General features: G+C 48.6%; 1 pseudogene; it reads left to right on the plus strand.

Annotated features, from left to right (window-relative positions):
• The first annotated feature begins 10006 nt into the window (after positions 1-10006).
• LOC125507028 lies at positions 10007-58112 on the plus strand (annotated as a pseudogene).
• Positions 58113-72089: the final 13977 nt, after the last annotated feature.

Genomic DNA, 72089 nt, shown 5'->3' on the forward strand with positions numbered 1-72089 from the left:
ATGCAATGCAAGACACCATATGCATGATATGAGCAATAGAAGCGTGCCAAGTTAGAGCATACACCTTGGCGGGGGAATAGGACTGGTCATCTGTCTCTGAATCCATCTCTGGGGAGCTATCGGGACCTAGCAAGAGATCTGCTTCGACAGGTAGCATTGTTTGCTCTGAAGGCCTTGTTTTCACTCTAGATTTTTCCATCACCCACTCAAATGGCTGATTCACAGGAAAAGTAGTTTAATGTACAAACATTGTCGACAAATGGAAATGTAATGAAGAAAAGGATGGGCTAGATATCATTCAAATATATGATGCCTGGTTAAATAGGATGGCATTGCACATTTCACATATATTATGGCTGGTTAAAAGACATGAGACTGCATAATTCCCATATATGATATTGAAATTAAACAGGTGGCATTACAGAACATGTCTAAACTAAGCAGATGACATATATGATGTCAAAAGTAGGCACTGCAAGGCAACATATGCATGATATGACTAACATCATCATGCCAAGTTAGAGCAAACACCTTGGTGGGTAAATAGGAGTGGTCAGCTGCGTCTGAATCCGCCTCAGAACAAATATCTTCCTCTGGATTACAATCTGGAGAGGGGGAGGGTTTGCCATTGAATCCACCATAGAGCGATGCCTACATGACATTGTATTGCCGCGCAAAACTCATCTCTTTTTCTCTATATGTTCAGCATGACTGTGTACAATATCTGACATGCATACAAAAAAATAGTGAGATTATGTAAGGAGAGCATGCAGAAATCTAGAGTAATTGTAACAACCAGTGAATGGATCCAAAAATAATGATAGCGGTCTGATGATTGCTTTAATTTAATAAAAAACAGATGATGATTGCTTTACTATTTGTTTCCCACCCAAGATGAACAACATAGGCATACCCTAGGTGAACCAGATATTAGACAAAGATACTATTCATTGTTGCCTCGATATGTGCCCCACAACTAATTTAGAACTCAAGTTTGAACATCAATTTGGACTTGACTTGGAGTCTAAGAGGTGAACATGACAGTAAAGTAGCAGGTAATATTAAGCAATGCATAACATAAGCAGAAACAAAAAGTGCGACCTCTCTTGTGGACCCGTGTACTCCTCAGGTTCATCTGCTGAGTCGATGATGGTGATGCCGTTGTGGTGGGTGCCGGCGGTAGGGAATGAGATCTGAGGCGGCGAAAGATGGTCAGGAGTCGTGATGTCTGGTTTGGTGGATGCTTCTGTCGATAGAGCACCTCAGGTGAGGTGGACGACGTCGCGGCAGGAGCGGGACAAACCACACAAAGTTTTCTTCGACACCTACCTGTAACTGAAGTAATTCTGTAAGGGCTCATTTGGCTTGCATGATTCTAAAAACGCAGGGATAGGAGGAAAAACACCGGAATAGGATAGGAATGCACATGGGAAATAGAGCATTTGTGAACATAAGATTTCTATCAACTTGGGTGTTTGGTTCACAGGAAAAGGAGGAGCAGAGGAATGCAAAGAAACACAGCCAAAATAAAGTGAAACCATATGAAAGCATGTACAGTTAGAATGTTATTCTGCCACTAATGCACTTGGTCTTGTTTTCATGCATAGGATTTTGAAAAGTAGGTCCAGGTGGATGTTTTGCTCCATTCCTTTCAACAAAATGCATGAATAATTGAATAGTAGAGTGCCATAGGAAAATTTCCTATTGCTATGTTTTTTGTTGAACCACAGTAGCCCTAATGGATCGACATGAATGTAGAGTAATAAGTGATGCGATAAGTGTACAACCTCTTTGCCATAGCCGTGTCAACCTCAGCATCATTTGGTTGGTCGCTGAAGAAGTTGAGGCCGAGGTGGCTGTCGGAGGTGTGGAGGAAGATCTAAGGAATCTATAGACGGTGTCCAAGGCACTTCTCTGTTGTGATGGATCGTTCCGTCCTTGGAGCAGCTCTGGTGAGACGTAAGACGTCAAGGCTGAAGCAGCACAAGACAGACAACATTAATATCAAGTGGGATTCTAATAGCATCTCCAATAGATGACGTAAAATGCATTACCAAAAAGTGATAAATGTAAAATTTACATCACCAAAAACCACTTGACTACAACAGATGAAGTAAAAACTGTTGACTATGAACTTAACTGTCGAAACTAAAATTTGCTGTGGAATCTGAATGTTACTGTCGAAACTGAACGCAATGGTAGCAAAGAGGCACTTCACATGGGATAGTTTAGGGAGGGCCTACAGTTCATCTTCAACCTGCACCCCCCTGAGCCGCCAGCCACCACCGGCCGAACCCCTCGCCGCCTCGCCACCCCGAAACAATTCCCCACCGTCGGTCTGCAACGGCCCTGGCCAGCCCTCTAGCCCCCATCCCCCCCCCCCGCGCACGTCAAGATTTTTCTCCGGTGATCCCCACGCCACCGCCCCACCACCGCGCCCCCACCGCCGGCGAGCAGCACCCCACCAAGAACCCTAAGATAGATAGTGGGGTACCTCTCCGGCGAGCCCCCTCCCCGCTGCGGGTGGTTCTTCCTTAACTCCGGCGAGACCCACCACCCCCTGAAAATTGACTGACCCAAAAGTCGATTCAGTGGACTAAAGTGTAGCTAAATCGGAACAGAGCAGCAGCATGAGCGAGGGTGATAGCAGCAACACGAGTGAGCGAGAGCCGGGGCAGCAGCAGCGCAAGCAAGCAAGCGAGAGCCGGAGCAGCAGCAGCAGCAGCGCGAGCGAGCAAGAGCCCGGGCAGCAGCAGCGCGAGTGAGCGAGCGAGAGCCGGAGCAGCAGCAGCAGCGCGAGCGACCGAGCGACAGCCGGAGCGGCAGCAGCAGATCCGGCTGGTATGGACACCGCCGCCGAAGGGGCCTCACACTAGGGAGAGCCGTCGCGGAGATGTCGCCCGCAGCGCCGGCTTCGAGGTAGCTGCTCCATGGGGGTGCGGGATGGAGCACCATCGGCATCGGGAGGTCGAGTTAAGGAGAAGGTGTGATGCGATGAGTGTGCAACCTCTTTGGTGGCGCCGAGTAGGCCTCGGCTTCGTCCGAGGAGTCGGTGAGGATGTTGCGGTTCCGGTGGAGCAGGTTAAGGCAGCGCTGTGGGGATGGAGCAGCCGCGATAGACGAGGCAATCGTCGGAGCAGCTCCTTGCAGGTGGAGGACGGGGCGGCTAACCGGCGGGACGACGAGATGGACGACGGATCCTCATCCGGGGAGGTGGATGAGGGACGTCGAGCTGTTGCAGTGGACGATGTTGTCGGGGAAGAGGCTCCGGCTGGGCAGAGGTGAGGTGGCGGACGGAGGAGAGTGGGGTTTCACGGCTGGAGCGGAGAGGTTATGGCGGCCTAGGATTTTGAATGGTGAAAACGAGGTGATGGGAGGGGGGACCATGACTAAGGGACGCGCTTGTCTAAAATGTAGGGTGTGTTACAAAAGTACCCCCACCGAATTGAACTAGCGGCCCTTTCAGCTCAGGGTTAGAAGGGGGATTTCGCGTGTCGGGATTTGGCAGCTGGAGGGAGTTTTCGCACGCGTTGTAATTTCAGGATCACAAGGCACGGGTTGTGAAGGCGCCAGTTTTGGGAGCACGATATGAGAATTTTTGGGATATAACAAGGCATGGGTTAAATTTTAGGGACAAGCCTAACGTGTAATATTGTACTTGTACGTACCAAATCAATTCGCACTTTCCTCAACGAAAAAAACAAAAAAAAATAAAACTATTCACACCACACAAAGAGAGAGTATGAATCCATGTTATGTCCAATTAAATTTTTTCGCTGGCTGTATAATGCATGTAACCTACTCATACCAACATTTTAGTGCATTCCAAATGTTTATACTACCGTTGCAATTCGAATTGAATTTGAATTGTTTCTCTATTTCAATACACATCTACAATCATGATTGTTGCCAACTTCAACCATCATTCGTGTATTACCTTAACAACACACCACATGATTACTATAGAGATAGATATGAACTATGTGTACTACATGAACTCGAATTCAATCTTTTGAATACACTTGATGTTGATTCCAAATAATAGTACATTTGATGTACTAACTATATATTCATAATCTAAACCATGTTCCATACGTACACCGTGTTTATCACACAAAGTATAGTGCCCCGCCCCCTACATTATGACAAGTATTTAGCCCTAAGCTGCAAAAGCCACACATTAGCCCAAATTATAATCAATGTTCTATATATTATATGTAGTACTAGCAAGATGCCCATGCGTTCCACGGAACATCAGCATGATCAAGGGGAGGCCTTATTTGCAAATATGGATAGGGGTGTGGGTACTTTTTTTTTCAAAATTGCCATAGTTTCCTTCCTATCTGTCAGATATAAATCGGACGGCCTATATTGCAGGATGGCAGGCACACCATCATCGACAACTCTGTTTTTTGTAAGAGTAGAGATAAAATATATTATATGTAGTATAACATGTTCATAACCACACCATGTGCATCACCGTTATATGTATTCACGCATGCGTCGGTTTAAAACACTATGATAAATTCTTCAAATATCTAAATTCGCTTTTTATAATGAATTATGATCTCTATTCGTCTTTCACACTCATATTCGTCTTTTACACTCATACAATCCTCTTATCTTTGTAGCTAGCGCTAACTTTCTCTCGTGCATGCACACGGCCGCATCCCTCTCACCCTCTCTCAGCATTCTCTAGCTCCATCGCCCAAATTCGTCTTTTCACTTTAGGTCGTTCACCCACGGTGTGTGTAGGCCCCCCAGCTCCTTCTTTATGGCACACATCGATCGTTATGCCTCTCTAGCTAGGTGTGCGTACCACAAACACAAGCTTCCCCTCTTCTCTTCTCACCGTCCATGTCTCACTCCCACCACTCTTTTCATCGATCTCATACTCGCACACTCCTTCCCCCTCGATATAGTATGCCTCTCGCACCACCTCTTAGATGCATCCCTCTCTCTCTATCCTTCTCCCCTGGCCTTGTTTCCTTCTAACACATACATTCTTGTATACTGATCGATCTCCCTACATATACCTAGGTCGACTTTAACTATTTTCCCCCCACCCATCGATCGACGTACCTCACAAGTTATGTCTCTCCTTTCTCTGAAAAAGGATGATTGATCTTCCTATGTAGTTATGTCTGCTTACCACAACCATATCAATCCCCCTCATCATTTGTGCATGCCTCCTGACCCGTCTCTCAAACGCACGCGCACAGACAGGCAGCCATCACCTCTCTTATTGATATTGCAGGCGTGCCCTCCGTTTGTCTAGCAAGCCTCTCCCACCATTTGTTAGAAGCAACTCCACTACCACCCCCTACAACACTCTAGCTCTGTCTCTCTCCCAACCTTATTCCTCTCCTACACATATGCATGGATGCCGATCAATCTCCCTTAATACATAAGGTAGGCCTCTCTCCTCCTCCACACATATACCAGCCATTATACCTCTATAGTTAATAAGGCCCCCCCCACCACCACCACACACCGATAGTCGAGCGATGTAGGTAGGTATCCATGCCACAGAGACAAACTGCACCTGTCCCCTCTCACGTTCCAGTAGGCTAGCCACCCTATATCTTTGAAGTGGGCACACACAAATTCGATGGCAGTCTTTCTCGATCGCGCACACACACACATCATCCCTCTCTTCGATTCTATGGATACCTCAAGCCGATGATACCTCCATTCTCTTCTCGTGATCGCCCCCTCTATATATATGATATATCCAGGACTCTATTTTCACACACATTGCATATGTTACATTTTTTGATTGACAACCCCAAAAAAAACACTCACGAACCCACACACTATATCTCTCTACGTTTGTATCTCTCTCACACAACCCCACGTAGGTGGTGTATGTACACGAAGAGAATAGGTGCACATACTCACGCTTCGTGCCCAGCCACACCCATGTGGGTACACGGTGGATCTCATTTCTGTACAAGATGGCAGCCCATGTGCTAATTTGAACGCGTGTAGCGGTTGTTTACCTACGGAGGTCGTGTACCACGCGTGCACGTAACAAAGTTCGACTTGATGCATTGGCGTGTTATTCTTAAATAAAGTTATATCGCTCAATGGCACGTGCACAGAATATAAAACGATTTTTATGGAGAAAAGGTAGTCCGCTCCACTATATACAATGGAGCTTGCCTGCCTGGGTTTGTGTCTCTTTAGAGTATCTCACACAAGGCGGTGGTGGCCTCTCTCTCTCACCATTGGTCACTGATCCGGCCGCATCCCGTCCGCCAGCGGAAAGGGAGGATGTGCATCGTTTCTCCGTTCGACGGCGCCGAGGCAACACGTCCCGATCTGCGGTACTCGCTGTTCTCTCTGACCAAGCTCCAGCGCGGTAGGGCCTACGCCACCTGCTCGCTGCTACAGTATGGGAAGATCCCACCCGCCGCCGCTCACCTAGTTACATCCCAACGACCCCCAGGTATCCCCTCCGGCCTTGCTCCACTGCCCGTCTTCCCACGTCGCTGCATGTGGATCTAACATAGTTCTTTGCCCAAAACGTAGCTCGTCCGGCGTACTTTCCATATTGCAATCTCGTCCTCACACCGTTTTAGACAAACTCAACCGGGTTGTTATCTTCCCTTAGGACATGGAATATGCTTCTTTTTTGTCGTTGCATGTGTCATCAATTGTTATTGGCCAGCAATTGTTTCCTCTCTACCTCTATTTTGCAAACAGAGCTATCCATTTCACCTTGTTGCCATTGCAACCTTTTGGTGAACTGCACAAATCACTTTTTTCTTAAGATTGTTTTGTGCAGTTGTACTAAAATGTCACACGGGCAACGTCTACATTTCAGTGCGACTACACAAAGGGAGATTGGTTTTTCTCTATCCTCCTCATCCAACTCCGAGCCTAATCTTCTCCAACTATTTTCTTAATCTTCTCCAACTAGTTAGTCTTAAGAGAGACTGCAAAGGTCACTGACTTCTATTTGTGTGTTTATTGTTTCATCAGCAGTTCTCTATTATCGTAATCACACTTAATATCTTTGGAACAGGGACGCTCGGCTCTATTTTAGTGGAACTGCACAAAATGATCGGAATGTTGCATGCTCCAGACAGCTACTTTTTTCCCAACATGCCTTGATGATTTAGACAGAGCTGGGGGCGTTGCTGCCAATGAAAGCATGGATCAATTTTAATTTAACACCTTCTCACAACTTTGTCTTCAGTTGTGATGTAAATATTAGCTCTGATCTGCTAATCGTTGAGATGCATTAGCAAGGAAGTTAGTTTTTTATTGTTTCCGAAAGAGCATCGAGGGCAAGACACACGAAATAAAAGCTAAAAGCTCAGAGCATTGTACAATTTTATGTCGCTGGAAAATGATTTGTATAGTATGTCAATTATGTAAACAAATGCTGGAATCTAGATAGCGTTGCCATAAGCCTCTTCAGCATCCGGGTCCATCTGCCATGCACAAAATTATACTTCCTCTGTTCCTAAATATTTGTCTTTTTACAAATTTCAAATGGACATATTTTAGAGTGTAGATTCACTCAATTTGCTGCATATGTAGTCACTCGTTGAAATCTCAAGAAAGACAAATACTCCATAGTATATTTAAGAACGGATGGAGTAGTGCACAACCGCATGGGAGACTCAGCCCGGTTGTTGTGCCGCACTAATAGTGAGCAGTAATGAGCAGTCAAATCATAAGCCCCACCTTTCCCACTGTAAGTTGCTCGGAAGAAGCAACCATCAATACGCTCTAAAGTCTCTCTAGTGGTTGAAATGCATGGAGAGAAATGCATCAGAATGAAGCGCACCCTGTAAACTGTGACGGTGGGAGGAGTAGTATGAGGCCCTATTTGGATCACTGTTTCTCTTTTGAATACACTTGTAAAAAATACACACCTGCGCCCGTCGTTTCAATTCTGGCTGGAATTTGCACAACGGCCAGTAACTTACAGGTGTAAATTATACGCCTCCGTATTGAAATGCAACCATTCCAAGCATGGCCTGAAGGTGCAAAACCAAGTATGCGTATGGCCAGTCGGTCAATGCACTTCCTCTTGGCATATCACTGACATGTGGGACCGGAGTGTGAGCAAACCGATCCCAGGCAAAATGGCCAACCCGCCGTTCCTTGAGAGATACGAGGAGCGAGAACACACAGACGGGCTCGCATGGAGCCCAAGATATATTCGAGCATGGTTGATCGATATCATCATTACATGTCCGATGTTTTTTAACACTACCATTGGGTTGCCGTTTTCCACCCTTCTCCCAAATAAATGTGTACTTTATCAGAGAATAAAATAAAATAAGAGTACAGACGCTCCACCATGTGGTTCTAGTAGTAGTACAACTCGTACAACTATAAACCTTGTGCTTGGCTCTTCGCCTCTTCGTGAAGTCGAACAATGATGGTACTCCGCATGTTGGGTACTACAGTGTATGCCTGTGGCAATCTGACACCGAATGAACGGTTGCATGTCCATCGCCTGGGCGAGGGTAGGTTGCATTAGTCAAAAGGCGTAAGCGAGCTTCACCTTGTCCTGCAAGCTTCTCCTCGTTCTGTGAGTTGACGGGACACACAAAAAAGTAGTGCTAGTCCATACTCCCTCCTTTCCGGTTAATATGGCTTAATCTTTTTGTGGGTAAATGAGAGAGCCTTATTCATATATAAGCATTCTTAGGACGATCAGCCAAGAGACTGGTCACTAGGAAGCAAGATACCTCGCAAAAAAAAGAAGGAAGCACTACAAAAAAATACACTTCTGCGATGATCCGTGTTTGTTAGATTTCGGGTTCCGGCAGACCCTTGAGGTTCGAACACTGGGGTGCGCGCGGAGATTGCGCCTCCTACCTTCCTGCACCCCTCCGCCACGCTAGGATCAAAGCTATGAAAAGAACAACACAAGGGACACAGGGTTTATACTGGTTCGGGCCACCGTTGTGGTGTAATACCCTACTCCAGTGTGTGGTGTGGTGGATTGCCTCTTGGGCTGATGATGATGGACAGTACAAGGAAGAACAGCCTCGCGAGGGTCTGTTCTTGGCTGGGGCGATGAACTGCTGGGAGGAGTTCATCCACCTTTCTCTATCTCTCTCTCTCCTTACCACCTCTCTACTTGTCGAGCCCTTAGAGGAGACTGAGCCGAACCCCTTGCTACGTGGGTGGCCGGTCCTATTTATAGTGGCCCTGGTCCTCTCCCCAAATATTGAGCGGGAAGGGAGCCAACAATGGCGGGCTAATTTGAAGGGGGACAGCAAGTATCAACTATCCTGACAAAAGTAGTCTTCGCCTGCGCAAAGCTCTGGTGATGACGCCGTCTTGGGCCCCATGGTGACCTCCTGGTCTTGGTCTCGTTGCACCGAAATGGCAACCTTTGCCTGATGCCTCAGTACTCCGCGGCTGCGCTTGCCCCCTTTGCACCAAAGAGGAAAGGAGGACGCTGCGCGGGCTGGCACCCGCCTGGCGCCCTGAGTCATCATGGCTTGCGTCACGGGCACCTCGCGAGGTACCCCGCCTTGATCTCTCCGCCTCCTCGTGAGCCAGCCTGACGAGGTCGTGCCTGAGGAAACTCTGTGTCGTCCGCCCCGCGAGGCTTGGCCCCTCGCGAGGGTCTTGAGTTTGTGTTGGTGAAGACGGGCCGTGCTGGGCCCCCCTTTGAGCCACGCCGCAGGCCGCAGGCAGGCAAGTCTGGGGACCCCCGTTCCCAGAATGCCGACAGTAGCCCCCGGGCCCAAGGCGCGCCCGGACTTGGCCGTGCAGGGAGGCGGAAGGGCAAGAGCGAAGCGCCGTGGGCCCTAACAGCCTGCGGCCTTAAGCGCCGCACGGCAGTTGATTGGACGTGGGCGGCACTGTTCCCCCACGCCCTCCTTAGCTTGCGCCTTGCTAGGCGGACCCATAGTCGTACACAGCCGTTCCCCTTTTATCGCTCGAGCGCTTCCTGTCCTTCCTCCGCTCGAACCCTGGTTTCTGTTTTCAATTCAATCTCAAATCCTTCCCCCCTTTTCCTATCGCCATGGCCCCGACGAAGAAGGGAAGAGGGAAGAATCCCGTGTCTCCGCCTCGCCCGCTGCCGTTGGCGGCCCCCGCCGAGCGTTTGGGTAAGGTCAGCTTGGCTCTGGCCACCATCTTCAATGAATGCGGGAGAACGACGGCCTGGCCTGCGCCCCACTTCTCCATCGGCAGGATAGTTACCGAGGTCCCATATTTCGCCGACGCCCTGTGGGCAGGTCTGGTTCCCCCCTTTTCTGATTTCTTCAATGTCGTGCTCTCCCACTATCAGATCCACATGCTGCATCTGAGTCCTGAATCCATCACCCTCCTTTCAGTCTTCGCCTTCATCTGCGAAGCCATGGTGGGCATCCCTCCTTCGGTTGCCTTGCTGCGCAACTTCTTCTCGCTGCATCTTGTCGACCCTACCCAATGCTGGGCATGCGTAAGCTTCGTTGCCGCGCCAGAGACTGCCGCCTCTGGGATTGACTTCAAGCTCCCCCTGCCCGTGGTTGGGTTCCGCGAGTGGTGGTTGTATGTGGACGCAGGGGTGCCCAGCCCCTGCTAACGGAGCCGACCTCGCCTGCTGTCCCCAATTCTGGCTGGGGCCAGGTGGCGCTTGAGAGCCCCCGGCTCGTCTTCGTCTGGCGCCGCTTCGCGCTCTTAAGGTCGCTTGGCGTGACAGCGCCCAAGGTGGTGAAGGAGTTCCTGCTATGCCGTGTTGCTCCTCTTCAACGCCACTCTCGCCGGATGTGGGCCTTCCGTGGGCGCGAGGATAGTATGAGGCTCCAGGAAGAGGACCTGGCTCCCGAGGTGCTGAAGACGGCGCTCTTGACCCTGGCTGGGGACCCCAACCCCGGCAGCGTCCGTCAGGGAGGGGCCTTGCTGTACCTCTGCCAGAGCAGGGCCGACTTTGTGAAGAAGATGCCTGCCTTTGATGAGTGGGGTCTGCGCCCCGCCGGCCTTCAGGGGTCTCGCGAGAATCCGGTGGTGGTGACTGCCCTTCCAGTCGGCCAAGGCGACTCGGCCTCGAGTGGCGGAGCAGGGAGGTACGAGGCGCCAGAGGCCGAGGGGGCTCCCGGCGTGGTGACGGCACCGGGCGAGGCTCATGAGGAAGCAGTTATCGGGGCCCGTACCGCTGAGGCTGAGGGTGACAAACAGCTGCCCTCTGCGCCTGCGACTGGGGCCCCTGAGGCTCCAGCTGCTCCTCTTGGGGAGGCGATTGGCGGCGCACATCAGGCAGGCGCCCCTGACGCTGATCGTCTCGACGCTCCATCTTCGTCGCGGGTCGATCCCTGCGCCCGACTCTTAGGCCGCTTTCGCGTGGACTTTGGGGCTCTTCGGAAGAGAAGGGAGGCCCTGGGCGACGGTTACCCTTATCACCTGCTGAAGTGCAGAAAGTACTTCGCCACTGATGAGTAAGCCTTCTCCTTTCCCTGCTCCTGATCCTTCCATTGCTCTTATTGACCCTTGCTCCGTAGGCCCCTTCCAGCCGAGCTTGCTGAGACGGCTGAGGAGCCGTCCCCTTTGGCTTTGCCCCCTCCACCGTCCTCGAGTGCCCCAAGCAGCGGAGCCCTTGTGGCGAGGGCGATTGAAGAGGCGAACCATCCCGAGGCGTATCGTTGCCCCGCGCACCTCGCGATCCTCCTTCGCGAGCCTTCCCGTGGCATAGCCAACCTGCCATGGGCTTCTCGCCTGGTCATGGACTGCGATTGGCTGAGGCGCTTCCTGCGCTCTTCTCCTGAGGTCGGGCTGGCCCCAGGCCAGGCTTCTGACGCGGCGTTCCCGGCCGTCACGAGGGTGCCAGCCCCCAGCCCCCAGCCCGGAGGGGGAGCGCTGACCTGCAGCCCCCGGCGCTTGCTTGGGGCAGATGATGGTGTGGAAGACGTGCTTGAGCGCGCTCGGGAGCGTCGCGCTCTCCGCCAAGGATTCCTTCGAAGGGCGACTGACGCAGTGAGCCTGCTTGGTGAGGAGCTTGCTGATGAAGACGCGCGCCTTGAGGCCGAGGGCCTGCGCCTGGCTGCAGAGAGGCGCGAGCTAGAGGGCGCCATCGCCCTTGCGCGCCGTCAGCGCGACCTTGATGAAGCAGAGGCCAAGGCGTTGTTGGTGGCCTCTCGGGAGGCCCAGTCTCGGGCTGCTGAGGATGCTCGGGAGGCTGACCAGCGGCGAACGGCTGCAGAGGAGCGGGCTCGGGAGCTCCTGGCCTGGTGCCACTCGCTGGAGGAGCAGGTGGAGCTGCGCGAGGCAGCCCTCGCGTCGATGAGGGTGGCCTCCGGCGACTCGGCGGAGCTCCAGAAGCATGAGGAGGCGCTGACGCTGGAAGCCGCTGAACGTACCCGCGAGTACGAGTGTCTGGAGACAAGGGAGCGCTTGGTGACGCAGGCGGAGGACGATGTCGCTCCACAGGAAGCCCGTGTCCTGGAGGAGGTCGGACGTCGGGTGGCGATGGCGCATTTGAACCTCGAGCACGAGTTCGAGGAGAAGCTGGGGTTGATCCGGGCCGAAGCCGAAGGCAGGACTGCTGCCCTGAGGGCCAAGCTGGAGGAGGTGACGCGGCGGGCCGATGCTTCCCGGGCCGCCCTTGAGGTGGCGCAAGGTGGGCTAACCACCTCCCAGGCTGAGGTGCTCCTCCTTCGCCAGCGGGTGGAGGAGGCTGAGGCCGTCGCGCGCTAGAACGCGGACGAGATACGTCAGCGGGGGCTCCTGGAGCATGAGCACGGCCCCATGCTGACCACGCTCCGGGAGAGGGCCAACATGGCCTTGGGCAACATCTGCGAGGAGACCGTCGGCGAGCCGCACGCGGTTAACTACGCGGGCAATCTTCAATTCTTTACTGACGTGGTGACGCAGCTGGAGGCGCGGTCGATCAGGGCTGACAGGTTGGTGGAGGAGAGGAGCCGCGCCCTGCTCAGTCGCGCCTTTTCTCGTGTCTTCAGCCATCTCCGGAGCATGGAACCCCACTTCGATTTCGACACCGCCATCGCCCCAGTCCCCCAGGCCGTCCGAGGTGAGCTGGCGCACTGGGTGGAAGACCATGTGGAGGCTCTTATCAGGACCTTCGCCTCGGACAACGATGACGTGATCGTGGCGGCCGACGAGGGCGGCGTGACGGGCGGCCCTGACGCCGCTGGTGGCAACGCGGGCAGCGGTGGCGAGTTCAGCGATGCTAGCAACGGCCCCGATGGCGCTCCTGAGGACGCATTAGGAGATTCATCCGACTGATTGTGCATCGTTCCTGCTTACCCTGTATGAATAGAACTCAGGTTTTGGCCTGATAGCTGTGAGAGCATTTTGGAGGGGGAGCCCCTCATGTAAAACTTGTGTTTATCGTATCAGTAGGAGCTACATTGCACATGCGCCCGCGCCAAGTGGTTGGCTTAAGCGACGCGCTGGTCGGCTAATTTACCTTTGTCCCGTGCTGGCCCTGGGGCAGCCCGCAGGAGGCTGTGGAGCCCGGAGTGTTTCCTGATTGAACCCGTTGGACCTACAGTAAGACGCCCTCCTGAGAGGACGCGGCGGAGGCAGTCTGGGCTGCACGCAAGCTAGGCCTGACCCGGCTCATGAGGGGCTCACGAGGGGAGGCAGCTGAGGCGAAGCAGTGACCGAAACGCGAGAAATTGCTCGAACAAGACTAAGCACCCCTTCCTCGAACACACACAAATCTCAAATTCGAATCCAACTTGAATCCAGCGGGGGAAAGCAGCAACCAAAGGGAAGAGCAACAAAAGCAAACAAAAGGCCGCGTCCGGCACCTAGTCTAGTCTTGGACGTCTTCTCACCAGCGCGGAGCTAAGTGCTGCCACTGGGCGTGGGAGGGAGCCCCAGGGCCTGAGGCCGGCACCCCTGAGACTCCGGGGCGTGTACAACCCCACTCATTATTACGTGAGAGTGTCACAGGGCGGCGAGCTTCACAGGCACTGGGCCTTCTTCACAGGTACTGACCTTGCTTCATATCGCCAGATGAGGGCCCCGCCTTGCACCACACTCTAGTGCCATCACCAACGACTGGAAACCAGGACGCCGCCCGATGGAGTAGAGCGGTCGCCAGCGGTTCCCCCGACGACCACGGGTCCTCCGCCGGGGGCAGGCCCTGGGGCACCTCCCCAGCGGAGGGCCTACCTCCTGAGAATGCCTTGCTCCGAACACCGCGGTGGCGATGTCGGATCCCTGCCTCTCTCCTGCAGCTCCCTGCGCCCTCCTCCCGAGGGGTAGGAGACTGCGGGAGCGAGGCAGCTGCTCGCTGCGGCGACCTGCACCTCTTGTGATGCATGGTTAGCGTATACCTGCTCCTGAAGAATTAGCGGTACCCGATAATCGTTGCCTCTAGCGTGGTCAGTGGGACCGTCCCGGGGCTCCTGGAAAGGCTCAGCTTCTAGTGCCTCGTCCCCCCAGCTTGGGCTGAGGAGCGAGCCTTGTCCGTTCTCGTGAGGGTGTCCTTGGTCCATCATGAGGGGCACGTATTCCTCCGGCGCCGTCATCCCGAATGCCACGCCGTAATGCCCCGCATGCCACGCGGTCCTGCCTGACGCGCCCACCATGGGGTGGCAGCGTGGCCGCCCACTGGGGCCACGGGTCGCGTTGAGTCCTTCTTCTTCGCGGACCAGGGGCGGGGGCAGCGCCGCCGCCGGTCCGGCGCTGATAGCTTCGCTGGCGTCGGAGTAGCCTTGGAGCCTGCGGGCGCGCACGGGGCCCCTGCGTGGGTCGCCCTGGGCTTGAGATGGGAGCTGGGTGGAGAAGGGGTGAGCCCCCGAGGCGGCGAAGCCCAGGAGCTCTGCCACTCGCTCCAGCAGCACGTCGTGGCACCCTCCAGCAGTCTGCACTGCAGCAGCTCTCGGGCCACCGTGAGTGCGGCTCTCGAGTTCGCCTGCTCCCGGCGGGTGTATGGTGTCATGGTCGCGGCGTGATTGGAGGCCCTTGCTGCCGACCGCGCCTGCTGCGGTGTAAGAGTTGTCGAAGCCTGCCCGCGTCGCCCGCGGCCCGCAGCGCCCTGCGGACCGCGAGCTGCCTGGGGCACGGGGTCGCCCGAGGCGAGCGGTTCTGCGCGGGCGGGCCACGCAGCCCGTGGGTCTGGGTTGCCCTCCTGGTCACCGGGCATGGTGATGACGACGCGACGGGGCACGGAGCGGTGGAAGACGAATTCCGGCGCACCCCTACCTGGCGCGCCAAACGTCGGATTTCGGGTTCCGGCAGACCCTTGAGGTTCGAACACTGGGATGCGCGCGGAGATTGCGCCTCCTACCTTCCTGCACCCCTCCGCCACGCTAGGATCAAAGCTATGAAAAGAACAACACAAGGGACACATGGTTTATATTGGTTCGGGCCACCGTTGTGGTTTAATACCCTACTCCAGTGTGTGGTGTGGTGGATTTCCTCTTGGGCTGATGATGATGGACAGTACAAGGAAGAACAACCTCGCGAGGGTCTTTTCTTGGCTGGGGCGATGAACTTCTGGGAGGAGTTCAGCCACCTTTCTCTATCTCTCTCTCTCTGCTTACCACCTCTCTACTTATCGAGCCCTTAGAGGAGACTGAGCCGAACCCCTTGCTACGTCGGTGGCCGGTCCTATTTATAGTGGCCCTGGTCCTCTCCCCAAATATTGAGCAGGAAGGGAGCCAACAATGGCGGGCTAATTTGAAGGGGGACAACAAGTATCAACTATCCTGACAAAAGTAGTCTTCGCCTGCGCAAAGCTCTGGTGATGACGCCGTCTTGGGCCCCATGGTGACCTCCGTCTCATAGTCCTCCTGGTCTTGGTCTCGTTGCACCGAAATGGCAACCTTTGCCTGATGCCTCGGTACTCCACGGCTGCGCTTGCCCCCTTTGCACCAAAGAGGAAAGGAGGACGCTGCGCGGGCTGGCACCCGCCTGGCGCCCTGAGTCGTCATGGCTTGCGTCACGGGCACCTCGCGAGGTACCCCGCCTTGATCTCTCTGCCTCCTCGTGAGCTAGCCTGACGAGGCCGTGCCTGAGGAAGATCCGTGTCGTCTGCCCCACGAGGCTTGGCCCCTCGCGACGGTCTTGAGTTTGTGTTGGTGAAGACGGGCCGTGCTGGGCCCCCCTTTGAGCCACGCCGCAGGCCGCAGGCAGGCAAGTCTGGGGACCCCCGTTCCCAGAACGCCGACAGTGTTTGTCACAGTAGGTCGCTTTTTTGTCATGCATGTACATCCATGACAAATTTATGACAGAATCAAGATATTCATACATGTGCTGTCGTAGAAGTGTTCCATGACATTACCAAAAATATCATCACGGAAGTGTCCACTTCCATGACAATAAATCGCGCGTCACAGAAGTGCTTTCGTCAAGGGTGACCGACACATGGCATCCACCGTAACGTAACGTCGTTAAGCTATCGGGTCGGGTTTTGGATCCGATAACCCATTAACAGCCCCGACCAATGGGGATTTTCCACGTGTAAAATCATCATTGGCTAGAGGAAACACGTGTCGGCTCATCGTTGGGACAGATGTCATCCACTCACTGGACAGAAGGCGCCTATGATACGTCGACACGTGGCACGGCCGAACAGTGGCCCATTCCTGTGAAAAGGCTGGCCCATTTGACTTGGTCAAAAGCTGGCGGGCGGGCCCATGGAAAGCCTGTTAACAACATGTTCACATATGGCCCATTTACAGCCCGCTAACCCAAGGCCCATTACTCCCTATCCGAATTAGGCCCAGTAGCGTCATCTGGGCCGTCCAATATGATTTCAACCCGTTTTCACTTCTGGCCCATGTATAGCCCATGACGTCTTTCAGCCCATATGAGGCCCTTTGTAACTCTTGGCCCATTAGCAGCCCGTGCTGAAACTGGCCGTAATGAACAGTGTATTACTTTACACCCATTAACGGCCCGTGGTGAAACTGGCCCGTAATGAATAGTGTATCACTTTATACCCATTAACGGCCCATTATTCCGCTGGGCCGTTTCCAGCCCAAGTTAACTTTCGGCCTTCTGAGGGCCCATTTATTCTTGGGCTCATTTGCAGCATTCGGTTACTTATGGCCCGTTACTGTCATTTTCCGTTTGTGGGCCAAATTCAGCCCGTCGTTACAGTCGGCCCGTTTGTGGACCGTTAGTCTGTTGGGCCATTTTAATAGCATCACCAAATACGGCCTATTAATGGCCCGTTATGGTCAACCCATAAAACGTATGATTTCCATTAAAGGCCCGTCTATGGCCCATTAAAGGCCCGTACAAGACCCGTAAATGAGCCGGCGGCCCATGGATCCTACGAGACGTACAAGGCCCATGGATCCTACGAGACGTAGAAGGCCCATGGATCCTATGAGACGTAGAAGGCCCATGGATCCTACAAGACGTAGAAGGCCCATGGATCCGACGGCCTGTGAAGGGCCATGGTCGGGCGAATTGGCCCCCGTTTGAACGATATAGCATATTCAAAGAATTATGCTACTCAATACTATCACCTCTAAAAAGCCTACACTATTACAACAAAGAGATCAAGGCATAGAAAGGTAGAATAATCCTACACTATACAATAAAGAAATTATAGCCGATTATACCCACTGGGCATTATGGTTCGGCACAGGTGATAATAAAGCATACACAAATAGCAAATTACATACACTGGGCAAATACAGCTCATACATCATGGACGCGCATCAACTTAACTCCATTTCAACTATAATCTCTTCAGAAAATAGGATTGGCCGGATTCAGATAGCACAAATTTCATTCTGCAAAATCTCCAATTCCTTCATGGTTACCTCAGTGTCTTGTTTCATTTATTTGACTCCTGCATCTAATACCTGCATGTCCAGTCTCAACTTGTTGATTATACGTTGACAATCATGTACACGTTGTCTTGCCACCTCTAGTTGATGCTTGAGAACATCGGCACATTCCAATTCCAATCCATAATCATTCGGTAACGGCCATGCCGCACTGCTCGTAGATCTTTGTGTTGATGTCACTTCATCCTGAAATGTTTCTGTAAGTACACATGACTAGGGCAAAAATATAGTTACAACAGTGAAGCGAACAAGACACTATTTTGTACTACATGGCAAAACAGGACTAACAATAATGTTACACGTCACTTTCAAAAAAAATGTTACACGTCATGAAGCATAAGCAGGTGATATTTTAAAAATTATAAAAAAGATAGTCTGTGCAGCCTGCATACAAAAATCCCTCTTAGCTCACTAGAGGAGCATGATGTTGGGGCCCAATCGAAAACACAGACAAGTTACAAATTTAGACAGCATGTTGCGTATAAGTAAGCAAGCGGTTGGCCATTCTGTGCCTCAATTAAAGTCTTAGGGAGCATAATGAACAACGGAGGGTTTCATACAAACATACTACATTAGGCAAAACTATGCAATCATTAGCGTAGTATAAACTAGATTGTGAGCCTCATGCAATAATAGTTGGTTAATAGACTTCAAAGCTTCAGGCACACTTCGACAGAGTAATTAAATGGTAAGGCCTTTAATTATTTCAACTAATAGTGATACAAGTACCGAACATCAGGCATGATTATTTGGGCATCTCATTAACTGAGGACAAATAAAGCAATTGAAAAGAGAAAATTAACTATGCCTGAAACAAACAAGGAATTGAACTGTTGAGATGCATACAGTGACTTACCTTAGCAGGTTGAAGAGGCTCAGCGCAGCTCCTACTTCTCTTGCAAGGCTCCTTCCTAACATCTTGTACTTGGAAATCCTCAATCTTATCGTCATTGCACCCCCTCTGCAAGGTGACACAAACTAGTTACTCGTCTCCTTGGAAGAAAAATATGCATACTTTCCAGTGTGTGAACACAAAAGGATGATACTATAACAAAACAACACCACATAATTATGTCAAATAGTTACTCGTCTCCTTGGAAGATAAATATGCATACTTTCCTAACATACTTGCCTACTGTAGTGTATAGCCAAACCTTTATGTCACCTATGAGTTAGACAAGGCCCCACTACAGTAGCCCTTAGTGTTTAAATCGTTGACAAGCTCTGTTAGAGTGTTAGGTCAAGAACAACAAGTAATCAAAGCAAACAGTCCTAGTATGGCTGGCTGATGTAAACAAGCAATTGAACAGATGTGTGAGCAAATCTTACATATCAAGAAAAGAAGCAAAGAAGGAGGCTTAAAGACCATCACTTGACTGACCAGATTTTAAGGGGCATTTAAACATCATGTGCAACGTATGAACTAACATAAACATTGCATATTCCAGATTCTACAATGGAATGCACATGTATTAGGTTATGCCATGTATGATGATGCCTAAATGTACAGATAGCAGGCAGGAGTGATTCATCATTGCACGCACAATTGAATTGCAGGTTAAGGGCCAATTCGATTCCGCCTTTTCAGGGCATATTGTCAAAATAAGCCATAAAAGATGTAAAGAAGTCATTTTTGAGTTATGAGCTTGGGCTTAACTAATTTCGCTTTGGAGGGGGGTGTTTTGGGTAGAACCTCACTAAAATTGAAGGGAAGGGGAATAGTGAAATGACTCTGTTGTCTGCCTATATTACACTCAAAATGCAACTGCTAACGCCCGTGTCACACCTGACCCTCAAGTAAAAAGAAACATGCAAGCATTCATTGCCCTGCCCGCTTGCATCTCCTCTCCCCTTTCCCTCTACCTCGATCCCCTGCCTGCAGCACTAGGGTTCCTCCAGCGAGCCGTCGCCACTGGTCCCATCTGGCCTTGTCCTCGACGATGCTATGTCCAGCTAGGATACATGGCCGGCGGGTAGGGGCAAATCTCCCTGGCTTCTCCTCCCTCTGGCACCGCCCCTCATTCTCATGGTCTCCAGCAGCTGCTCCACTGTGGTTCGTCCAACACACTACTCCGGCGGGCGCTGCACAACTACGGCTAATGCCACACTGTAGCAGAAGGCACCTTATTCCCCCTCCCCTCCTCCGAGGCCATGGCCTTGAGGTGCTGTTGAAGGATGAGCTCATCCAACAAGGTGAGGATCTCCTCTGATTTTTTGCCAAATTTTCATTCTGATCCACTATACGATGAATTGCTATGAGCTGCTTCTGCTGCTGCTATATGATGCATTGCTATGAGCTGCTCCTGCTGCTGCTATATGATGAATTGCTATGAGCTGCTGCTGTTGTATGATGAGTTGCTATGAGCTGCTGCTGCTATATGATGAATTGCTATGAGCTGTTGCTGCTATATGATGAGTTGCTACAAGCTGCTCCTCCTGCTGCTATATGATGAGTTGCTACAAGCTGCTCCTGCTGCTGCTATATGATGAGTTGCTACAAGCTGCTCCTGCTGCTGCTATATGATGAATTGCTATGAGCTGCTCCTGCTGCTACTATATGATGAATTGCTATGAGCTGCTCCTGCTGCTGCTATATGATGAATTGCTATGAGCTACTGCTGGTATATGATGAATTGCAGACTGTTGCTGTTGTATGATGAGTTGCTATGAGCTGCTACTGCTGCTATATGATGCTTTCAGGTGGTGCTGCTATACGATAATAACTAGCCACTTGGACCATCGAATTTCAATAAATAATTGTTCTTCATTTAAATGTGGGTCATGCGTTCTTCGTTTAAATTAGGCAATGGGATCTCTATGGAAAATATTGACCAAAGTAGATTGTGCCAAGTAGATGGTATCTTTGTATTTGCATTTTGAGCAAATAGTGATGGTCTGTTTTCCTATCATATTAATTACTGCACTGGGTTCAATTTGTGATGTTTGCAAGTCAAATTAATTTCCATATGGGCAGCAAAATGAAAAAAAAATATAATGCAATCTAGACTTTCCACTGATCATACCAAAGATAAGCTGAAAATGCAATGAAAAGAACTAGTTGGCTTATTACATGGAGCTTATATTCACAGGTGCTTATTTTCTTAGGATAACTCGTAATAACTGTCCCTAAGAAACTTGGCTAATAGAACTGGCATACAAATAACATGTCACGATGATTGCAATGGAGGAGTGACGTACCATGGCACACTGTATAGGCTCACCGCTGCATCTCCTTTTTTGAGATGTTCCATGAAATTGCCACATACATTTTGTACTTTTTCATTGTGTAACCCTATCTGCAAGTTGACACGGCTAATTTCAGACATCTCTACATGATACTACATTGCATATTCCTTGCGCATATTTAAACCACCAATTAACAATTGTGTGCGTACCATAAACTAGCCATGACTCTGTATGCTGGACTAGCAGGCACTCTAAGGGAGCCTAATGTAGTGCACTGGAATTCCTACATGCCACCTACGATTTTGTGTAACGTACTGCCCCTGTTCCTAAATATATATCTTTGTTGAGATTCAGTATGGACCACATACAGATGTATATAGATGCATTTTCGAGTGTAGATTCACCCATTTTGCTCCGTATGTAGCCTATAGTGGAATCTCTAGAAAGACTTATATTTAGGAACGGAGGTACAAGGTAGTATCATGTATGACATCTACATATCTAATTTAGCAGCCAGTAGTAGAAATCATTGTCTGCACAAAGGGATTACTGGTCAAAAATCCTAGCAAAGCACGCTGGCAGGCACAGAACAATACAAGAGATAGAGACGCGCTTACAAGATCATAGCAATGCCTCAGTCCAGGATCTTGGTTGGCTAAGCTGTTAGATCCAGAAGAAACATCGTCCTTGTAGTTTTTGCCAGCTACATAACAGGTAACAACGACCGGTTAGTATATTTGAAGTACATCGGGCAGGTGATGCTGGACGGGTTTAAAGGTGAAAAGTACCTAGGCCATGGTGGGTGCTTGGCATCTCTCCAGACTGTGGGAATCAGGTTAGAAACGTCGAGGGTGATGACGCTGCGCTGGCTTCCGGGGTCCGGTAAGGAGATCTAGAACCGTCGAGTAGGGTGTTTGTGGAGCGGCTCCGTTAGGGTGGACTACGGTGTGGGCAAAGCGGATCTATGGCCGTGGACGAGGGCGTAGGTGAAGCTGCTCCGGTGGTTGGGTTAAGGATGGTGTCGACGATGCGGATCTTGGCCGTGGACAGGGCGTCAGAAGCTGCTCCGGTGGTTGGGTTAAGGGTGGTGTCGACGATGCGGATCTGCGGTCATGGATGGGGCGTCAGAAGCTGCTCCGGTAGGTTGGATGAGGGTGCGAGGAAGCGGATCTGAGGCCGTGGACTTGTGAGTTGGCGAAGCGGCCCCGGTAGGGTTGAGAATGGTATAGGCGAAGCTACTCCGGTAGGGTTGAGGAAGGTGTCGGCGAAGCGGCTCCGGTAGGGTTGAGGAAGGTGTTGGCGAAGAGGATCAGAGGCCGTCGACGGGGGCGTCGGTGGGGAGGCTCCAGGGGGTGTAGACGAAGCGTCTCCGGTGGGGAGTATGAATGAGCTGCTGCAGATGCGCGGCGGTTGACGAGAGTACCGGCGAAGAAGATCCGGCGCCGTGGACAAGGCCGGCACTGAATGGGCTGTGGTACAGTGGTGGATGAGCAGTCTACTTGTTTCTAGGGGAGGTGGCAGGGGTAGATGCGGCCGCAGAAGCAGATCCGGCGAGGTGGACGCCGCAGGCAGTGAATGGGCTATGGTACGCCGGTGGATGAGCAGTCTAGGGTTTCGAGAGGGGAGGGGAGAAAGGGCGATGAAGTACGGACGGCGTGATGTAAGATGCTCTGGTGCTGTGGAGTTAGTCGTTTTTGCGGGAGGGGGAGAGGAAATGGGGGTGCCGTTAGTGGGGGAACCGGAAGTTACCAAAGCAGCCCCGATCCTATCATGTAGATGAGGGCGGTATTGGAACTATTGGTCTCCATTCACCTAGGACAAAAGGGGGATTTCGCATGCTAAAGACTAAGGTGGCGGAAATTTTAGAAGCAGGCGGGAGATTTTTGCCGCCCGCGGGATCGTTCGTATCCAGTTTCAACTAATTTTGGACCGTGCTAGCGGGAAGGTCATGCTAGACTGTGTACACGGGGCACGCGTCAGCAGTTAATAACTGGTGTGAAGTCCACCCCAGAAAAAAGACAATAACTCGGGATGATGCGCCGATAACTTGGACGTTCACACGGGCGCGGCCAATCGTACGGGTGTAGTGGCGCGTTCACAAAAAAAGGAATCAAACACTCAGCCTATGTATTTCTCGTGTAAATAGATAATTTAGTGCCATTGGTTATTTACTTTAAACATAATGCATTAACGTGTTAGTGTAGAGGCGCACAAAAAGAAATGGGTATTGTAGTCAGCTACTTAAAAGTGTTACCTCATATGATTACATAGCCTCCATTTCATAAATTGTGTACCCGTTGAATTCATATACGAATATTACATATATTACTTCAAAATAGAAGCTTAAATCATCCAAGACTAATGAATTTGAATGCAAGAGTAACGATGGTGCATGTTCATGATAGCTACATTGGTTGTTTGAAGAAACATCACTGTAGCTTTGGCATGCACAACTAAAAAGGCTTATTTAAATAGAAAAAAATGTGATATGTGAGTGTCCAATCTTTATAGCGTTGAATCAATATTGTACCTTTGGCCACGATACGAAGTAGATATTGACTTATGTTCAAGCAATGCACATCCACGATCACTAGATAGTGATACGTGAATGAATTGTGCAATCTCTCTCACACGCATACATATCTCATTTCCCTGTGGGCATCGGAATCACACACGTGCACTTCGTGTATTTCTCTCCCTCCGTCAGGGTTAAATTCGTCTTTCTACCCCGTCCTACAAGTCTCTCACACAGAAACACACACGCTCTCTATGTCTAACACGCCCACCCCTTTAATTCCGCCCACCCACAGCCAGTAATGTCTCTCACACATATGCTATCTACCTATCCCTTAATATAGCTAGATATGTGTCACACAAACTCCTTCTCCCTACTAGCAAGATGCCCATGCGTTGCACGGAACATCAAGATGCATTTGTATGAGAAGTTTATCTTGTGGGAGAAAAGGATGAACGAGGGAATGCCTTATTTGCAAATGCGGAGAGGGGTGTGGGTATCTTTTTGCAAAATTGCCATAGTTTCCTTCCTGTCCGTCGGATATAAATCGGATGGCCTATATTGCAGGATGGCAGGAACACCATCATCACCAACTCTGTTTTTATAAGAGTAGAGATATGTGAGTGTCACTGCCCCCCCACACACACCCACACTTCCCAACACCGAAGGAGTAGGGTGACACCTCGATTTTGATACTAATCTATCGACTAACTTCTCTCTCAAACATACACACACACTACCCGGCACCAAAGGAGTAGGGTGGCACATCGATCTTGATAATAATCTATCTACTCCTCTTTCACACACACGCACACACACACACACACTCGCTAGTTGTGCCTCTGTGCCTACCGCGCACACTCTCAATACGTCTTTCTCTCCCTCCCCCCAACAATGACAGCAGAAGGGTGACAACTCGATCTGATCATAATCTGTCAATTGGTTTCTCTCTCAAACATTGTGTCTCGGTGCCTCGCTCGGTAGCCCCCTCGATATGTAGACTCTTGCGCGCGCACAGCTATAGTGACGATGACGCTAAACCCGGTGTGCCTTGTTTTTACCAGCCTCATGTGATAGTTTTCACCCTGTTTTCTGTTAATTAACAAGGCAACCTTTTCTTTGTTACTACTAGTGAATCTGAAATCATTTGGGGCAGACATAAAATATATCACTTCAACCCAATTATCGCAGCAACTATTTTAAAAGAAATTAGCTAGTTGCCCGTGCGTTGCACGGAACATCAAGATGCATTTGTATGAGTACTTTATCTTGTGAGAGAAAAGGTTGAATGAGGGAAGGCCTTATTTGCGAACGTGGAGAGACGTGTGGGTATATTTTTGCAAAATTGCCATAGTTTCTTTCCTATCCGTTAGATATAAATCTGACGGCCTATATAGCAGGATGGCACGCACACCATCATCACCAACTCTTTTTCTACTCCCTCCGTCCAAAAATACTAGTCATCAAAATGGATAAAAAGAGATGTATCTAAAACTAAAATACGTCTAGATACATTTCCTTTTATCCATTTTGATGACAAGTATTTCCGGACGGAGGGAGTATTTGTCTTTTTAGAGATTTCAACAAGTGACTATGACCGGACCTTACCAACATACTCAAAAAAGTAGTCCATAATTTTGATGTTACCCTCTTTTCTTGGCGGTGTAGTGCCATCTGGATACCTCATAAATAAATCAAGGACAAATCTGACCCCTTCCTGAAAAGACATACGGAGCAAAATGAGTGAATCTACACTCTTAAATATGTCTACATACACATCCGTATGTGGTAGTCCATTTGAAATCTGAAAAAGACAAATATTTAGAACGAATGGAGTATATATAAGAGTAGACATGGAGATATATCTCCAGCATGGTCTACAACAAAAATGTGCTGGGCTGGTTAACGTCGGATGCTCGCAACGCGATGACATGAGTTCAAATTCTGTCTTTTAACTTTATATTTTTATATTATATATTACTCTACTTATTTAATATATACTTCTTTCGCTATTGTACTAACAGTGGAACCCACAGAGTACTTAGAATACAAGATTAAGGATGGACTTGTTTCTTTTTAACTTTCTGTACGAAGCTGTAGCCACCCTGCAAGTCACGTGTACATTGTACATGCAATTAACTTTTTATAGAGGGACAATCATACAGGCAATTAACTCAAATGGATTGGATGTCACCAACATAAAGAGCATCTCCAACGGCAGCCGGCAAATTTCCTCCCGCTTCCTTAAGCGGAGGACGACATCAAACGCCAGCGGCATACATTTTTACAACTCTAATCAACCAGATGAAATTCGTGCAAACATGGACTGATTTCATATAAGCATGAAGGATTTCGTATAAAAAAGCCGGATCTTCATATAAACATGATGGATTTCATTACATTTACATGAACTAAGAGGTGCCAATCCGGCTCTCTTGTATAATTAATACTCCCTCTGTCCAGAAATACTTGTCCTAGAAATGGATGTATCTAGACTTATTTTAGTTCTAAATGGCCGCCTGTGGATCCCTTTGTCTTCCTCATGTCCGTCAGACACTTGCGGGGTCGACGAAGGTCCTCGGAAGAGACGAAGCAGCAAAGAAACCACCTGAATCCGCGGTCGTCGCCTCGGCGGTGGCCTTCATGGGTCCCAAGTGGCGGCGACCTCCCGTGTTCTACTTCTCCTTGATGATGGCGGCGGACATGGAGAAGTTGGCCACCTTCTCGTCGCTCTCCATGCACCCGGCTTCTGTCTCTGCCTGCATGGCGCTGCCGCAGGCACGGGAGGCGCGCCCACAGACACGGGAGGCGCGGCCACCGCAGACACTGGTGGCGCGGTACGACGCGGCAGCGACGGCGCCCGTACCGGCGTGCTCGCCGTCGTGCCAGCGTGGAGCAACTCGTCACTCCTCATCGAGCTGAACTTGAGCAGCAAGTTGCTGAACCACGCGCCTGCTTGGGGTGGCAACTGGCTCCGTCGGGCCAAGCGAGGTTGGTGAAGCACCGAGCGGCCTCGCCCGTATCCGGAGGGCTTGGCGGGCCACCCAGCCGGGTAATATGCCGGTGAACGGCTCATCGGAAATCATCGGAAGAGTGGAGAAAATGGTGAAGGAGGAGATGGGGAAGCGGCGAAGGGGTGCGATTCTTGCCCGCTATCTGTCCAGCCTCGTGTAAATAGAGGGCGGACGGTAGGAGCTTGGCCGGCGTCTAGCCTCGTTTAAACTGAGGGCGGACGGGAGGAGCTCGGCCGGTGTTGCGTTTAATTCCGGCCCGCTCATGAACGGACGTGTGGCCGGAGTAGGATTCTCGGTTTGCATGCGGGTTTAACAGAGGGGTTTAATGGAGGCGCCGGGCGTGCAGCGGGCGGCACAGTACTATTCGATTTGACAGCAGTAATGAGCCGGCAAATCACAACGGCCCTCGCCTCTCGTGAAACCGACCGAGCTAGACTGCCCCGCCCTCTAGCCTTTTAAAAAATGTATATACTCCACTTTTTTACAATAGTAATATTAAAAAGGCTTGTCACAATAATGGTGTCCAGCATAAGTGCACAACCCACCCCTCAAATAAAACTAAGCACCCTGGAATTCTTTGACAAAACTAAGCACCCTGAAATTCTTTGACAACTAAACTGCTGGCTATATGATGTTGGCCATATATATTGTATGTATATAATGTGAAGAAACAAGTGGTTTTCGTAAGATGACTTAATACTCACCTAGACGGAGGGAGTATTCGATTTGACAGCGGGCGGCGCAGTTCCCGATACGGCTTTAATGCAGACGAGGGAGGGAGTAGTGGTTCCCGATATGTTGAACGGCCAATGCATCCTCCTTCAATTAATGCATGAGGGAAGTAATGGGAGGAGGTCCGGGAAAAGAGGCTGCACGATGTGAATGCAACGCAGTTTGCCCTCATTGCCCTTATATAAAGGCGCCTCTCCATTCCAATGCATCTACCACATCGTACGCACCTAAGCATTTGCCTAAGCACCTACACTAAGCGCAAAAGAGCTCACTCCAGACCCATGGCGGCGATGCGCGTGAGCGGCCAGCGGCTGCGCCAGATGGTCCATGACACCGGCCTGCGGCATGGCGCCGAGGATCGTCTCCAGACGGTGTTGGAGACCGGCTGGTGGATGGCCGCCGTCGACGCCAACTACGACTCTCAGTTGGACCAGATGATTGTTGACACCAGCAACAAGTTCACCGTCATCAAGAAGCTCGCGGACGACATCGCCGTACTCCTCCAGCCCGCGTGCCCGGGCTCCTCATTGCCTGCCACCCTAATCGGCCTCCATGGCCGGAACCTCTTTCAAGCACTGGTGGCCCTGTGACTGCCCGCCGACGCCACGAAGGATGTCCACCTGGAGGTCGCGCTCGCCGTGAGGCGCCTCACCCTGCAAGAATTCGTTGACCTACACATCCACGTGTACGAGCAAATCGTGTACATAGGTATCTACAAGGCCAGTGAGGACGCTATGACGTTGGCCTTCCTCAACCGGCTGGAAGCCTTGGATGCCTTTGCTGAGAAGCACCTCGACCTCGCCACAAAAGTCGCCGCTCCTTAGCCACCGGTCGGTGGCCCGGCGCACTAAGTTGAGGAGGAGGAGGTCGTACGTTCATGGATCCATCTTTCTTCTTGCCTTCTGTAACCACCACTGCGATCGCATCATCGTGTCCTTAATTCTTATTGTGCTGTTGCATTCTCATTCCAGTCAATACCGACATGTGCGATCCCTTTGCTTAATTATAAGCATCACTATAACTAGTACTCCATCCGTCAATTTATAAGTTGTGCTTACCTTTTCCATCAACTTCGTGCAACGCGCGGCCATCTTGCTAGAAACACTACTCCCTCCGTCTAGGTGAATAAGTCATCTTAGATTGTGTGTATGTCATGTGGGGCCTTACTATATCTTGCCTAAGGTGTGGCTTGAACCAAACACTCACCTAAGTTAATCAAACTTGCCTAACCTTACATTCCACGAGATTTTGCCACATGTTAGAATCCAGAAAGCTCCACATGTAGAACCATAATGCACAAACCACCAGAATCTCATGCGTGCAATGCACGTGTACCTTACTAGTTCTAGTTGGTAGGAGTAGTAGTAAGAAACAAATTCCAGTTTTGGCACGAGCTTGTACTGCGGGAGCACCACAAGGCTTGCCGCAGGAGTTACATTTCCCTCTCGGGGCCCACGGGACCGAACTTTAGTGGCTTAGTGCCCGGCCTATGAGTCAATGACATGCGGACCTTAAATGCGGCTGGCCCACATGTCATTCTCATGGTGGTGGCGTGGTTCGTGACTCACTCATTCGAGATGAACCGGCCGGTGGTGGCGTGGCCGTGGCGAGGGTGCCACAGCTGGGCGTCGGGGCGTTATGAGGCGTAGGTGGCCACACTGGCGGGTACTACCTATAGTACATAAGTACTCCAGCTGAGGATTGATTGCCCGGGACGAAATGTGTCACAGCCGCTGGATGAAAATTCGATGGTGCGGGAGTACGGATCGGAGCACAGCAGCGGAGCAGGCAAACCGCGTCCAATCGGGTGTGTCTATGGTAGAAAGTTGATGGTCGCCGCAGTTCAGCTAGCCCGCATGTCATGCACACAAAGGCAGAGGAGCAGTGGGGCCAAGAGGGATGAGGGGCACGTCGGGGGGATGAGGATCCCCTGACGCGAACAATCCTACCATTCTGTCACTGACATGTGGGACCCATAAGCGTGGGTCCCACATGTCAGCGAAGGAAAGGTAGGGCAAGGCAGTGATAGTCACGTCAAAGGATCCATGTCCACGTCGGGGGACGTCGTGCCGTGGGTTGGAGCGGCGTCATGGGAATCGCGTGTGGGTGTGGCAGTGGTAGAAACAAGAAACGTGATGGTCGTCGTGGTTCAACTTCCATGGACAAGCCGTCATGTCTGCTGACACATGTATATCAAAACTAGAGTGTTTATATTTCAAGCACGTGAACAAGTATTATTCTACTACTTTGGATCCATTGCAACACACGGGCCAACACATTGGTAGTAGTAGTGTCCATCTCTATCTCTAGAGGCCTTCCCTCGTTCATCCTTTTCTCTCACAAGATAAACTACTCATACAAATGCATCTTGATGATCCGTGGAACGCACGAGGATGTTTCCTTGGGGGTCTCTCCAGTGCGGCGTGGCCGTAGTTGCAAGTTGACACCCCTTGAGATGCCGACGTTGAGGGGCACTCGGATTTCCTCCGATGAGCAGGTAAGATGAGTTTGATCACATAGTAAATGCATTCTAAAGACTACTTCTGTGTCCATTTCCTAATTCTCCCCCTACCCACTGTTTCACAGGTTAGGCTCGGTGCGAGTGGAGATTGGCTTGCATATGTACGGGAGGGTACCAACATCAATTTGCACAACATTTACAATGGTGAAACCGTTCCTGTAGAACCTTTGTCCAACATTGGGATCAGCCATGCAACGGGCCACTGCATGAATTGGTATGATGGAACCACGGTGAGATTGAATAAGATAGCACGAACCTTGCACATGGCGGTCAAAGGCGGACCATGCTGTCTGCGGCCGATTTGTTGCCGTACGAGTAGGAAGACGTTGTGCTCCTTTCTAACCGCATCTTCGCGGTGACAAACCAGGGGACTTATTTTGTATGGGACACATCCTACGATATACTCCCTCTCTCCTCGTTTATTTGTTTTGAATCTTTTCGTTTTATAAGTTTCAAATTCAAATTTAGAGCTCCCCATCACATGTTGAGATTACAATGTTCATTAAATCATTGCGTGCATGTATAGTAAAGAAACAAATCTCGAGTTTGGCACGAGTTCGTGCTGCGGGAGCACCACAAGCCCTGGCGCAGGAGTTACATTTCCCTCTCAGGGCCGTCGGCACTAAGCTTCAGCGCCTTACTACACCTACCTTTGAGTCAATAACATGTGGACCCGATAGGTGACTGGTCCACATGTAATGCTCCCGTAGGCAGAGGGGCAATGGGGCCAAGAGGGGTGAGCCGCAGGTCGGGGAACGTGTGGTTTCATGGGTTCGAGCGGCGTCGTGGGAATCGCGGGTGGCTGTGGTAGAAACTTGATGCTCGCCGCATTTTAGGTGGCCCACATGTCATGCACACAAAGGCAGAGGGGCGGTGCGGCCGAGAGGGGTGAGGCGCACGTTGGGGGGCGTGGTGCCGTGGGTTGGAGAGGCGTCGTGGGAATCGCGAGATGAAACGTGATGGTCGCCATAGTTGAACTTCCATGGACAAGTTGTCATGTCTACGGACACATGCACTGCATACCGATCACTGGAAGGAGTAGCAGAGAAAGCTATATATGCAGATAAATAGTTCCTTATAGTCAAGCAGACCCACGCTACTACTCTGTTCCAAAGACATGCACACCATCGAAATAGTCCATCTATATCAATATACACCGAGAGGGAATATATTTTTTTTACAAGAGAGGAAATAGTTCATCCATCCATAATGCCCTCCTGCTGGTGCAGCCTCTTCTTCTTCTTCTTCTTCTCTTCTTCTTCTTCTTCTTGTTCTCATTCTCTGTGGGAGACGGCTTCGCAACAAGCTCTTTGGACCTTGCAGCTATCTCGAAACTCACACGGGCATCGAGGGCAGCATATTTTATCCGCTCGTACATCAAGGGATAATTCTCCCATCCAGACGACCTTAATGCCACCGTCTCGTCACCCTTTTAAAGATTTGTACCAAGCACAAAATTTGCTACGTCGAATAGGGATGGTGTCTGTTTATCACAAACTTCTACAGGAATTTTGATTCTGGTTTGTAGGTCAACGATGCTATTCAAATCAAGGTTGTACGGCTCCAGCTTCTATTTGTCCCCTTCGATGGTTGCCCCACAGAAGTATACGTCCTCCCGAGACAAGAAATCGTGAAGCTCACCTGGTATGGAGGGCGAGTGTATGATGTGGTACACCAAAACATCATCTTCGAGGCACAGCTGAAGGACGACGGCGCGCTGGATCTTCCCAGGGGCATGCTCCGTGTACTCTGTGTTGAGACCGATGACCCTCGTCTCTACCTTTTCGAGGGAGTTGGATACATTGTTGATCCACTGCTGAACAACCCTTGGGTGGACGGTGACGGTGGAAACTATGCGCATCGAGCCTTCGACGAGGACATGTTGGACGCTAAAAACCTGCATCTCGATCTCTATCGCCATTTGGAACCGCTGGAACGGAGGGCTATGGTTTGGAGAATTAGGATTAGATGGATAGTCTAACTGAAGTAGTAGATGATTATTTAAAGAGGTTAAAACAATGTGAACGCAATGGGGTTTGGATGCAAATGAAGATGAAGGGGAGGTGAAGAAGCCGAGGAGAATCGGTTCCCGATGGAGAAGTAAATGGGGGAAGTGGCGTGCGGGCAGTTGATTAGACGGCTAGGTAGACTAAACGAAAAGGCTATGCGGGTAGACTGATGAGTCGTACATGTTCGTGTACGTGCCCATCCTTCCTGATAGGTGGGACCTATGCAAACAGATAAAAAATGTGTCGTAGTTTTTTTTTGAGCGCGTGAGTGGGAGACACAACATTCTCTGGTTAAGGAATACTCCCTCCGTTTAGGTGAGTATAAGTCACCTTATAAAATCAGGTTTTCCCAAAACCTATAGGCGTGGAGCATTAACTTCCTGCTCGATCCCCTCCCAGCCTCGTTAGCCAGCATTCTCTTCCTCTGCTGCCGCGTTCTACCTTTCCATTTTTCCTCTTCTCAAGTGTGGAACGATCTGCATGTCATCCTTGATGCACCAGAACGACCACTGCATGCATCACGGCAGAGCATTGATTGGGCATGCACGAGAATTTGGTTCTGCTCGCAATATGGATGATACCTGAACGATGAAGTGAACAGGCATGCTAGCACGGGAGACCTATTTACGCTATACAATACTTGAGTACTCATGTACCTACTAGTAGTAGTAGTAGTACAACTGTGGTACACTTGATGGTCAAAATACTATTCATCCGGTCCTCACAGTGAAGTGACAACACCCTGCGCCTAACACTAGTCCAGGCGGTGTGTTCGGGTTACCAAAGTCAGCCTCACCCTGTGCACAGTGCAGTCTGTCACCGCTGCTGTACAGCACATTGGCGCCTCACCTCGTCTCCCTCTCCGCTCCCATAGCACCACTCCATCTCCATCTCCTTCTCCGTCTCCATCTCACTGTGCCCCCGTGTGCCGTCGCCTCACTTGCCTCCCCCAGTACCACTATTCCCTCGCTAGCCGCTCCAACACCGACATCCTTCTCACCCGTAAATCAAGCCCCCTTCCAAACTCCACCGTGGCCGAACGCGAACCGTGCAGCATCCATATGAGTCGCGATTGGAGCAATCTCCCCAGTGACATCCTCGACCTCTGTTGTTCGTGTATCGATATGTTGAGCGCCTTGCGGCTAGTTGCATGCTCGAGGGACATGCACACGGCCATCGTCGAAGCGAGGCCTAAGCTTTTCAAGACACCCTGCTTGCTGCTATCTGGTCTTAAGAGGTTGGCTCACCATGATACGGAGGCGTTCATGATGCCCCTCGACTTCAATCCGATCTCCATTAGCCGAAACTTCTTTGCAGGTATGTAGTGGGTCGCCGTACATCATTTCCCTCGACATCGATCCGATCACCATCGCCCGAAACTTCTTGGCAGGTATGTACTGGGTCGGCATGAACTCCCATTGGATGGCTGCCTTCAGAGAAGACGGTAAAAAGTTGGTGCTCGTGAACTTCCAGACCTCCCATGAGATTATCCTTCCTCCGTTGGATTATATAGAGTATTACCATCGCGGTCCAAGTCATCTAGATTACTACGTCAGTTGGACGGACATTGTTTTGCAGAAGATTGTAATCTGCCAAGTGCCCACACGACATGCGAATTACGCAGACTTCAAGCTAATTCCCTTGTTCAACCGTGGACTCGCCTATCTTTATGCCGGTGCCTTCTTTAGCTGGAGACAACTCGGCTCGTAGTGGATCATCGTCAAAGCTGATACGCACTTCTGTGATGCTATTGAACAAAATGGCATCATCTACGCGATCGACAAAGCAGATGGCACCGCGTATTGCTGGGACGGCGCGTGTAAGTTGTTTCCTCTCATGTTAATGATGACGCCATGACACTGTTTGAACTTTTTGTGATGATTGGCATATCTCTGTTTGAGCAAAATTTGAGTAGAACTATGGCAATGTATTAGAGACGTCGTAAATCAGCTATATTTGGAATGAGTTAATTCATGCGATTGTGACCATGTCATTACAGCCAATTTGTACCCTGAATAATCAAACGGTTAGGAATATATGGATATTATCCTTATTTTACAGTAATCTATATACTAGTACTAAATATGAGTGTGTATCAATGGCCATGTTAGTTTCCTCATTTTCATGATGTAGAAACATGCACCACACTGTTGGTTTCATCTAACCATACATTAGGGAAGTAAATGTGCATATGGAGAACTCTATATTTGGAAGTAGTGAAATCCTGCAATGCTTACCATGTGTACATACCTATTTTCGCCCTTCAGCAATCAATGGCTAGAATAATATCCTCACAAAATTTTTGCCCACAGAACACGAGTATATAACAATGCATGGTCTGTTAGTTACCTTGAAGAATTTGTTTGTGAGGACAGAACATGATTACATAACATGCATGACATGGTAGTTTCCTGTGAAGAATTGATTGCGAGATAACATGAGTATAACCATGCATGGCACTTCTATATTTTCGAACCTAGTATACATTTCCCTGTATTTTCCTCCCAGTTCCAACAGGGACATATCAATGTTGTTTCTTGCATTATCCTACTCATACTCTGAACAATGCTGATCTTACATTAACAATGCATGTCCATTTTGATATGATGTAGTGTCCCTACAGTTACTGCCCTTTGTTATCACACCACCTTTTCCAAAAACAGGGAAGCATAACTGGTTCCTCGCTCGATCAGACGACGGCAAAATACTGGTGATCATTCGGACACATGAGCCGGAAAAGTTATATTGCAAAAACCCCACTGTATACAAGCACCGTGTAATACGTGAGTATCCGGACAGTGGTTGTTACGTCTATGAGCAGGATACCAGCTTGTTGGGGCCTTTAGGATTTTTTAGTTGGAGGCGGGTAAACAGCCTTGGTTCACACTCTCTGATTCTCGGACTCAATTATCCGATTAACCAGGAGATCACCGTTGGCAAGGACCTTGATGGCAGAGAGGCTCTGTTTGCTATGGAAAACTGTGTCTACACAGCGAGCCCTAGGAGTTCGGGAGCAAACTCCCCTGATTGTCAAAGATACAGCCTGCAGCCAAAAGAAGGTGAGAATGACAAAGGCATCCAGATTAACTTTGATCCTTGGATGTCTCAATTACGACATGCAGTGATGTGGTTCGAGCCTTCAGGTTGATAGGTAATTGGGCTGTTGCATCGAAAGGGTGGAGTACTGGTGTCTCCGGATCACTGGTCGCTGAAGCGGGGCTGCAAATTATGATGGTGTTGGATCATCTCTTCGAATGACTTTGTTGTCTTTGCTGCTAGTTCTGGATGGGTAGTTCTTTCTTTTGTTATGCATATTCCTTGTCATTTGGTCATCCTCGTCTATGTCACTCTTACTATGTAATAGTTGCTTCTGTTTAGAATGTCATTCTCGTCTGGATCACGAGAGTCTAAGCGCTACAGATGGGTGCGTTTGGTGATGTAGCAAGACTTCTTATGAACTATCATGTCTTGCTGTTTATGTCAGTAGTAGTCACTAGTCAGTGTTTGAATGTTGTATATATCGTTGTTTCGAACTGTTTATTGTCTCGAACTACTGGTGGGCTCAATAAGGGCATCACCATTCTCCAGTGTTCAGAGTATATCTCCTTTTTTCAAGTTATATAATTTGAGCTCAGTGTCTTTTCGATGATGTACACTTGTTTGAGCCAGTGAGGTGTCGTTGAATATGGGCCGAGTAGTAACGCAATGCCAAACAGGTCAATTATGACTCTCAGGCCGGGCTCTCAAAAGATCCTGAAAAAAAAGGTCGGGCTCTCCAAAAAAGAATGAATAAGGACTCTTAGGCCGACATGTGGGCGCCACCGGTGTTTTCGTGCGCTTGCGCGCCGAGAGCATATTGGCGCGTGCTCGAAATCCACGCTACCTTTTCATCCGCAGTCTCCCGCCCCTCCCCCACCTCGAGAATCTTGATTCCTACTCCAGTTCCCCCAAATCCCCCTCATGTACTCCCTGTACTCAAGCGCACTATCATGTCGCCAGTCAACGCGGATCTCCGAGCCGGAGATCCTGAGGTCCGTCCTGCCTTCGGTCGCTGCGTGCTGTCGCTCAACAGTGGCATGGCGGCGTTTGACGACCAGTTTGCCGGCAAAGTGCTGATGGTAACCATCAACGGCGACCGGCCTCCCGTCTCGCCGGATGACCTTGTCAAAGCTCTTGGCATTGCGCACGGCATCCAAATAAGTGACTTGCTTGTCGAAGTCTGTCTGCCACCGACTGATTTCTTCGTCAGGTTCCGGACAACTTTCGACTGCAGTCGTGTGTTCGAATCTTCCCGGCGTTTTTTCTGCGATGGCGCGCTGGTGAGCTTTGATCGGTGGCACCCAGGATGGGGCTCGGTGCCCTCTGAGCTTGAGTTTTTAACAAAGCTTACCTTCCACGGCATGCCTCGACGTGCTTGGAACAGTGAGTCCATGAACGAGCTTATCAACGACCTTGGAGGTGAGCTCGTAAGTATGTTTGTTCCTCCAGACAGCTGGGCTCTAACGGTTATGGCATGGATGAAGAAGCCATCCACCATACCGAAGGTGAATGGTGTTGAGATATCGGTGCAGGAACCGGGGTTGTACTATTCGTCGCCACCAAGGCCGCCGCGGACCACGTTAGGGATGTACCTGTATCGAGTGTTCGTGCATGTCGAAGAAGTGGTCAATCCATCAATAGAAGTCCTGCCGCCGCTGGTGCCAGGGTCCGTCGACGACGTCCATTACAGGAGTCAATGTCAGACTTTCCTCGTGTTGCTCGGAACGATGGATGGCACATGGCCTACTCCATCACGCGGCGGAGGCCACTGCTTCTTTGGGAGAAGAGGCAGGGCTGGCTGCCTGGATGTGCTCTAATTTGAGGTAACAACTGAATCTTGTCAGATACTAGTTAAATCCGAGCTATGGGTGTGAAGCACTGATATGCCAGTACATTTGATTGTGACCTGTTCTAATTTTGTACTTGAACTTTTTTTAGAAAGGGTTGTACGTCAACTTAATGTGCTAGGAGAACTTATTGTGTTGTCTGTCTGTTTTCTTTGCACAACATTCAAGATATTTCCCCGTCATTGATAAAGACGATGAACCGTTATGTACGACTTCGTTGGTTTCAACATAGCCCTTCCCGTAGCGATCCACTGCTTCCATCCTGATTGTGTCGCCTGCGTGAAATTTTTGTATGCAAGTTCAGTGTGCTATGATGTTCTATATGATTGTGTCAACTATATAAGTTTTTACTGAGCATCAGCAATGCATATGGCCGAAAGATGTATTTACGAGCATCGGCCGATGGGTCTCTCTCTCTCTCTCTCACACACACACACACGCACACGCACAAGTGGGACCCATTGTATTATTTATTTGCTCGTGACAGCTTTTAATTAGGTTCCACTATAATCTAACTTTTTTCTTAAGTTATTAATTGAGCTCAGTGACTTCAAAAAGTTATACACAAGCCTTGTTTGGGCCTTTCCGGCGTCGCTGAATGTGGGCTGAGTAACCATGTTAGGTTGTACTGTACTACACAGGCCTTTTTTTGCTATTTTTTAAATAATACATTTTTAAAATAATTTTCATAAATATTACGCTGGGTAAATTTTTTTCAAAAATAATACATCGTCGGCCCGCTGCAGGCCGACTGGGCCTAGTCGGCCCACAACAAGCCGATTGGATTCCAGTCAGCCTACAGCTGGCCGACTGTCGGCCCACTGTGGACTGATTGGGTCATGTCGGCCCACTATGGGCCGACTGGAGCTAATTGGCTCGCTGTGGCCTAATTGTTTTTGCAAAAGTGTTAATCATGTATTTAAAAAATATGTGTATTGTGACCTCCTCCTCTTGCTGTGGGCCCACTGCTGACTAAAAAATATGTTTTAAAAAGTGTTAATTATGTATTTAAAAATTGTTAAATGTGTGTATAAAAAATGTTCCTTATCTATACAAAAAAAATTAAATGTGTGTATAAAAAATATCTTTTTTCAACATCAGCAATGCAACTGGGCCGACGGTTGTACACAATATCCGGGTCAACTTATTATTCTCTGCCCCGCTGGGCAGCAAACTTTTCTAGGAGGTATGCATTAGGCTTAAAAAGAAAATGGACTTTAAGAAATAATAAATGGGATGTAATTATAATAACTGGACAGTTACTATGCACCAAACACATAATTAGTTTGAAAAATATATTATTTTTGGAATTTGAAAATTTTAATTTCATTACTTGTTGCTCGCGCAATATTTTGTTGGATTTTAACGTAATACAACTTTATTTTGAAATTATATTTAACCTGACTAGAAATTTCAGATAAAAATATTTCGGATCCCATCAAAATGCGGGAATTTTTTTTTAATTCTGTTTTGAGCGGTTGTTTGAAATTATTAATCGTTGTCCTAGCTAGAAGTTGGGATGTACTTTTAACAAACTATAAATGGGTTGTAGTAAATTCCATTATAATTAAAAAAATGGGTTGTACATTCTTACAAATCGCAAATGGGCTATATGCTCTCTGCCAAATCCGAGCTGTGGGCCTACTAAGTTGACGCGTACCAAGGGCTTTGTCAACTTAGTCATTATAAACGATTCTAGCTGCAGTGATCGTACGATGTCCATCCAACGGCCGTAGTGCTTCTTCAACCTCTGGTCTTCTTGCTCCAGCCGCTCAAAGCAGCGTCGGTCGTGTCGCGTGCTCCTGCCTCCAGTGGCCGGCTGTGATGCCGCGGAGGCCTCACCGCCCCGTACTACTCCCACCGCTGGCCAGGCCATCCCTCTACTCACCCACACCCCCTGTTATTCTGCGGTGACGGCAGCCTCACACCGCAGCCGAACCAGTGAACCCTTGTACTCCTCTCCGCGTCGTCCCCTTCCTAGGCCTCGCCGTATCCAAACCACCGCCCTGGTGCTCTCGGCGCGGCGTGGTCAACGTGGTCAACGACCGACTTCCATCGGAAGAGTACTGTACGTGCAGAGGCTGACAGCTGGGTCCACGGCAGCCGCAAGGAAGTGCCTCCTCATTACGCGCAAAATAATTATTCCTCCACCTGACAACGGGGACCCACCGGACGGGCCATCGTATTTCGTGAAAAAAATGATTCGCCCCCTGACTGCTGGGACCCACGAGCTACATCTTCGCACGCAAGGAAGTGCGTTTGGAAAAAAATGATTCGCCCCCCTGACTGCTGGGACCCACCAGCCCCCCGATTGCTGGGACCCACCAGCTACACCTTCGCACGCAAGGAAGTGCGTCCGGGCAAAAAAACGATTTGCCCCCTGACTGCTGGGACCCACCAGCTACATCTTCGCAGGCAAGGAAGTGCTTGACAGTCGGGACCCACCTGCTCGAAGCGTACGTAGCGTTGTCATTCTGGTCGCGAATGTGTACGTACATACTGGTCGATGTAGAGGCGCGCACGTGTCGTAGTAGAGGTGCACACGTGTCGTAGTAGAGGCGCGCACGTAGCATGTACACGTACGTACATCGGCCAGGGTGCAAGAAAGAAAATACGGCCACGTATGTGTAAATACGGGCGGGGTCTCGAACGCCTACTCGCGCATACGTACGGCCAGGGCTCGTGTAAATGGCTGGGTCGGAACAGAGAAACAGCATCGTCGTCGTGGTTCATGGGGAGGCAACAGAATGCGTCGTGTTCATGGGGAGGCAACGGAATGTGTCGTGTTCATCGGGAGGGCTTGGACGGAACATGTGATGGAAGCGAGGCCTAGCGTACCGCAGAACGGAGGAAACGGCCTTGTGTTCGACCGGCCACGTTTGAAACGGGATCCTGTTCATCGGGAGGGGTCTGGCGTACCACAAAATGGAGGAAATGGACCTCCTACGGTCGAAACGGGGGTCCTGTTGATCGGGAGGGGTGTGGCGTACCGCAAAATGGACGAAACGGACTTGTGTTGGAGCGCTATGGTCGAAACGGGGGTCCTATTCATCAGGAGGGGTGTGGCGTACCGCAAAACGGGACTCCACGGGATACTGTTCATCTCCACCGTCGACCTCCTCCAGCCTCCACCGCGCGCTACTCCACCGACTACTGTTCAACCACCCCTCCATCGTCTACTGTTCATCCAGCCCTCCACACCATGGGGTCCGGTTCAACCACCCCTCCACGGGCACCCCTCCACCGTCTACTGTTCATCCAGCCCTCCACACCACGGGGTCCTGTTCATCCACCCCTCCACGGGCACCCCTCCACCGTCTATTGTTCATCCAGCCCTCCACCACACCACGGGGTCCTGTTCATCCAGAGGCAACGCCACCGCTCACTGTTCATCCAACCCCCCTGCAATGCTCACTGTTCATCCCATCGCTCGGCTTCATTTAGCAGTAGTAGCGAAGGAATCGCTCGATCGAGTTCAGTTAACAGCCATCGATCGATCGTTCGGGTTCAGTAACGCGTAGCCTACAGTGCAATCACTCGGGTTCAATTAGAGCCCAACGCCTCGCTCAGGTTCAGTTAGAGCCAACGCCTCGCACACACGCGCATACGTGTACGTGAGAAACGCGCATCGCTCGGCCCCCGACCTCCCACCGTAACCGGGAACTCCCCGAAATTTTCCTCGCCCTCGCTTCTACCACGGTTCTTTCCGTCATGGACGGCCCAAAGAATGTCATGCAGCTGCGTCTCCGGCCCGCCCAGGACGAAAAGCCCATTTTATGTCATATTTTTTGTCATAGAAGTAGGAGCCCACCACATCTATGATGATACCGGGTTTTGTCACAATTATCGTCATAGAAGTGTCATATGTATGACAGAAAAAAAATTCGTTCGGCCCAAAATGTCACGGATGTGTCTTTTTTTTGTAGTGAAGCGAGGTGTTTCATCAAGCCAGCTCTCGGCCACATTCAAAGTGCAACAAGCATGGTTCGCACAAAGATGGGCTGCAATGTTTGCTAACCTATTTACATGCTGAATAACAAAAAAAGAGGAAATATTACCGAGCGCTCCTATTTGTAAAAGGATCTGAGCCAGAATTAAGCGAGAATTGTGGCGAGTGTTCCATGCAATCAACTTCCATTATCACATGCGAGAAACCTCAAAGAGAACCAAATGTGTTGAAGATTGCTTTATCATATTTTTAAAATATAATAAGAGTGCAGACTCTCCTCCATACGGTTCCTAGTATAGTGTAGTGCATACCTCTATAGTAGTGGTACTAGTACTAGTAAACTTTGCGCTTGGCTGTTCGCCTCTTCGGGAAGTCGGACAATAATACTAATACTAGTATAGTGTATGCTTCTGGCAATCTGACACCGAATTAACTATTGCACGTCCACCGCCTGAGCGAGGGAGAGCTTGCATTAGTCAAAAGTTTCTCCTTCTCCTGTGAGCCACCGCGCGTAAGCTTCTCCCATCCCGCAAACTTCTCGTTCGGCAAGTTAACGGGACACAGCAAAGTAATGCTAGTCCATACTGCCTCCTTTCCGGTTAATATGGCTTAATTTCAAATGAGATAAATACACTGTCTGTCACTGTATATTTGTAAAAATATGGTCAGTGGACTTCATAATACGCTCATTGCGCTCAATATATACATTTTCCGGTGTTTATACGGTCACTAGCTCACCCTGGCTGAGTATGTGTGTGCATGCACGTGTAGGTTGAGAACTTGAGCGCGAACGTGTGTGTTTCATTGTGTGCTCGGACATGCATGCATTAGGACGTCGCGCGCGTTTTTGCGTCCATGTGTATGTGTGACTGCTGCATGCATGCACGAGGTTGTAGTCCCTTACATTCACATGTTCATAAGTCAATGCTTTGTCAAAACGTTGCATGCAAGGTTTAATCATTCATTGTTCACGCATGCATTCCCGATATTAATATCATGGTAAAGACAATTTCTTGAGGAAAACGGGCCCATGAATTGAGTACAAAGGAGACCAATAAGCCAGGATGGAGGGAGTACCAGTAGTGAACTGGAAGGAGGGAGTAGGTACTATTAGTATAGTACTACGTAACAACGTGCAGTAACAAAATTCCTCTATGCGCATCCTGTCTACTCACGTGTCATGCAAGAAAATAGAGATAAGTACAAGTGAGACTCAGGAACGGTCATACACGTAGGGGGGTACATGTAGGGGGCACTAAGGAGCAGTCAAATCACACAGTAAGTTAGTCGGAAGAAGCAACCATCTTTCACTCTTCAATGACACGTACGCAATATAAAATGGTTGATATGGAGAGAAAAAGAAAACCACTATATATAGTTATATACACTAGCAGGAGCCTAAGCTACAAGCCTGCTTGCTTGGGTTGCTCTCTTCACAAGCATAGAACGACGGTGGCCACACCACTGGTCACATATCCGGCCTGATCTCGCCGCTGGGGGAAGGGAACAATGTTCTGCGTAGTCGCGGTCGACGTCGGCGAGGGAGAAAACCCACAGTCGGTGCGTCCCAATCGGGGGTCTCCGTGGTATGGGCTGATGTCGCGTCCCAACCGCCCTTCTAGCTATAGCCCGACGCCCCAGGTAGTACATCTTCCTTTTGGAGCCGGCTTGCTCCACTGCCGCAGCTCCCCACGTAGCTCCATCTCCATGTCGATCTTTCTCTACTTCTACCGGCTTCTATTTGTGATGAGTTTATGTCTCATGAACTAGTGTCAGTACTATTATTCTAATCACACTTCTTCAATATCTTTGCCATCAGGGGTGCTCAGCTCGATTTTAGTGGAACTGCACAAAAGCATCGTATGATCCGAGGGTGCCAGCCGTCTTTCCGTCGACAGGTTCTACCTCGCCAGGAAATTAAATCTTGTTTAGGGTTTAGGGTTTAAGTCGTAGTGACCCCATCAGTAGTTTTTGTTTTGTAGATGCTCTCACAACTTTTGTCTTTAGTTGTGAAGTAAATATTGGCTATGATCTGTGAATCATTGAGATGCATCAGCATGCGTGTTAGTTTTCCTTTGTATTTAATGGAGTGTTGTAACGGGGCAACCTTGGAGTAGGAATGAAATGGAGTGGAAAGTTCCCATTTTTTCGAAGAAAAAATGGAAACGGAGAGAAACTAACGTTTCATTTCGTTGGATCGCGCCATCGAGCAAAACCAACGTTTAAATCATGCCTGTCGCATTCGTGTCTCACCCTCCTCCACGGCTCGACCCCACATGGTCGCTCGGCATGCCACTCACCGCAAACCAAGTATACGATAACTTTCCCGCCTGCTTGTCGATGGATCGCGCCATGGAGTACTAGCACTACTGGAAGAGATTGACGAGTTGGGGGAGGATACCTAGCTGTAGCACGGACTCCCATGAACTTTATACATGCATGTTGTGGCCAGCTATTGCAACCTTTGAACACGGAGCAGTCGCGTGCACCGGGAAGCGGCGCGGGCGACGCTCTCTCGGCCGGTGCGCCGCTTCAATGCCGGCGCCAGTGAGAGGTCGCGTCCGCTCTGGCCAGGCATGAATGCGGCACTGACCGTTTCGGGCGGGAAGCACGCGCGGGTGATGAAGAGGGTTCGGGTTGGTCAGGAGTGGGCGTGGCAGTAGTCCGCATGCCTGCAAACAAGAGATTGTGTATGTTAATATTGCTGCGTATATAATTAACAACGTAAATAATGTGCCAGTTGGACAAATATGATTGGAGATAGAGATGGAAGTTTACGTAAACACGGATATGCATGTCTATGTCTTTTTTTTGCGGGAACAAACTTGTATTACTCACGTAGCCAGGCTACACTCGGAGTTACAAAGTTCGACAATGCCATCATGGCCTGAACCTAGCCAAACAGCGATACGACCACTAATCCTACCATAATGAGCTAAAGTATGACTGACAATGTTGTTGGTTCGTCGAACATGAGCAATACAAGTATTTCGGAGTGCCATGAGCGATCTAATCTCACGCACCAAAAAACCAAACCGAGATCTATCAAGATCTTCATTCCTAATCCTCACCATATTTGTAGCTTCAAGGCAGTCGGTCTCGATATTGATATTTGGAGCTTAGACTCCCCATGTACTTCATTATATTAATATAATTTACCGTAGAACGATTGTTCTACAGTGTGTGGGTCAAAAAAAGATTACTCCACTGCAATGTGAGCGACAAACCCTCTTTGATGGCTAACAATTCTGCTTCCAATGCGTTCACGCAATAACACAAGCTTCTACATGAAGAGAAAATTATAGCACCCCCATGATCCCTAGTATCATGCATGTACCAGCAGTTCCGTTCTCTGGCAAGAAGGAACCATCCGTATTCAGTTCTACCCAGCCATCCTCAGATGCATGTCTATGTCTATGTGTGTGTGCGCGACGACTCTCGCGACCTGGAAGCGGGGGCGTGTTTTTGATCGAGTTTTCTTTCTTGATACGTTAAAAAATTGTCCGCCAGTTTTTGTTTCTTTTTTCTGGGAACACGCGTATTCTATTTAAAACCACTGCTATGGAGGTTTTTTACTCCATTGTATATATAGCCTCTTGTTTGATAGGGTTTCTCGCGTCTCGCTCTCTCACCCTCTCCATATCAAAACAAGATGATAGTGTCCACTCTATCTCTCTCCTCACCGGTGGTCACAGATCCGGCTGAATCTCTTCTGTTGCAGGAGGTGAGGAGGTGCAACGTTGACGTTGTCGCCGTCGGCGATGGAGGAAGCCGATGCGCACCGTCCTCTCAGAGCCGGCGCTGGCACAGTCGAAGGTCCTCCGCGCCCTTGTTCACTGCCGTCGTGTGGGCAGATCCCGCCCGCCCGCCTAAGCGACATCTCGCCCACCTGAGGTATAGCTTCTTGTACTTGTCCAGCTCCCCAGGTTGCTGAATGCGGGTTTTCTTCTATGCGACTACTCCCCAGCTCCCCATGTATAGTAGCTAGGGTTCATCGGCTGGTCCAACATCACCTACTATTATAGAGGAAATGCCACTCAAAAAGTTGTCCTGATTTATGACTCAGTGGAGGTATACATGTTGTTTCGACAAAAAGTACATGGTGGTTGTGCGGTAATTGTCCATATGCTCCTATTGTTGTTGCTAATCTAATACTATCACTGGTTAAATGAAGAAATGCTTTTTTTCTCGGGTATCCTGGTTTAGTTCCCATCAAGATAATCATGATGCTTCTGTTTGTTGGTGTACTTTTCATTAATTCTTATTGACAATTGAGATGTCATTGTTAATCTTGTACCACTGCCAAAACAAAGTAACAACACTATATCCATTTTTTTTATTTTTGCAAACAACGATGCGTATCTCCATACCCAGACATGTCTTCCTCAATTTTAGTGGAACTGCACAAAATTGGATGGCCATTGTTGTTCCACCTCACTGTCCTCTGCCACGTGGTTCTTCCTTCCTCGATCTTGATTAATGAGAAGAAACAGACCGTAGTGAGGATTTGTTGAACTTCATAGGTGCCTCACCCAAACTTGATGCCAAATGGATGACGCATCACCATGATGACCTATCGATGCTCATGGTTGCGCCTCATGGTTGCGTCGGCTGGTGAAGCAGATCGATTTTTGACGAAAAACAAGTTGTCTTCCATCAGTGCTCTTTGCTTGGTTGCGTTGGAGACGCAGTCATCTTTCACATTGGTGCAATTTTATCACACAATTGGCTATGAACCAAATGTTTCCTCGAAGTAGGATCGACGTTGGTACTAAGAGCATAAGTTCTGTATTGATTTCTAAGCCTTCTCACAACTTTGTCTTCAGCTCCCCTGTAATTTTATTTGTCCAACTATTAACTTTGATTAAAAAATTGTGTGGACTAAAACTCGGATGGACGTAGTGGCCCTCCATTTTTTATTTACTCCGCATATTAGATTTGACTGAAGTCAAACTTTGTAAAGTTTGACCAAGTTTAGGTCGAACACAACAAACCATAATTATTGAGAGAGGGCAAACTGTACATACTCTCAAACCTTTCCGATAATTGAAATTAAAATTCTTTATTTGTACACACTCTCACATGTTTCCGGTAATTTGGCGCATGTGTGGTTGTTCACTTAAGAGAGGGTAGTGTACCGCACGCCCCAGACAAGAAGTACGACCAGGACGCGTGGATCGTTAGTTCATCGGAAGTAGTAGTTTTATTCACTAGCATGTTAAATTAAGAGTTCCGTTTCGTACTTACACAACTTAAAACGATTGTTATGGAGAGAATAAGAAAACCACTCCACTATATATTAGTAGTATACACGAGTACTATATGGACGCAGCTTCATTGACTTAGTGCACCTGCCTTTGGGTTTATGACAGGTGGGCCCAAAATGTGGCTGGCCCACCTATCATACAGCCAAAAGCAGGTGCAATTAAGGCACCAGAGCTCATTCCGTACTACAATATATATGTAGTACTATATAAGCTGGAGCCTCAGCGCTTGTTCGCTAGAGTTTGCACTCTCCACACTCTCGCCGCACTACATATATATACACGCTGGAGGCTCAGTGTTCCTTTCCTAGGTATGCTATAATCACAGTCTCTCACCCAGTCACCCTCTTCACCAGATCTAAACAAGACTGCGTTGGCCTCTGTCCCTCTCTCCCCCCTCACAGCTGGTGAAGGAGGCATCCGGATCCCGTCGCACCGGGAAGGGGAGGAAGTGCAGCGTTCACTCTATCGGCTTCGGCGAGGGAGGCAATCCACTGCCGGCTGCGTTGTTCTCTTTCACCCAGCGCTTGTGCGGGAGGACCACCGACCCCTTCTTCCTCGCTATTGTATGTGGTGTGGGCAGATCGGGCCTCTCGCCGCACGCCTTGCCACATCCCGACGACCCTAAGGTATAAGTTTCTTTGAAACTATCATTGCTCTAGCTGCATGCGGATCTTTTTCGATTCTGTAGTCGAATCTAGGTCTTGGTTCAAAGAGGAAAGAAGGGTGCAGTGGGGTGGAGCATGAATCTAGGACGTGGTTCAATGAGGAAAGGAGGGAGGGAAAGTAGTATAGACTGGCTACCCAGCCGCTTTGTTGGTCAAAAAGGAAAAAAGGGGGTAACCCAGTACACACGTCTATAAGGAACTGATCTCTTTGTTGAAAAGGGAAAGAAACTAGGGGTCGGGTAGTTTGTGCGGGACTAGATTTGCTGCCCTCACATAGGAAAAAGGTTCAAAGAGAACAAATATGGGACCAATGCAGATATGCTGCTTGGCTCCATACTCTGCATCACCCATTTATACGTGTGGGCGCACATGGTCCTGGCATTTCCCATGTCCCATGTCCCATACAACTATTTTACTGTTGGTAATCTAAGAATGCTGCTGGAAAATTGAAGCAATGTCACTGTTAAAAGTAAATTACATTCTTAATGAATGTTGTTTTAAGAGAATGTCTCTGTTAATATGAATCAATGCAACCGTTTTAGAAATGCTATTGTCCTACTTTGTTTTCCATCAAGATAAGTTAGATGCTTCTTTTTGTCGCCGTTTGTTTCATCTCCTTTATTGGCCAGTAATTGTTTCCTTTTTTGCCTCTGTTAAAACAGGGATATCTATTCAACTTGTTGTTATAGCAAACTTAAATGTCACACTGGCAACTTTGCTTGATTTCAGTGCAACTGCACAAAACGAGATTGAATTTCCTATTCGTGTTGGTAGATTCGTATTTTATGTTGGTTGTCTCACGAAAGGTCAGTACAGGCCTTCATCCACATGATTGTGCAGTGTGCTTTGAGATGATGTGCTACTTGTATTGGTACTGTTTTAAATAAATGTTGAATTGAAGCTATTGTATTGCTCTCTTTTCCCATTAAGTAGTGAACAAAAATGGAACCAACCCAGACATGATGCGTGTTGCTTTGTTACAACAAACTCTGCATCACCCCCTTTATAAGTAGATGGAAGCACATGGTGTTGCGCCCACTCTCCCCTGGAACTGTTTATGCTTTTTTTAATCTAATGCCACTGGTAAAATTAAGCAATGCCACTCTCATAATTAACTATTGAATCTTAGTTCAAAACTGCAACACTTGCTAGGGATTGGCGGAATTACTATTTTTGTTGCCGCATGTTTCATCCTCCTTTATTTTGCCAGTAATTGATTCCTTTTTGCCTCTGTTAAAACAGGGATATCTATTCAACTTGTTGCTATTGTGACATTTTGCTTCGCTACGCGAAACACTTATGTTTTAAGAGTGTTTTGTGCAGTTCAACTTGAATGGCACGCCGGCGACTTTGCTTAATTTTGGTGGAACTGCACAAAAGGAGATCATGGATTTTCATATATGTGTTGGGATTTCTTTCAAGTCCTCCACGCGAGTTGTTTCACATCTTGGTCAAGAAAGGTCAGTACCGACTTTCATCCACATGATGTTGCAGCGTGCTTTGAGATGTTGTGCTACTTGTATTGGTACTGTTTTGAATAAATGTTGAATTGAAGCTATTGAACTGCTGTCTTTTACCATTGAGTGGGCAAAAAATGTTCCAACCCAGACATGATGCTTGTTTCTTTGTTACAACAAAACTCTGCATCACCCCCTTTATAAGTAGATGGAAACACATGGTGTTGTTGCGCCCACTCTCCCCTGGAACTGTTTATGCTTTTTGTTAATCTAATGCCGCTGGTAAAATTAAGCAATGCCACTCTCAGAATTAACTACTGAATCTTAGTTCGAAACTGCAACACTTGTTAGGGATTGGCGGGATTACCATATTTGTGGCCACATGTTTCATCCTCCTTTATTGGTGAGTAATTGATTCCTTTTTGCCTCTATTAAAACAGGGATATCTATTCGACTTGTTGCTATTGTAGACCGGATTTCCATATATGTGTTGAGATCTCTTTTAGGTCTTCCTCACGAGTTGTTTCAAATTTTGGTCTTGAAAGGTCAGTACCGACTTTCAGTATCGACTTTCCTTAGAATTAACTACTGAATCTTAGTTCAAAACTGCACCACTTGTTAGGGATCGGCGGGAGTACCATTTCTGTTAGGGATCGGCCGGAGTACATGTTTAAGAAATGTATTGTTCAGATAATGTCTCTGTTATTATATATCAGTCACAGTGTTTACAAATAGTACTATCCTGCTTTGTAGTTCTTTCTACATGTTTAACCAAGGTATTGTTAAGATAATGTCTCGGTTAAAATGAATCAGTCGCATTGTTTTAGGAATGGTACTTTTCTGCTTTGTCGTTCTTTATACATGTTGAAACAAGGCATTGTTAAGATAATGTCTCGGTTAATATGAATGAATCACACTGATGGAGAATTGCTACTCGCTTGCTTTGTTTCCCATTAAGATAAGGTAGATCAGTAGATGTTTTTCTTCTGGAAGTACAAGTCATCAACCGTTATTTCTCAGTAATTGTTTCCCTTATACCTATTGTTGCTTACAGGGATATCAAAATTAAATCTCGGTTTTATTCCGACTTTAATTTTAGTTGAACTGCACAAAAGGAGCCAATGTGTCTAAGGCAAACTATTGCATTAGTGGGTCTAGTTGGTTTTACCACTTTGCAGAAAGAAGCAGTCACTGTTTGCGCTACATTATAGAAGGAATGATCGAGAAGCTTTACAGAGTATTAGTAGACACTAGTGACATGGCTAGTCTGCAGAGAGCATAGGCAACTCTACAACACATGGAGTGCACTGGGCAAAAAGTGCCCAAATAAGTACAAGAAGCCATGATAGGACTCCAAGTCCGTCAATATCATTCTAAGCAACAATGATGGGGCATCTGGATATGGTAATCTGTTTACCGTACTTTCAGTTTGTTAGTCCACCGATTGGTGGGTTGACACTGGGGCCAATATTCATGTGTGTGCTGATGTGTCTTTGTTTTCTTGCAACATATAAATACGAAATCCACAGGGATGTCAGCTTAATTTTAGTGGAACAGCACAAAATGTTCAGATGGTTCGTGTCCTCCATAATACTTCATAATGCACAATACATCGAATGGTTCTCTAATCATTCGTTGTCACCTTGAGCCACCAGACTATCAGATGATAAACCCTGCCCGTTCCACAATCATAGGCATTACATATTTTGAATGGGAAAAGCTTGTCAAAGTTTAATCATTGATGTTAGCAAGAAGACATTAGTTTAATATATTGGAATTGGAAAACCTTGTCAAATTTTGCTCATTGATGTTAGCCAGAAGACATGCATTTGATATTTTTGAGTGGGACGTCCTATGATGTGAGAAACGCTGATCGTTTTTTCCTATTCCTGTCTTCAGTTCAGAAGTAAATATTTACTCTGCTGAGATGCATAGTCACATGAATGTTGACTTATGTAAGGTATTTTAAGAGTTTGTTCTGAATGTTGTGTATGTAATGACAGGCCTTGTGAGTTTGATTGCAAAGTTGAGCTTGGAATGCTGTGGCATGCGGCATCACGAACTATTCACCATGCCTCCTGAGAATAATTCTTCATATTGTTTTGCATGTTGAGCTAATGCTTATGATTTGCATATTAAAAAGATCATCCTCTTCTGTTTTTTCTGTGCTTAAGAAGTTCATTGTCTTATGTTTCATTCATAGCCTATACGACAACTCGGGTAGGTTAGAGGTGAAATCATATGATCTTCCAACCAACTCATCATCTTAGGCCGTGATTGGATCGTCATTTTCCAACCAAAACCGCTTGTAAAACTAACACTTGAAGATGGTCTCGGGTGAAGCGTTTGGTTGGTCGATTTTGACTAATAAAATATACACTTGTCTCTCAAATTACACGTGTAACTCGTCGGTTTTTGTTACAGACCCCAGACCCTCGGTTTCATTATGCATGTATTTTACGCGTTGTTTCCGATGACGAGTAAATTACACTTGTATCTTAATATAGGTGTGAAATAAACCAGAGCTCCCAAGCGCGGCCTTACCGTTTCATGTTGTCTCAGTCTCTCGAATGTGCTCATAGGTGTCCGATGATCCTGGCTTCCTGAATGAGCAGCGGGCGCTGTATCAGACCATCCCTAGGGCCTGCGAGGCCCTCTCCGTCGTCCTTGGAGTTGTTGCGCTCGCCGTGGTGCCGAGCATTGTCAACATGGTCAACGAACATGAGGATTCAGGAGATGACTTTATTTTGACTGGATGACAGTAGGGACCCACTAGGGCCATGGCCGTACGTACGCAAGTGCCTCCTTATTATGTACAACTATATCTTTTTTGCTTCCTCCTGGTTTCCTGACATCACGGTCCCACACCATTGTCAACCCATGTAGTCAATAAACGAGAGAATTGCACAAGGAGCGGCCGACAGCTGGGACCAAGCAGCTCGAGCAATATGTGTGTTTTTGAGGTGTGAGCACTGCAGAGTTTTTCTTGAGCGACGTTTTCATTGTTGTTCAGAGGAGAGCGGGGTATTAACTGGGCAGGCTGTGGCCCGTCTAGCCCAGGCTAGATATCCAGCCTAGATATTAATTTTTTTCAAACTCAAAATGGCTAGCCCGGCTATACTTTTTTTTGAGGAATAACCAGGCAAGGTCAACTTGTTATTCTTCGCCCCGCTGGGCTGCAAATCTTTCCTAGGAGGGATGCATTAGGCTTAACAAAAAAATGGGCTTTAAGAAATAATAAATGGGATGTAATTATAAAAACTGGGTTGTAACTATAAAAAATGCACCAAACACGTAATTAGTTTATAAAATATTATTTTTGGATTTTGAAAATTTTAATTTCATTAATTATTGCGCGCGCAATGTTTCGTTGGATTTTTACGTAAGACAAATTTATATTGAAATTGTATTTAATCTGATTAGAAATTTCAGGATAAAAATATTTCAGATCCCATCAAAATGTGGGAAATTTTATTGAATTATGTTTTGAATGTTTGGTTGAAATTATTAATCGTTGTCCTAGCTAGAAAATGGGTTGTACTTTTAACAAACTGTAAATGGGCTGTAGTAAATTCCATTAGATTCAAAAATGGGCTGTACATTCTTACAAATCTCAAATGGGCTATAAGTTCTCTGCCACACACTTGTGGGCCTACTAAGTTGACGCATCCCCTAAAAAAATTTGACACGTATGCAAGGCTTTATCAACTTATAGTCAACACACGGTTCTAGCAACAGTGGCCGTTGGATGTCCATCCAACGAATGTCGTGCTTCTTCTTTAATCTCGGATATTCTAGCTTCACCCGCCCAAAAAATGATTCCTCCGCCTGACATCTGGGGCGCACCGTTTCGGAGGCTGACCTATGGGCCTACTAAGTTGACGCGTATCGAGGGCTTTGTCAACTTAGTCAATATAAACGATTCTAACTACTGTGACCGTACGATGTCCATCCAACGGCCGTCATGCTTCTTCAACCGCTGGTCTTCTTGCTCCAGCCTCCCAAAGCAGCGCGGGTCGTGCCGCCTACTACTGCCTCCCGTGGCCGGCTGTGCTGCCGCGGAGGCCTCACAACCCCCTACTACTCCCACCGCTGGCCAGGCCCTGCGGCGACGGCATCCTCACACCATAGCCAAACCAGTGAACCATCGTACTCCATTCCGCATGGGCATCCACTGTCGCGTCTTCCCCGGCTCCGCGACGTCCCCTTCCCAGGCCTCGCCGTCGTCCACTGCCTTGGTGCTCTCGGCGCGGCGTAGTCAATGTGGTCAATGACCGACTTCTATTGGAAGAGTACTGTACGTCGAGAGGCTGACAGCTAAGTCCACGGCCGCAGCAAGGAAGTGCCTCCTTATTACGCGGAAAATAATTATTCCTCCACCTGACAGCAGGGACCCACCGGACAAGCCATTGTATTTCATGAAAAAAAACATTTCCCCCTGACTGTTGGGACCCACCAGCTACATCTTCGCACGCAAGGTAGTGCCTGACAGTCGGGACCCACCTGGTCGAAGCATACGTAGCGTTGTCATTCTGGTCGCGAACGTGTATGGTCGATGTAGAGGCGTGCATGTGTGGTAGTAGAGGCGTGCACGTAGCATGTACACGTATGTACAGCGGACAGGGTGCAAGAAAGTAAATACGGCCACGTACGTACAGACGGGCGGGGTCTCGAACGCCGACTCGTGCATACGTACGGCCAGGGCTCGTGTACATGGTTGTGGTTGGGTCGGAATGGAGAAACTGCGTCGTTGTCGTGTTCATGGGAAGGCAACGAAATGCACCGTGTTCATCGGGAGGCAAGGAACATGTGTTGTTCATCAAAAGCCAACCGGCTTGGACAAAACAGCCGATGGAAACGAGGCCTGGCGTACCGCAGAACGGAGGAAACGGCCTTGTGTTCGACCGACCACGTATGTGTACATACGGGAGGGGTCTCGAACACCTACTCGCGCATACGTACGGCCAGGGCTCGTGTACATGGCTGGGTCGAAACGGAGAAACAGCGTCGTCGTCGTGTTCATGTGGAGGCAACGGAATGCGTCATGTTCATGGGGAGGCAACGGAATGCGTCATGTTCATGGGGAGGCAACGGAATGCGTCGTGTTCATCGGGAGGGCTTGGATGGAACAGGCGATGGAAACGAGGCCTGGCGTACCGCGGAACGGAGGAAACGGCCTTGTGTTCGACCGGCCACGTTCGAAACGGGATCATGTTCATCGGGAGGGGTCTGGCGTACCGCAAAACGGAGGAAACAGACCTCCTACGGTCGAAACGGGGTCCTGTTGATCGGGAGGGGTGTGGCGTACCGCAAAACGGGGGAAATGGACTTGTGTTGGAGCGCTACGGTTGAAATGGAGGTCCTGTTCATTAGGAGGGGTGTGGCGTACCGCAAAACGGACTCCACAGGATACTGTTCATCTCCACCGTCGACCTCCTCTAGCCTCCACGGGCTACTGTTTATCCACCGTCGACCTCCTCCAGCCTCCACCTACGACTATTCATCCATGGGCTCCTGTTCATCCAGCCTCCACCGGCTACTGTTCAACCAGCCCTCTCCATGGGGTCCTGTTCAACCACCCCTTCATGGTCTATTGTTCATCTAGCCCTCCACTAGCTACTGTTCAACCAGCCCTCCATCGGCTACTGTTCAACCAGCCCTCCACGGGGTCCTGTTCATCCAGCCCTTCACGGGGTCCTGTTCATCCACCGGCTCGATCGATCGGGGTACTGTTCATCCAGCGGCAACAGCCTCTACTATCACGGGTTCATGTTCATCCAACCCCCACCGGGAACTGTTCATCCAAATCCCCCCCCCCAACAACGCTCACTGTTCATCCAGAGGCAGCATCGATCGGCTTCAGTTAGCAGCAGTAGCGAAGGAATCGCTCGATCGGGTTCAGTTAAAAGCCATCGATCGATCGCTCGGGTTCAGTAACGCGTAGTATGCAGTGCAATCGCTCGGGTTCAGTTAGAGCCCAACGCCTCGCTCGGGTTCAGTTAGAGCCCAACGCCTCGCACACACACGCGTACGTACGAGAGAAACGCACGTCGCTCGGCCCTCGACCACCCACCGTAACAGGGAACTCCCCCGATATTTTCCTCGCCCTCGCTTCTACCACGGTTTTCTCCGTCATGGATGGCCCAAAGAATGTCATGCAGGTACGTCTCCGGCCTGCCCAGGACGAAAATCCCATTTTCTGTGATGATTTTTGTCATAGAAGTAGGAGCCCACCACATCTATGATGATACCGGGTTTTGTCACAATTATCATCATAGAAGTGTCATAAGTATGACAGAAAAAAATTTGTTCGGCCCAAAATGTCACGGATGTCTTTTTTGTAGTGAGGCGTAGTCGGTTGGCAATGACCTTGACTGCCAACTTATATAGAACCGGGCAGAGTGATATTGGATGATATTGTGAGATACTCTGGGGGTGACGTACCTTAGGGATCAGTGTAATTGACGTGTCGTTGATCCCCACTGGTAGTTCACCTCCGTTGAGAAAAGCCAACACCGCTGGAGTTACTTCATCTTGTAGCAACTTCCAATGACGCTGGAAAAAACCTGCCGTGAAACTGTCCACCCCGGCGCCTTGGAAGGCGCCATTTGAAATAATGCTCGGTGGACTTCAAGTGGCTCGTACGGTTTACATAACAGTTCATTCATCTCCGGTGTGTCCAGGTTTGGAACATGCGATAATAACGCTTTAGTGTCTCTAGCACCTTGCGTCATATAGTGTCTGGTAGAATGCTTGGATTTCTGCCTTATCTTCCTCTTCATTTGCACAGGTAGAGCCATCCTCTCTTTTGAGACCAACTATCCAGTTGGTGCGTTTTCCTCGTCTAGCTTGTGCTTGAAAATATGTCGTGTTCCGGTCACCGTCACGGAGCCACGGAACTCGGGACCGCTGCCTCAACTAGACTTCTTTGAGCCTAAGGGCTTCTATGAGTTTCTTCATGATGCTTATCTCCTCGTTTGATGGGCCTCGCCCCACTGAGTGTTGACGTAGCTTGTCAAGTCATTTCTGAAGGTTACGGACAGTTCTTGTCAGGATGCCAAATTCGCGGGCTCCCCAGGGTTCAAGCTGATGTTGTAGAGCCCCCAATGAGTCCATGATGCCCTGCAGTCCAGGATTGTGGGTCTGCTCCCGCCAGGTTTGTGCTATTAAAGGCTCATAATCCTGATGCGACTGCCAAACATTTTCATAACGGAACTGCTTGGCTCCAATCGGCCTCTGTGAGAATGCGTGGTTTCTGAACTCAATAATGACAAAACAATGATTGGACTCCACCGCACACACATGCCGAACCCGCGTATGATCATACCTCTGCCTAAACTCATCGTTGGTAAAGGCCCTATCAATCCTTGCTTTAACATTTGCGTCTCTAGGCTGACGATTGTCCCAGGTGTAAGCAACACCCGACCGCCCCAAATCTTGGAGCACGCACTCACTGGTGACTTCCCGAAAATCTCTCATATGCCTCTCAGGGCGCGCTGATCGGCTAAAGTGCTCGTCTTGATACAAAGTTTCGTTGAAGTCGCCTATGCACATCCATGTTGCATGAGGAATGGCATGTAGGGTTCTTAGAAAACGTCAGCTGTGATGACGGTCTGCTGCTCTCGGCGCTCCGTAAAACCCCGTTAACCTCCATGCATTTGAGCTCGGTAAGCCATCCCGGACCAAAACATCAATGTGGCTCTTACTGTAAGATTTAAGTTCCACATCCACTTCTTTAGACCAAAACAGCCATATACCTCCGCTAAGACCGTCAATGTCCACTGCAAAGTTGCCTACAAACCGTAGAGTATGCCGCAAATCCTCCACTCGATTACCTCTGATCTTTGTCTCCATAACAAAAACCAGCTCGGGCCCTTCTTTCTTCACCACATTGCGAAGCTCTCGAACTTCCTCGGGATTCGCAAGCCCCCAACAGTTCCGGCTCAAACAGCTCATCACGACTGGCAGGGCTGACTAGCAGCACCTACCGAGTTCTTTGACGTCGTTGGCGTATCTCTTTTCTTTTTTGGCGCACATTCTTCTTCTGCGCCCTCAATGTTGTCCTCTCGACTTGCTGGCGCAGGATCACGCTGGATTAAGGCATTGGTGTGGGTTTCAACATGTTCTTCTATTGTCAGCAAGGGCATAATCACCTTTCTGTACACCTGATTCGGAGGGCCACCTTTCCTCTTATTCCTGCCATTAGTATTCTTCTTCTTAGGCGAGTTGACCTCCGGGTTGCCATCTCGCGTAGAGCTGGATTCAGGAACTTCATTCTTTCCTCCTCCTGATTTTGCATTAGTCTGACTCGCCCCCGAGTTCCCATTTGAAGATGTCCTCTTTTTGTCTTCCGGTGCACGGAGACTAGTTTTGAAGGGGAGGTCGCCGTTCTCATCTCTAGTCCCCGGCATCGGACAAAGCAGATCCGAGTGACCCAAGCAGCCACATGAAAAACAGAAGTTCGGGACGTTTTCATATTGTATGTCATACCAATCACGGCCGCCTCTAGCCGCTGAATCTATGAGGATCCACCTTCGCAAAGGTTTCCTGACATCAATTGTGACTCGTGTCCTCAAAAATCCTCCCATTGGATCAAATTGCACTCATTGAGCATTCTTATCAATTTGTTTTGCCACTGACAGCCCCCGTTTTTTGTTCCGAAGATTGAAGGGCAAGTTAGGAACCCTGGACCACAACTACAGCCTATCGAATTGTAATTCAGAAGGCTTCATGCAATCGGAGAACTCGGATAGGATGACTGCGTGCTTACTGATATGCCATGGGCTGCCAACCCACACGCGATCGCGATCACGCTTAGTGGTGAATTCCGCCACAAAAATATTTTCCCCCGCCGGCCTAAAGGTCGGGCCTTTAGGGTTCCCCCAAGCAGGACGAAGAGCATTGCAGATTGTTTGGATGTGGAACTTGTGTCGATGTAGAACTTTCCCTGTCAATGACCACATCGTCGGTTCATCATTGTCGACATCGCCGATCACTAGCGGTGTGGCTTCCTCTTCCATCAGATCCATCTTGCCCATTGCCTCCTCCAGCCATGCCCTTGCCGTCCGTGGCGAGAGGGCGCCTGCCTTCTCCTTGCCAGCGTCGGACGAGTCCATCCCAGCGCTGCCCCTGACACGCCCCGCCGATCGAGATCGGTCGTGCGCCGCTTTTTCCCCTCGAAACCCTAATCGCCTGTCAGGAGGTTCCTCGTGGCCCATCTCTTGTACATCATATATACGTGCCTTTGCACATGACTAATACATGGTACAATTCCCACAACATACAAGAGGTGCCAAACTCAGGCGCCACTGTTGGGTGGCCTTCTTGATGAACTGGCTATTTCATGTCTGATGCGAGTTCCTCGAGTCAAGCACCTAATGGCATAATCTTCGTTTAGGTTGTAAAAGATGAAGCCGACTTTTATACGGGAATTATTATTACTCACTGCGGAAGAAATTTGGCATGGTAGAGGAATGGGTTCATGTCTTCAAAAGGGGTCGTGATCAGAACGTATCTTGGCATGCCTTTGATCTAGTGCATCAACTCTTGAAGTCGCTTCCTCCAGTTCCACCAAAGTATTCGGAAGCCGTGGGATTTGGTTGCGCGGTTCTTAGTGACTGCTATTTGTACTTTCATGGCAAAGACTCAATAAGAAGATCTACGAGACATGTTATATTTTACAATACTCAGACAAACAAGTGGCACCCTGCCCCAGATATGCTACAAAAGCGATATTTCTATAAGGATATGATTCTCACAGCCAGATTGTGAGCGAGGTCTATCTGCTGACATCAAACATGTGATCAACCACTTGTAATGAACTGGTTGCAGGCTTATGGATTCTGATCATTTCTTTTAACGGTCGTTTTTGTTTAGTGGATTGTCGGGACACCTGTAAGCTACAGTAATAGTTTATGATGCAAACACACAGACACGGGATTGTGGACAAGATTCATGGACTATACACGCCATCTGAGCACCTCATGGTCTTTTGAAGCCGTGGCTGCTTTGGTCTCACTGGATGGAAAGCCCTGTGTTATCCGTAATAACATGAGCATTACCCTTGTTGATGTCTATGACCCACCAACGCTTATTGAGATTGATAGTACCTGCATGTGGGAGACTTTTGCCCGGGAGGGCCAGCACAGGTCTTTTATGGCAAACTTGTGGTAAAAAATTGCAAATCATCATTTAAAGATTAGAATTGTATAATTTTTGTTTTGCAACCCTTCGCCGAATCTAGATTTGGTCCCTCTTTTTTGCGGGGCTAGATTTGGTCCCTCAACTCCGAAATCGGAAACTTGCACCCCAATTACTGAAACCGGACAAAGTTCATCCCTGGACTCGGTTTTGACTGTTTTTGGTGCCGACACACCCCCGTTTTGGCCGTGTTGGCTCAAATTCGCATACTTATGAAAATTCGTGAACTTCTTAAAAATGTACCTAATTTTTCAAACCCATGTGCTTTTCCTAGTTCTTGTAACTTTCTAAAATTCATGTACTTTTTCAAATTCACGTATGTGTTTTCAAATCCATGAACTTTTTTGAAATTCGTGTACTTTTTCCAAGTTCGCTTTTTTTCAAATGCACATGTGTTTTTTAAATCTTCATGAATTTATAAAAATTACATGAACTTGAAAACAGTACACACACTTGAAAAAATACGGGAATTTGAAAAAAATACATGAACTTGAAAAAAAAGCGTGAACATCAAAAAATAAATGGATTTGGAAAAAAATGTATGTGAATTTCAAAAAAGTTCATGGATTTGGAAAGTGCATGGATTTGAAAAAAATATGCGACCTCGGAAAAAGTACGCGGATTTGAAAAAATGGACGAACTTGAAAAAGATATGTAGATCTCAAAAAAGTTCATGATTTTTAAAAAATATACGTACTTGAAGAAAGTACTCATTTCAAAGAAGTCCATGGATTTAAAAAAATACGTGATTTTGAGTTAGTATGGTCAAATCCAGGGTGAGTTGGCACCAAATACAGTCAAAATCGAGACCATGGATGAACCTTGTCCGGTTTCAGTGGTTAGGGGCGCAAGTTATCCGGTTTCAAAGTTGAGTGACCAAATGTAGATTCGGCCAATAGTTGGGGAATGAAAAGTATACTTTTCTCTTTAAAGGCCCATATTTTTCAATGCCAAGTGCTCCAAGTTTGAATATGTGTGTTTATCAAGTGGAAACATGTTCAAATGTATTTATTTTTTGGTGATAAAGATACTTAGTTTTTTATGAAATGAATAGAAATTGAACATATGACATTGAGCTACTAACTTATTTTTTTATTAAATAAAAAACATATGAGATTGGAAATTAAATGAATAGACATTAAACAAATAAAATTGAGCTACTGAAATAATTTCAGAAAATAGAAAAACAAAAACATATGAGATTGAGCCACTGAAAAAGAAATCACTAAATCAAATAAAATATCACGATTTCATTTCCAAGTGCTTCGAGTTTGAATATTTGTGTTCGTCAACTAGAAGCATGTTCGTATTTGTTTTGTTTTGCGGGGAAGATAGTCAGATTTTTCAATAAACATATAGATTGAGCCACTGAATTTTTGTATTAAATGAAAAAACATATGAGATTGGCAATTAAATGAATAGAAAATTAAAATATATGAGATTGAGCCACTGAAATAATTTTCATTACATAAATAAAATATGATGGTTTCATTGTCAAGTGCTTCGAGTTTGTATATTTGTATTTGTCAACTAGAAGCATGTTCGTATTTGTTTTGTTTTGCAGGGAAGATAGTCAGATTTTTCAATAAACATATAGATTGAGCCACTGAATTTTTTTATTAAATGAAAAAACATATGATATTGGCAATTAAATGAATAGAAAATTAAAATATATGAGATTGAGCCACTGAAATAATTTTCATTACATAAATAAAATATGATGGTTTCATTGCCAAGTGCTCCAAGTTTGAATCTGTGTGTTTGTGATTTTTTATTAAATGAAAAAACATATGATATTGGCAATTAAATGAATAGAAAATTAAAATATATGAGATTGAGCCACTGAAATAATTTTCATTACATAAATAAAATATGATGGTTTCATTGCCAAGTGCTCCAAGTTTGAATCTGTGTGTTTGTGATTTTTTATTAAATGAAAAAACATATGATATTGGCAATTAAATGAATAGAAAATTAAAATATATGAGATTGAGCCACTGAAATAATTTTCATTACATAAATAAAATATGATGGTTTCATTGCCAAGTGCTCCAAGTTTGAATCTGTGTGTTTGTGATTTTTTATTAAATGAAAAAACATATGATATTGGCAATTAAATGAATAGAAAATTAAAATATATGAGATTGAGCCACTGAAATAATTTTCATTACATAAATAAAATATGATGGTTTCATTGCCAAGTGCTCCAAGTTTGAATCTGTGATTTTTCTTTAAATCATATTGATTATATAAGCCACTGAAATAATTTTCATATTAAAAAATGGTGGTTTGTTATGGAAGGGCTTTGAGCCAGAGCGGGCCCAGCAGCGGCCTGGTATCCTTCCACTTATCCTTTCGCAACAGCCCCCAGCCCACTACCAACTTGGAATGGGCAGGCCAGCAATATTACAACACAAGCCCAGGCCCAAAGCCCACCCCAAACATCCACACCACCTTAATGCTCCCACATGGGTGACGAGCTCTCGTGACTGAGCTCGGCGAAAATGATCGTTCAGCCCGGTATTTAAGCTGGTGCTTGTGCTTGTAGACTAGCGAGGTGGGACTAAAAAGGGTGGAATGGACGGTGGAGCGACTACACAGTGAGTGCAAAACTGGTGCTCTGCAGCCAAACACTGGGCGGCCTCGTATGCTCCAGAATGCGTCGGCCCACTTCCAGCAGGCCTCTGCAACCAGCTTCCTGTTAAAGTTTAATTTTACCCAATTTGTTTTTTAATCAAATTTACCCAATTTGTGAAATGTGACAAATAAACATGGACCTTCAGCCAAGTAGTATATTCGTTTACCTACACAAATTTTCTGCTAAACCTAATTTTGTGATGCCCCGGCCCCAGCGATGAACTTTGCATGATTTACGTAAAAAAAACTTTGCATGATTTACGTAAAGATATGGGTCACTCAGGGCACATGCGCGATGCATCCATCGATTAGCTGGCTCGGCGCAGTTTTTAGCGAGGAAAATACATATCGTGTGCAACGCTGCTATACACACGACACTCCACGCACGATTTGTGCACGATGGTTCACATCCAGCCATCGAATCAAGGAACCAAGTGCATCACATCCATCAGATGGTCAATCGTTCATGCATCGTGCATGGTGGATCGGCTGTGAAGTAGTTTCGTATCGTGTGACTCCTGCATCGTATGGACCATATACGTGTACAGAACATAGTGGGTCTCGTTTTCTTGATGGCTTGATGCTTTCTGATTCGTCATCTTCTTTGTACCTTAACAGAGGAACATCTTGGGTTACTTGCTGCTTGCGTACGTTGCATATTGCATTTCCCTAAGGAGGTGTTTAGATTGGAGACTGGTAACGTGAATGGTAAAGGAATTAGATAACGCTGGTAACAGGGATGTACTGGAAAAACTCTGTTTTGTTTGGTTCACGCCTGTAAAGGAATCGAGTTACGGTGTCTGCTTCGAGGTCGTCGTGGCCAGTGGCCGGTGGCTGAAAAGGAGAGCAGACAAGGGATTGGAAGGAGAGCAGGCAACAGAGGAGGACGGAGGAGCGAGGACAGGAGGAGGAGGGACGGAGCCTGTACCTTGCAGTCCGGCGACGAGGTGGAGCTGGGGCGGCAGGGAACAGGGCGGCGACCAGGGGCGGCGGCGATGGCTACCAAGCGGCGGTGCGCGCTAGACGAGGAGGATCGAGGGAGATGGAGAGGGGGCTGGAAGGGGATCTAGAAGGCGCCGGCGCCGGCGCCGGAGTCGAAGGGGAGGCGGCGGCGCAGGTCAAGGACGAGCGAATCATGGGAGGAGAGGTGCGGTATCGCCAGCATTTACGGAGGGGAGTGGGTGATATCGATCTAAAACTGACTTGCAATTGTTTACGGAGGCATCCAATTACGTCGTGCGCATACCAAACACTTGTAACATTTTTCGTTTACCCCGTAAACAGGTAACGGAGGTTTCTCACTGAAACAAACACCTCCTAAAATTTATCCAAATCCAAAAGATTCGGGAGTACTATGTGTGAACTGTAGAGCTAATCAACTCGTGCCATGCTGCCACTTGTGTTAAGGAAAAAAAAGTGTGCCACTTGGTCATCGCTCTCGTGTCCTCCCTATGTCCTATGAAGGCTGGATGTACGTTTTGTTTTGTTTGCGATCAAATCAGAGAGCTTTATTCCATGAAAGTATTCTCTGGACAATCAGCCAGCAAGCTGGTTACCAGGAAAGATGGAGTTTTGTCGAGCCAACACTCGGTCATATTCAGGGTACAAGCACGCTTTGCACATAGATGTGCCGGTAAGTTAGCCGACCGGTTTACATGCTGAATCTCAAAAACAAAAAGATTATAAACTAGCTCTCCTATTTCTTCTAAGATGGGAGCCACAATTGAGCGAGAATTGTGGCGGGGGTTCCAGAGTGACACCAACTCCACGCAGCCCACCTCCATGATCACATGTGAGTAACCTCGAAGTGTCGCAAAAGGAGCTCCTTCTTGTAGCGATAAAGCTTCGACGATCAGTGGGTCTAAGATACCCACGTATGGCTTGCTCCAGGCTCCCAACAGTGCTGACGAGGAGCATGCTACACCGCTCGCACCGCCTTTTCTATCAGCAAAATTTAGAGCCCCATCAGTAGTGATCTTGATGACTCCTGGTTCCGGTGGCCTCCAGCCATGCCCCGACAGAACCGTAGAGAGGTTCCGTGGGAGTTCAAGGAGCGCGAGTGCCCCCTTGGTAGTTCTGAGAGCCGTAGTCGGGTCTCTTCCTTTCCATTCTTGATACGATTGCGAGAGTGCCATATTGTCCACATAATGGTGATTATTTTTGGTCGATCTTCCTCTGCAAAATGTGTATCACATAGAATATCGCAAGCCCAAGAATCCGGGTGTAAACGAGGCAGTCTGAAGCCGAACCAAGCATAAGCTTCCTCCCAGAAGCGTTGTGCATGAGAGCATAAAATCAGAGCGTGCATGAGGTCTTCCTCCTTTGCTAAGCAAACATTGCATCGATCCACAACTGCAATGTGACGGTGTTTGAGAGTGCACTCATCTGGAAGGATCCCTCTCAGTACTCTCCACCAGAACACGCATACTTTTGGGATAACTTTGAGTATCCGCAGAGCATTCCACATCTATTTTTCATCTCCTGAGGTGCCGGTAGTCGTTCCTTCTTCTAGAGCTTGACGCTCGTTTTGGTATGCCAATTTAATAGTGTGGTTGCCTGATCTTTCAGAGGCCCAAGCATATGAATCATCACCCCCCACGCCTAATGGGTATATTGAGAATGTCACCAGTGTCTGGTGTGATGAATGTTGAGCGCACAAGATCTTGCCGCCACAACCAATTATCGACATCAATCAAGTCTGAAACCAACTGAACATTGGTGTTTAGCGGCTTCACCATAGGGGATAAAGAGATAGTTCCGGGAATCCATTTATCTGTCCAGACGTTGATGGAAGTCATGTCTCCCACTCTTTTTATTAAACCTGCTTCCAACGCTTCCCTGCCCACAATGATCGCTTTCCAAGTAGGAGCTGCTGATTTGGGAATGGTTGCATGCATGAAATCTGTGTCAGGGAAGTAACATCCCTTCAAAACTCTTGCACATAGAGAATCCGGGTTAGTTAAGAACCTCCATCCGTGCTTCCCAAATAGTGCAAGATTGAATTGATGGGGTTCACGAAAACCCATGCCTCCCTTGCACTTGGGTGTCGCAAATTTTTTCCAAGAAACCCAGTGCATAGCATTCTTGTCAAGAGAACTGCTCCAGAAATACTTTGCCATGGGAGAAGTCATACTCTTACAAACCTTCTTAGTGAGCAGAAAAGTACTCATCGAGGGAATTGTCTGAACCATTGACTTTAGTAGTGTTTCACGTCCCTTCACATGCCAGTAGCTTCTCATACCATCCCTGCATTTTACCACGGGCCCTCTCCCCGATGTGATCAAAAGTCCCACTCGAAATACGTCCAACAGTGGTGGGGAGGCCCAAGTAGCGCTCGTTAAACGCCTCCACTGTGATGTTTACGATGGCTTTCAGCTGTTGCCTCAACTGAGCTGGTGTATTTGAACTGAAGTAAATTGAACTCTTTTCACGGTTGACACACTGCCCCGAGGCTTCTCCATAAATTCGAAGAATCTCATTCAGTCTTACAGCACTTTGGTTGGTTGCACCAATGAAGATCAAGCTACTATCATCTGCAAATAAAAGATGTGTGACCCAAGGTAGCCTGTAGCTGACTCTAATATCTCTGTCAATATATCCACCATCATGGTACTTGAGGAGAGAGAAGAAACCTTCAGCACATATTAAGAATAGATACGGCGAAACCGGATCCCCTTGTCTGAATCCACGGGGGGGGAGTAAAACAGGGTAGCGGTTCTCCGTTGACAGAACAGAAAACTGTATTGAAGATACACATTTCATGATCAGTCGGACAAAGACCATGTTGAAACCTAGACGTATTAAAATGGCCTCCAGAAAATGCCATTCAACTCTGTCGTAGGCCTTCATCATGTCTAGCTTGACAACACAAGTATAATTTTTCCCTTTCTTCATTGTATGCACACTTTCGTATGCCACTAAGACATTGTCAGTAATCAAGCGTCCGGGAACAAAAGCACTTTGCTCTTCACTGATAATCAAAACTGATCTCAACCGATTAGTAATGCATTTGGCGGCAATTTTATACAAAACCGGACAGAGAACTATAGGTCTATATTGAGAAATTGACTGGGGTGTCATACCTTCAGGATCAAAGTGATGGAAGTATCGTTTAGACCTGATGGTAGCCCACCTCGGTTCAAAAAATCTAGCACTGGTCGGGTAACATCATTACAAACTAAACTCCAATGTCGTTGGTAGAAGCCGGCAGTAAAGCCATCTACTCCTGAAGCTTTAGAAGGAGCCATCTGAAAGAGAGTCGAGCGCACTTCCGCCACAGTATATGGCTTTGTAAGATGTACATTCATGTCCAAAGATACCTTGGCTGGCACATGATTAAGAAGTTCAGTTGCATCAGAGAATCCCTAGGATTCGTATAAGTTTTGATAGAAACGTTGAACCTCACTCTTATCCTCGGCTTCACTAGCACAAATTGTACCATCTTGCCGATGCAGCCCTCGGATTCTGTTCATTCCCTTCCGTTGCGCCGCCTGTGCTTGGAAGTAAGATGTGTTGCGGTCACCTTCACGTAGCCACGGCACTCGCAAACATTGCCGCAGCCAAATCTCCTCCTGGTGAAGGGCTTCCCATAGTTGACAGACAATAGCTCGTTCTTCCTCCGTCGGTCCTGATACGTCTTCGTCGTATCTACTTTTTCAAACACTTTTGCCCTTGTTTTGGACTCTAACTAGCATGATTTGAATGGAACTAACCCGGACTAACGCTATTTTCAGCAGAATTGCCATGGTGTTATTTTTGTGCAAAATAAAAGTTCTCGGAATGACCTGAAAATTAACGGAGATTATTTTTGGAATGTATAAAAAATATTGGCGAAAAGATCCACGTCAGGGGGCCCACACCCTGTCCACGAGGGTGGGGGCGCGCCCCCTGCCTCGTGGGGCCCCTGACGCTCCACCGACCTCAACTCCAACTCCATATATTCACTTTCGGGGAGAAAAAATCAGATAGAAGGATTCATCGCATTTTATGATACAGAGCCGCCGCCAAGCCCTAAACTCTCTCGGGAGGGCTGATCTGGAGTCCGTTCGGGGCTCTGGAGAGGGGAATCCGTCGCCATCGTCATCATCAACCTTCCTCCATAACCAATTTCATGATGCTCACCGCCGTGCGTGAGTAATTCCATCGTAGGCTTGCTGAACGGTGATGGGTTAGATGAGATTTATCATGTAATCGAGTTATCCTATATACCTAAAAGATTCATCCCCACAACTTGATTTATCTCAACATGCAGCCCATCCACATCATCACACATGCCACATCAGCGATCTTATTGCCTTTTCCAACAGTAACAGCCATGCATGCGCCCCCACAGCAAAAATGTGACAACTTTTTAATTAAAAAACCTGCTACATCATTCAAATAAAAAACCAACAAATCGTGGATATACATAGCCATCCTTGACACCGAAGTGACCCGGCGTTTCCTCTTCGTAATAAAGGAGGCAACTTAACTACACAAGGAGCCTAGAACCTGACGATGCATCTTCAGTCTTCCCACTATTCTCTTCTAATTAGTCGAGTTGCGGGCTTTGCGGCCACGAAATTGAGCTTCGCGCAAGCGACCTTGACGCTTCGATGGGGCTGGATGCCGCGCCATCGTGCCGCACCTGGACGGAACCGTCAGACGCCTATAGTGCATCGTTCGCACCCGCATGGGCTTTGCTTGGCCGGCCACCTCCGACCATCCATCCGCGCTGCCCTCCACACCCCAGTCCGCGTTGTCTCGGCACCAGCAACGAACCGCCGCTTGCCCGCGGCGCATCGTGGCACCCGCATGGGCTTCGCTTGGCCGACCACGTCTGGCCATCCGTACGGACTTCACCTGGCCGCGCTTCTCTCCATACCCCGGTCCGCGTCCTTCAGGCACCAGCAAGAACTCTTGCCGCTGCGCCGTGATGGAGCCCCTCTGCCCTCCTGTCTTTGCTCCGGCATGGAGCGTGGTGAGTCGGTAGGTGTGGCGTGTGATGGAAGAGGAAGAAGAGAGATGTTTGCAGTAAGGATATCTCATTTCTCTTTTGTTGTCTCAACATTAGAACCCGAAGTTTGTGGCATTTCATTGCAATGGGCAAGATGTGATGAAGCCATGTACCTAGGGTAGGGGCACGGGCCTGTCCAAAGAGCCCTACCCTGGGGCATCCCTAGGAGAAGTCACCTTTCAATCGACTTGAAGGTATCCCACTCGACGAGTTCAAGACAGTCGACCAAGAAGCCATCACTCAACCATGAAGCCAACCACTCGACTACCAGGAGGCCTATAGTCACTCTGCAGGCAAACGGTTAGCTGTTAAGTAGTCTTTATGGTCATTATAGCACCTTATTAGGGGCGTTACCAGTAACGCTCGACCTTAAATGTACCTTAAAACCCTGCATTACTGAGGGCAGGAGGGGGCCGGCGAACTCTATATAAGCCACCCCCCTCCTCAGTATGAAGGGTTCGCATCCCTGTAATTCACACGCGCATAATCCAGTCGACCGCCTCCGGGCTCCGAGACGTAGGGCTATTACTTCTTCCGAGAAGGGCCCGAACTCGTAAACCTTGCATGCTTACAACTTCTCCATAGCTGAGATCTTGCCTCTCCATACTTACCCCCCTACATCACTGTCAGAGTTAGAACCACGACAGTTGGCGCCCACCATGGGGCCGGAATCTTAGCGCCTGATTGGAGAAGTTGCGATTTTTCCGATCCCTTTGATCATGGTTTCGTGCGGAGTTTTGGTGGAGGGCCGCGAGATCCGCCTCGGCGCGCTCACGTTCATCGCCGACGACTCCGCCTGGCTTCAGGAGGCGCCACTCGACATCGACGCACTCCCCATCCGCGGTGCGACGCATTTCCGCGCATGCGTTCGTGGCGTCCTCCTGCGGCGGCCGTCGACCCAGTATCGGTCGGCCCCCGTATCGTCTCCCCGCTCTGTCTCCCACCAGCGCAAGCACTCCGGTCGGTCGATACTTCAGAGGTGGGTGAGGCATGCCGTGGCTCGCCAGTCGGCCGCCCCGCAAGTCGCGGCAATCGAGCCCGACGAATCCCTCTGCGGCCTGTTCGACTGGCTCCGCGGAGACCGCATCCAAGTGCGACAGCAGCGACCCAGCGGCTGAGATTCTGGCGGTCGATGGAACGCACAGTCCTCCCAGTTTCCCTCGCGCTGATGGAGGCGCGGGTGGGGGCGACCCGTCGCATCCCCACGATGAGTATCTCCCCGAACCTCTCACGTCATTACAATGAGAGGAGCTTCGCCGCCGGAACATGGATGCACTCCGCACTCCTATCGTCGGAGAGACCCCCGAGGCCCGGGCCTTGGAGGACGCGCGCTTGGCTAACTTGGCCGAGCGCACTCGACTAGAGAATCTCCAGCGAGCACTCGACGAGCAAGCGCGTCAGCGGGCTCCCGAGTCTAGTCGGCGCCAGCTCTTCCCGCCGACGCAGGTATACCGAACCCCAGTTCAGAATTTGGCCGCCGTGGCCCGTATAGCAGAATCGATTCAGCCCTCCCAGTCAGAGGCTGGCAGGGGCTTGTTGCAGATCAGAGCGTTGCTCCGGGCGGCGGGAAACTAGAATTCCGCTATTTCTCAGTCGCGGAATAGGATCCACAGTCGATCCGTTGCAACAGATACAGTCCAGTCGGCTCACAGCCCGAGGTCGCCCCCGAGGCGTGAGGGACGTGGTGACCGGCATGATCAGTACAGAAGGAATGAGCAGTATGATCACCGATCCGATCGTGATGATCGACGTCGAGTGCCAACCCCTCCCCCGAGGAGTGGGTCATATGCGCCTCGACATCGAGATGACAGGCGCCCTCATAGCGTTGGGCAGAGGATTCCAGTCGACCCCAGGGACCCAGGCTTTGACGCGAGATCTATCCTCGTTCAAGGTTTGGTTGACAGGAACAGGGCTCATCGGGAAGGCCAGAACAGAGATGCGCCCGCCAGCAGCAGAGTACGTGTTTCAGGGCCAGAGTGTTTCAGTCGAGCCATCAGGGCCGCAGTGATTCCTCCCAACTTTCGGTTGGCGACTGGAGTCAGCAAGTTCACCGGTGAGTCTAAGCCTGACACTTGGCTCGAAGATTACCGAGTGGCTGTACAGATTGGCGGTGGCAATGATGAGGTGGCCATGAAGCATTTGCCTCTCCTGTTAGAGGGCTCGGCCAGAGCGTGGCTGAATCAGTTAGCACCCAGCAGCATCTACACTTGGGAGGATCTCTCTCGAGTGTTTGTCACAACCTTTGAGGGAACATGCAAGCGACCCGCAGGCCTTACAGAATTGCGGTCTTGCATGCAGAAGCCGAGTGAAACTCTGAGGGATTACATCCAGAGGTGGATCACTTTGCATCACACAGTTGAGAACGTACCGGATCACCAAGCAGTTTGTGCCTTTAAAGAAGGCGTCAAGAACAGAGAGTTGAACCTGAAGTTCGGTCGGACCAGAGAAATGTCCCTGAATCGGATGATGGAAATTGCCACCAAATACGCTAACGGAGAAGATGAAGATCGACTCCGGAGTGGCAAGCAGAAAGCAGTCGCCCAGGAAACCGGAGGCAATTCCAGTCGGAAGCAGAAGCGGAAGGCCGAGCCAGCCGCCCCTGGGGAGGCCCTGGCCGTAACCCAGGGAAATTTCAAGGGAAAACCCAAAGGCCCCTGGAAGCCCAAGAAAGTCAAGGAACAAGATGGAAATGATGTTTTGGATCTGTCATGTCACATCCACAACAAGAAAGATGAAGATGGTAATTTTATTTACCCAAAGCATACCACTCGACAGTGCCGGCTCCTGATCCAGCAGTTTCAGGGCAAACAGCCCAAAGATAAGGAAAAAGAGTCGGACAGAGTTGAAGACAAGGAAGATAGCGATGATGGATACCCCCAAATCAATTCCACCCTGATGATTTTTGCTGATGTCGAAAGCAAAAGTCGACTGAAAGTCATTAACCGTGAGGTGAATATGGTTGCTCTGGCGACACCCAGTTATCTGAAGTGGTCTCAGACTGCCATCACATTCGACCAGTCCGATCACCCTACGCACATTGCCACCCCTGGGAGGCAAGCTTTGGTGGTCGACCCAGTTGTCGAAGGCACTCAACTGACCAAAGTCCTGATGGATGGTGGCAGTGGCCTGAACATATTGTATGCTGAAACATTGAAAGGGATGGGCATTCCGATGTCCAGGCTCAGCGCCAGCAACATGAGCTTCCATGGAGTCATTCCTGGAAAGAAAGCCGAGTCACTCGGCCAGATTGCTCTCGACGTGGTTTTCGGTGATTCAAAGAATTACTGCAAGGAAAAGTTGACATTTGAGGTTGTGGACTTCCAAAGTGCTTATCATGCTATTCTGGGCCGGCCATCTTATGCACGCTTCATGGCTCGACCGTGCTACGTGTATCTCAAGTTGAAGATGCCCGGCCCCAGAGGTGTGATCACCGTTACCGGCAATCGGAAGAAAGCAGAAGAGTGTTTTCAGAAAGGATCGAAGATTGCTGACGCTCAGATGGCAGTTGTTGAGCTACAAGAGTACTAGAAGACTGCTGATCCGAGTGAATTGCTATGAGCCAAGAAGCCTGCTTCAGAATCTGCTTTTCAGTCGTCCGGTGAAACTAAGCCAGCTCACATTCACCCGACTGACCCCGACGCTGCTCCGACTCACATCTCAATGACGCTCAACTCCAAATAGGAAGAAGCGCTCATCCAGTTCCTCCGTGAGAACTGGGACATCTTCGCATGGAAGCCTTCTGACATGCCTGGAGTTCCCAGGGGGCTGGCTGAGCACCGTCTATGAGTCGACCCGAAGTTCAAGCCTGTGAAAGAACATCTTCGATGGTCCGCCGTCCAGAAGAGGAAAGCTATTGGCGAGGAGGTGGCTCGGCTCTTAGCAGCGGAGTTCATCCGAGAGATTTACCACTCCGAGTGGCTCGCCAATGTTGTCATGGTCCCCAAGAAGGACAAGTCACTTCGCATGTGCATTGACTTTAAACACATCAATCGGGCCTGCCCGAAAGATCATTTCCCTCTCCCCCGCATCGACCAGGTAGTGGACTCGACCGCGGGGTGTGAGCGTTTGTCTTTTCTAGATGCTTATTCAGGGTACCATCAGATCCGTCTGTATGGACCCGACGAGATCAAAACGGCTTTCATCACCCCATTTGGGTGCTTCTGTTATGTCACCATGCCCTTCGGCCTCAAGAATGCTGGAGCCACGTTCATGAGGATGATTCAGAAGTGTTTGCTCACTCAGATCAGTCAGAACGTAGAAGCATACATGGACGATATTGTGGTTAAGTCGCGGAAATGTTCCGACCTACTGACTGACCTTGCCGAAACCTTTGCTAACCTCAGGGGATACGATATCAAGCTCAATCCATCAAAGTGCACATTCGGAGTTCCAGGTGGAAAGTTACTCGGTTTTCTCGTTTCCGAACAAGGAATCGACGCCAATCCCGAGAAAGTTGGCACCATACTCCGGATGAAGCGCCCTGTGCGTGTACACAATGTCCAGAAGCTTACAGGTTGCTTGGCCGCTCTAAGTCGATTCATTTCTCGTCTCAGTGAAAAGGCGTTGCCTCTTTACCGACTGATGAAGAAGTCTGACAAGTTCGAGTGGACTCCAGAAGCTGACGCAGCGTTTGCAGAGCTCAAAGCTCTACTCTCCACCCAGCCGGTGCTTGCTGCCCCAATCAGTAAAGAGCCTCTGCTGCTTTACATTGCGGCCACGGGACAAGTTGTCAGTACAGTACTTACGGTCGAGCGAGAAGAAGAAGGAAAGGCCTTCAGAGTTCAGCGCCCAGTATATTATGTGTCTGAAGTTTTGACTCCTTCGAAGCAAAGATATCCCCATTACCAGAAGCTCGTACATGGGATTTACATGACCATGAAGAAGGTTGCGCACTACTTCTCTGACCATTCCATTACAGTCGTCAGCGACGCTCCACTATCAGAGATTTTGCACAACAGAGATGCAACTGGTCGAGTGGCTAAGTGGGCGATTGAACTCCTTCCCCTAGATATCAAGTTTGAAGCAAAGAAGGCTACCAAGTCCCAAGCAATTGCAGATTTCGTCGCCGAGTGGATTGAACAGCAACTTCCGACTCAAGTTCACTCGGAGCACTGGACCATGTTCTTCGATGGATCTAAGATGCTGAATGGTTCCGGTGCTGGGGTAGTATTGGTCTCCCCCTGAGGAGATAAGCTCAGATACGTTCTCCAGATTCACTTCGATTCCTCCAACAATGAAGCAGAATATGAAGCACTCTTGTACGGGTTGCGCATGGCCATTTCACTCGGCGTCCGATGCCTCATGGTCTACGGCGACTC

The sequence above is a fragment of the Triticum urartu genome, chromosome 5, assembly GCF_003073215.2.
Source record: "Triticum urartu cultivar G1812 chromosome 5, Tu2.1, whole genome shotgun sequence".
NCBI classification, from domain to species: Eukaryota; Viridiplantae; Streptophyta; class Magnoliopsida; order Poales; family Poaceae; genus Triticum; species Triticum urartu.